We start from the raw sequence: 50,949 nt of genomic DNA on the forward strand, positions 1-50,949 counted from the left end.
TAATGATTCTATGATTCTATTCTATGACTTACAAATTCAGCCTAGGATTTTGATAATAAGCTTAGTACAACACCAGAGCTAGTGAGCCTGCAGAACTTACTCCTCTTCACAATCTTAGCTAAAAATTCCAAGTGTTTTAGCCAATATACTTGGAAAAGTATATTCCAGGGTCTTAGCAAAATCTAGTAAGAGAGTAATATGCAGAACAGGACTCCTACACCACAGGAGGCAGCATACTACTGTATGAAGTATAGATGCACATGGGACACAAAACATATCTGCATCGTATTACTGCCCTGATGAGCAAGTCATTTTGCTTCCCTTCTGTGCCTCAGTTTCTCCAACCAGAAGATGAGGATTGTAATACTGACCTTCTCCATAAAATGCTATAAATTCTGCACCTCTGTCACCAGGACCCTCAGCTAGGAGGGAGCAAACTGGAGTTACAGTCCTGCTGCTAGAACTGTTTACATATTAGGTCATCATATTCATATATAATAAATACATTAGTAAAAAAAAGAACACATAGAAATAACCTGAGAGAAAGAAGTTGAACTAGGTAAACACCCTCTCTCAGAGCCTGGCCATTCACCTACAAAAGCTTCCACTTGTTTGCTCTTCTCCTGGCCCCACAATTCTTGCGTTTCAGATTGCACAGCAACAACAGCTTCAAAAGGAGAACAGGCAGGGTTCGGCCCCGACTACCCTCTTGGCTTTTAACTCCCCTTACGGAAGTGAATCCAGGTTTTCTGCAAGTCAGGAAGAGGCTTCAGTCACCAGCCCCCCCTCCAAAAAAAACCAAAAACAAAACAACAAAAAAAATCAGTGAGCGCCTGTTGTTGTGTTGCTCATCAGAAGAAGGATTGCTCTGAACTCTAAGCAAAGAGAAATTCGTCAAACAGAGCGCTAGCCAAACACTTAAACTGCCAAGTGGAAAGACAGTTCAGCTGCACCCCTGAGCAAAGTGACACCTACCCATCCATTTTACATGGCACCCTAACCAACATGGGCTCAGGGGAAACTGGCACTGCGGTGGATGATGCTTACCTTGACTTCAGCAAAGCTAAAGACATAGTCTGCCATGGCAAATTAAAGACAATTGTTGAGACATCATGGTTTGGCTAGCTGGCCTAGAAGGTACGCATAAAATTGGCTGGACTGCCAAGTTTGAAGGCTGTGATTAATAGTACAAAGTCCAATTAGCAGATAGGTACTACAGGGATCCCTCAGGGGCAACGCTGTCTCGATTAGCAATGAGACAGCAAGGCAGAAGGCACCCTAGGCAAGTATGCAGATGACACTAAGCTGGGAGAGCAGTCAATACATCTGAAGGTGGGGCTGCCATTCAGAGGGATCTTAGCAGGTTGGAGAACCGGGCTGACAGGAGCTGCATCTGTCTTTGAACTTCTTGAAAAGTCTCGCGCCCGAGACAGAAAAACCCCTTGCTACAGTACAAGCTGGGACAGCTAAGGAACAGCTTGCACAAAAGGAGCTGGACATCCCCATGGACAAGTTGAGCAGGAGTCAGCAGCGTGCTTTTGCATCAAGAAAGGCCAAACATGTACTGAGTTGTATTAGCAAAAGTGCAGCCAGCAGTCAAGGGAAGTGGTTATTCCCCTCTATTCAGTACCTATGAGGCTGCATCTGGAGCCGTGTTCCGGTCTAGGTTCTTAAGTACAACTTCAGTACTCTGGAGTGACTACAGTGGAGGGCCACTGAGATGGTTGAAGGGCTGGACCCTGTGATATACGAGGAACAGCTGAGAGAGCTGGGCTTGTTCAGCCCAGAGAAGAGACGGCTTTAGGGGAGATCTAAGCTGTCTTAACTACCTAGTGAGAGGGGTATAGAGAATATGGAGCCAAATTATTCTCAGACACACACAGACAGAACGAAAGACAACAAATGCAAATTGCAGCAAGAGAAAATCTGATTAGATATTAGGGAAAAAAATCTTTGCCGTGAAGGTAATAAAACACTGCAATAGGGTGCCCGGAGAGAGTATGACACATCCACTGCTAGAGACAACCAACACTCAACCAGAGTAGGGCTTCAGCAATCTACTGTGGACGTGAGCAGGGAATTGGAGAGATGACTTCCAGAGGCCCCTTCCAATCTAAATTATTCTACAATCCTACATAGGACACACGTTTTCTGGATTGTCTCCTCCATATTTCATCACCTTCAGATATATTGTCTATATAAACATTTCCCTGTATGTACCACACCTTCTCTGACTGCTGGAGAGCTGGTGGAAAATGCTCTGTATTCTCTTTCCTCCCATCCTAGAACCTGTCAGCAAAAAGAAACACTTCTGTCAGGCTACTTTTTTTTGCAGCTTCTTTTTTCGATGCTGTCCTCGTGTTCTGGATACTACCTCTCAGCCAACGTTCTTGGCTCCTTATTGTGCTCCTAACTTCTCCAGTTGCAAAACGAGGAAAGTGACCAGTTTACAGCTCTGCTGGGAGGGCTGCCAACATTATTAGTGAAACCAAGGACCGGAGCATTCTCTTGTTTCATCACTGAATGACTATGAGAAACAGCTGAGATACTGAAGCCACCAGTTCAAAGACTGAGGAATGAGTACAGCAGCAACCAATACTTGAGTTGCTTTCCTCTGCCACAATAAGAGCTTAAAGTCTAGGTGGAAGATAATAAATATTAAACTGAACGTTGACAAAAATATTTTTCAACTGAAAAACTATAATCTGAATATGTGCTGGAAATAATTATTGGCAGTGAACTGAGTCCTCCAGATGTGACAAGAATGCAGCAATTTGGGAGTCCCTCAGAGACAGCAGCACAGATGCAGTCCATTTGTTGCATTCTCTAGAAGACTGATCATTTAAGGACCACAAATTTTCATATAGAAAAGAAAATTCAACTTAGATTCTGCAGAAGTTAACAGCACTCATGGGAAAACCGACCTTTCAACTCCAGATAAGTATAGAATAGAGCATTCTCTGAAGTCAGGTACCAACTGAGATGCAGCAGCTGAAACCTCCAGAAGTTTCTTTAAAAGACGACTTCTTCAGTAATGACTTACAATTATTTTACATTTGTTTCCTCATTTCCCTGGAGATCAAGGATGGTCCAGTGGTGATTTCAATGGCAAATTTCAAGAGAAATATTCTCAATTCAGACAGCCCAGCTCTTTTGCCCAACAGGAAAAGTCACAGAAAAGCATCTATAATCTCACAACCTTTGGAGCTGAATAGGCAGAATTTCATTACTCTGAAGCCATGGCTTCATTGGGCAGGGGGGGAGGGGGTGTGTGGAGTGTGTTTTTAATGCAAGTTCACCAGAAGGGGACAAAATCCTTGCAAAGCAAGGACACAGTGGTGCTTTCTCAGAAACTAGCAAGTTCAGGTAACCTCTCGAATTTTCTGCAGTCTAACTTGAAACACCAGCTCTTTGTTTGTCCTAGAATTGTGCCACACATTTCAGTACCTGAAATGACAATAACAACTTTGTTTCCTCTTGGAAACTGCAAAGCCAAAAGGCTCTCTACAAGCACAATAAAAATTAAAAGGACTAATTATAGAAGGAAAAAAACTGTAAAACAGATAAGGTGAGAAATTCTGACAGTAAGACAGAGGCAGTGTTTGGAGTTCTGTTTTTTGTGTAATAAAGACTTTCACATTTCACTTAGTACATGTCATGTTGCTGAATATGTATTTTTACTGCACTTATTTTTTTTCTCTTCATATTAAAAAGACTATAGCATATTATGAGTTAGACACAGTTTTTTGTCTACACTAAAAGGATTTTTTTCAGTCTATATATTTCCCCTCTTTCAAAATTTCCTTTCCATCATGAGTAGTTCATGTATGATAACATAAAATATATCATTCACCATTCCTCCATGCTTACTAATACAAAAGGAATCTGAAGAGCACTCTGATTTCTACTCCCTGTCAAGGCATAAGCTAAGACTTTATTTTTGGCAGACAAGCTGCTCCTTCATTGAAGAAACGGTTATACATCTCCATTTAAAAATACTGATTAGCAAATCTCATAGCACTTTACCAACACATGCAGTCAAAACATCACTGAGACTACTGTGTTTCTCCCAAACTGGAAGGATGTTGAAAACTTAAATGATTCACTTAGAGCTGATCTAAAGATGAGAGCGCCGCAATTTATGTTTTATTGTCAAATGTTTAAAGGATTAAATCTAAATAAAATACACAATACACAAGCTTTAAAGTACACGTTATCTTCAACATCTTATTTCCAATTAGCAAGTCAAAATAAAGAAGGCATGGGGAACATTTGGCTTCAAAAGCAGAGCTCTGGAAGAAATCAAGATTTTCGTTGTTTTGGGTCTCATTTAAGGCTGCTATTTTCCCAAACTGCTGAAACTGGATAAGATGGAAAGATTATTCTCTCTCTCAAAGGGGGGGAAAATAGCAGACATACCACCATGTGATTGAGTATTACATCATTTGTACTTAAAATACTGAGCCAGTCTGGCAGTTAAGCTTAAAAGACATTTTCTTTTGCCTTCAAAGAAGGACATGGACTTGCCATAAAGGCAGGCTACCAGCGAAAAGGTTAGAAAAGGCTCAGCTCACAATTTTACTTGGCATGAGATTACAAAATGCTAGAAGTCTTTCATTGAGAAGCATTTCCAGTATGAAGTTTGTGTATGAAGACTATGTCATGCAAACAAAATCCTACTGACAAACATCTGAAGAAATAAGACAGCTCTTAAGAAGTACTTTTACCAATTTTTAAAAGGCTTATACTTTATTAGGATGTAAGAAATCATTATCAATAGCATTTTCAAGATATGAGGACAGGCCAGGTATGAGAATAAATCCTTTTTTCCAAAACAAGTTTGAAAGGTAGTATTGTTTCTCTGACATACCTTCACTTTGTTCTTACAACATCAAAAAGTGCAAGACAAAAAAAGCTTCATGAGACTTAAGAATATGATGAAAGTGGACACAGTTTTAGAAGACCTCAAGCTAAAATAATATTTGCAGATAGCAAGCACAGAAATGCTTATAGGTCTCAATGCACTGACTTTTAATCACCCTATTTTGCATTATTGATCTTAATTAAACTATTTAATAATATGAATTTGTCTTCTAAGGCATCATTCTTACAGCATTAAAATGCAAATACACAATCTTCAAAATTATTTTAATGAAGGAGAGCGTTTAATTTTCTAATTGACTTCTAAAGTATTAAAATGCAGAAAACATGAGTGATGGCTACAATCAGGAATATTTTTCAGTGACCAGATCAAAAACTCTGACCATAATTGATCATGTTTGCTACCATTTATGTAAACAAAGCATCAGGTAACCTTTTTTTTTTTTTCCTCCTTCCTTTTCTTAAGGGGAGTGGGCGTGCAGGGAAGGAAGGGGAAGCATCTCCTCCACATCCCATACCACATCCAGCATATCCTCTGACAAAAGCAAGAATGCGCTACACAATCACCGGCTGTACCACACTGTTTTTTTTTAGCTGGTGCTTGCATCATATTAGCTCCCATCAGGTCAAAACACGATGCAGCTATAATGTCTTTTTGCTGACATAAGCACCAAAATTCAGATGCAGAGATAAACTTCTGAATTAAGCAGAGAGCCAACCTAATCATTTCCTCTTTTAAACAAGCTTTAAGAAGATTGATAAATATTTATTTTCACAAGCATGCAAGGATCACTGAAGGTCAAAGACATCAGAGGTGTGATCCCCTTCCTTATCGTCCCTCCTTTGTATTTATTTCACTGGAAGGAGGCCTTTCTGCCATCACATTTCCCTCCCCTCATCCATCACCTAGAACTCATCTTGCTTTCGTTCCCCTCATTAATTTCCACATCTCTGCCACTATGTTTCAAAGCAACACCCCCTCTCAGTGCTGCTAGTAAGTGAGGGCTGCCTCTCGTATTTTTACCCCGGTATTATTGATGCCTTTGTAGCTCTCCAGTTCTCTGCTTCCGTTTCTTTCCTTGTTTCACCTTTACCATGAGAATGCTTCATCAGTTCAGAAACCCCAAACTGGAATGTAATTACTAAGAGGACAGACTTTGCAGTGAATTTTATTAATTACTATTTTTATGCATGCAGTAACAGACCACTATTACATGCATTAAAAATCGGCTCAGGTCCTTCTGCTGTAAGTATTTCTGCATTACACAAGGCCCGACATGGTGACAGAACACAGGACTGCCAAAAAATAAACACTTCTTCTACCTGCCCATAATGGGATTCAAGCCCACAGCTACAAAGGCCTCAGTGGACCTAATCCAGAAGCCTACAGAGTAAAGCCTGTCCCTTCCTTTCAAAGAGGGACCACGATGACTGGTTTTGTCCCAACACAGAAAGGTACACTGGGCAAGGGCAAAGGACCTCCAAAATTAAAACAATCTAGGTGTAACAGCTCTATTGAGCGCGAACCCCATGGTTTTCAGCAGTCATACCCATCGATGTGCTTTGAGAAAGAACTGCCTAGAGAGACTTGAAACACTCTGCTCTGTAAAGCAAAAAAGTATTTCTGCAGTCAAATTTCAGAAGAGGATTATTTTGACCTTTACTGTTCAAAATATCCCTTAAACAAGGAAAACAAACAACAAAGCTACGAAAAGCAGCCAAAATCTGTAATCTTGGTAGGCCACCTTGTGACCCTGTCCCCCTCTGTATCTCTACAGATATCTTGTTTAATGCTGCATTATGGAAAAGTTGACAATTTGAGCCACCTGCTGGGTACCAACATCCTGAGGGGAAAAAAGTTGGTCACTCCTCTACAAAAAAGCTGGTGAGAATTTCGTCAGCGAATTCAATGGAGAAGGATCAGGTCTCCCCTTGCCAGCACCAGAGGTCAAATACTTTTTTATCCTGAGTCAGTAACAAGTTAACAGAAAAGCAGATTTTCAGAGTGTGCATTTCTTAAACAAAACATTAGCCTGAACACACACATGCACGTGCAAAATTACAGTCCTCCTGCTTCTTTTGGATGATATATTTAGAAATCCTATTAGCTGGAGAGATCAACATTCTTATCTGAATTTCCAGGATGCTGTAACACGCAAAATTAGAGCAGCTCTCTTAAGTGGGTCAATTATCACTACTGCACTTACAGCAGCTTTTCCCCTCCCTCCCTGCAGCATCCATAATGGGCATTTAGCACAAGGATTTAAACAGCAAGATGCCGAGTTGACACACACCACAATGTAAAGTTCCCTTCCCCTTTTATATTTTCATAATCTTAAAGGAACAAAGAAAATCACCCAAGTACAGAATCTCCATGTTAAAATTACAGTCTCCCTGTGGAAAGCTTCGATGACTTTCAGCGACAGGGATAACGCTAGTCAGCACTCACACTATTTTCCTGCCACGTTCGAGTCATGCACAAGGTTTATGGCTTTCCCCCCCCAGGGGACAAGAGGAGAACCTGAGGGCCACCAACCATCTCCCCAGTCCTGTCCCCCAGCTGCAGGGCCATACAACCAGTTTGAAAGGCTTCACGTTATTTTATCTCAAGAGGGAATTCTCTTTAAAAGACACTGCAAATCACCAGATAAAAGTGGAACAATTCAAGTACCCAGCATCACTTCAGATACTACAAAGACATCCATAGAGGACTGACAGATACGACACAGGACCTAGGGAAACACAGGCTCTTCTGCAACACAGCTGGAGGCCAGGCAAGATACCTGAGAGTGAGAGAGCCCCGACTCCTCCTGCCTCGCTGCCCCACTGCCACCCAGCTGCAAGCGCAGGGCAGCAGCCAGGAGCAGCCCTTGCAGTAAGGGGATGCAGTGGGGAAGAGAACGGAGCCACACAATGGAGCATACAACGTCAGTGAGCACATGGAGAGGAAAATTTTACTTTCCCACCAACAGGAAACATGAAACACCTCATTTTCTCTGCAACATACTTCCTTTATACATCTCTCTCTATAGGGCAAAAAAGTGCGAGGCACTACTGCAAGTGAAAAATCATATGATTCTCCTTCATTCCATGGAAAAGGAGACTGGATATGCTGGCTTCAGGTCATGAGCCCTGCTGTTGAAATTCAGCAGTCCCAACCCTGGCTGGAGGAGAGGGTGATGGGGAGAAATTAAGGTGCAGAAATTAAACTTCTATTGCTGCCCCTGGCTGCCCTCTTCCCTATATCTCCAGCATTTTCTCCTGTGGTACTAAATAGGAAAGATCACACAAGCCAAGCATTACCAAACACATGAACTATTTGGAAATAGATGCAAATAACATGGGGCAACATTAGCTGCACCCTATTTAAGGTGGCAATTTTTCATTAATAGATTGAAACTCTCCCAGCTAAAATTCACCCACTCAAAAGCATACCAATTTTAAAAATTCATTTTGAAATGAAGTGGACAAGGCTTTTCCAAGACTTCAAGTGCAAGCAAATGCTTCATTAGGAAGCATTTCTTTACCGAGAGGGTGGTCAAACACTGGAACAGGCTTCCTAGAGAGGTGGTCAATGCCCCAAGCCTATCAGTGTTTAAGAGGCATTTGGACAATGCCCTTAATAACATGCTTTACCTTTTGGTCAGCCCTGACGTGGTCAGGCAGTTGGACTAGATCATTGTTGTACGACCCTTCCAACTGAAAATATTCTATTCTATTCTATTCAACTTTCTATGAAGTAAGATCTTGGCGTCCTTTACGAGACACACACACACACAAAAAAATCTAGAGAAATAAAATAAAGTAATTTGATTTTGTAAATATTATATGTATTTTCAACCGTGCAATTTAAAATCAATTTTTAACCTGCTATGTCCTTGTCACACTCAATACTTGAACAAAACGCATTTTGAATGCAACTGTATTTAATCAAAAGTCAGTTACTAAGAAGAAAGTCCTTAACCAAAGAGAAATAGAAACTGGTTTTATTAACTTCCCTAACTAGAGCTCTAAAATTTTGTTGATTAAAGCCTAACTTCAAAAGTTAACTTTTTAACTGAGAACACTAGGGCCTGCTGGCTCCAGGAAGTTTTAGTAGAGGTTAAAAGATTGCTGGAGATCTAATTTTTCATTTCTAATAAAAAAGGAAGTCTTGCCCTTTTCCTTGCAAAGATAGACCTTGAAGTGTTAGTAAAGAAACAAAGAATGTATCCTTCAAAGGCTCTCATGGTGAGGTTATACAAAGCTTCCCAAGGCAGTATGGAAGCTGACAGAGCCTGCTAATGCTCTAAAGGAAATTAGTTGTACTTCTCTTGCAAAGACCAACGAGGCAGAAAGGCTCAGTAGCTGATGCCTAATCTAGGATTAAAGAGACCAATTCCTTACTCCATCACGGATTTTCTGGGTAACTTTGAATGTGTCACTTAGCCTCAGTTCTGTACCTGGAAATGAAGATAAATACTCTCAACTTCCCTTACTGTGACATGAAAATAAACACATTAAACCAGGAGGCATTCAAATAGCTTGGCAATAAAGTGCAAGTACTGCAGACAAATAGGAAATAACAAAGTACTGCCCCATTCAGCGAGGAGATGCCCATTTTTTTTCTAAATCTTTCTTGCCTGCTGGGATCCTGCAATGCCTTCGTGATCTTCCCTCAAACAAAAGGGAGGTTCATGGGGCAGAGGAAGCAGGGGAGGAAAAGCGCCTTACACTTTCCCACCCAGCACAAGTTTACATGTAAAAGACACCAAGGCACCAAACCTTCTCCTGTCAGCCTTCTGCTTCCAACGCTCAAATTTAAGAGGTTATTTTTTTTAGACATTTAGTGGAAAGGCTCTTCTGCAAACAACTCAGAAGACAGGTCTCACTTGGCTGCCTTGGAGTGACTCCAGGAGGACCCCACCTCTTTCCTCTGACTACACACAGAGCTGCTGAAGACCACCTGAATAACTTGGGCAACATCAAGCTCCAGAGGCTGCCCCCGCCCCGGGCGGTGGGAAGGGCTCGGCAAGCCCCCCGGCATCGACACTGATCAGCTTTACTGGAGGGGGAAAAACCTGCCCTGAATTTACCTCCAGAGGCAAACAGAGGGGTATGTACACAAGATAGCTGGTGAGGGAGCTTTGCGAGGACTCTTCTCATGTGGAAAACGTTTTATTTACTAAGCTCTAACAAGACAGGATTTGGTTTACAACTAAGGATGCGTTTTCCAGAGAGCTTCAAAGGAAAAGAATAATTAAATAAAATAAAAAAGGTGCGTGTGTGTGGGATAAAAGATATTTACCATGTAAAATGTTGCTGTAAAAAAACCCATGTGGTAGTGTTCAAAATATTACAAACAAAATAGTGGACAATTGTACAGTTTTTCTAACAGTTGTATACCGTAAAAAGGATTACAAACAGAATGAAACGTTCCTTGGATTAAAACAAACTGATATCCCACCTGGAAAATCCTGGCCAGGCTCTCATTGTTCCCAAGTGACCTAGGGCAGCCACAGGTTACAGCCGAGCCCATAAGTCACTCAAACACCCTGCCCGGCTCTTCCCAAGTTCTCTCTCTCGGGAACGGCAGAACCAGCTAAAGAGCCCTTTGTTTCCATTCAGACATATGTAGGGGTGGAAAAGCTGTTCAAAACATTAAAGAGAAACAACTGAGGACTGTTACTATTCCAAGAAACAAATTAAGAGCCAGAGTCTGAAATGCCCGGAGCGCTGGCAGTGCCAGCTGAAGTCAGATGTCACTAGAAACGCTCAGCATTGCTCAGCCCCTGGGAGGGGGACAGCCAGTTCCATCAAACCTGAGGATTTAAAAATCACTGTCTCCTTCAGATGTATTTTTTGCATTATACCTTTACTTCTGACACTCATAATATAGACACATTTTATAAAGAGAGTAATAAATTAAAGTTTTATAGGTAGCTCATCAAAAGGATGAAACACCTCCCAAATTCAGCTAATAGCTAGTAAGCCATCTTCCCTTTAAACATTAATGCTGACAAGTAATATAAGCAAGGCAAATTAAAAGCTATGTCAAAGTTGCTGCATTGTGCTGTTTTGTGTCAAATAAGCTAATAAAAACCATAAACTGATGTAAAATCAATTCAGATCTCAAATAATACATTAAACTTTCTAAAGAACTATAAATAAAAGCTGCATTTTAGATAAATAAACTTTTATGTTCTCTTTAAGTTCTAGAACTATTTTTTCAGATTAAAAAAATTTGTGTTACTGGAATATTTTGCATTAATTAAACAATGCATAAGAACCAAGGAGAACTTAGTGTTTTCCTACTTCAGGCTGAGGTTTATTGAGGCATAATTCAGACTGCACCAATAGACTTGGCTACAATCTTCCTCACATTTTCACAGAGGCTGGCTGGCGACATGTGCATTATGAAAAAAGAAGAATAAGCAGATATCCATGTCAGATAAATACATTCCACTCCCTCAAACTGAACTCAATGCAGACACAATTAAATCCTGTTTTCCCTCTCCAAACACTTCCCACTCCTTTGGTTCTGCCACTGGAGAGAACACAACATTTCTTGCCACTTCAGGCCCTGACTACATCCCACTGTACTTCCCCAGGCCACATATATACTTCGTTCCTTCTACCATAATATTTTTTAAGAAATATACTGTCTTCTGTTTCAGAGACTAATCTGTTCCCAGCTAATCTCTCTTGCCTCTACGACTCCCGAGTCACCCCACTGATTCATTTGGGCCACCCAAAACCAAGGTGCCATCTCTGAGCTGTGACGATGCTGCTGCCCGTCACTATTTCTTCCATGTTATCTCTTTCCTCTCAAATACATTCACCAATCTTCAGATTTTAACTTCCTTTTCCAAATTTCTCCCAGATTTCTTCATAAGGGTTGTATAACCAACACAGTGATAACGAACACTTTAGACTCAGTAAATCTACTTAGCAGTGTTATATAAATTTTGAAGTGTTACGAAGACTGTATGTCCTTTGCACAGCGTATTTCTCCTCTTTGCATGCCATCCTCTGCTGGCTTCTCCGGAAGGCCAAAACCAACTGCAAGCTTATTACCTTGACCGTGCATCTTCAACATGGCCACCCTCTACACCTGCTCTTGGTCTCTCTGGACCAAAGGCCCTGGGAACACGCCTGCCTCCTGTAGCACATTTCTGTATTGCCAGGTCTAGGCTAGAAACAAATATAACGTGCTGATAATGATCATCATAATTAGTCTATGGAGGCTTGAATGTATTTTCATTTCAAAGGTCAGCAATATGCACCTGTGGCTCTCAGGTTTTCAAGTTTCTAATGAAAGGATAAGACACCAGAAAAGGAACTGCTATTTCAATGTTCAGAATCCATAATTTATTTGGGGTTTGTTTTTCAAACGACACTGGATTTTAAATATTAAAAAACAAAACAGAACAAAAACCCAAACAGCAGAACACAGGCAGAAGCTGAACTCACTCTCCCAGAGTAACACAGTTAAATTCTGAGTATCAACGATAAACTTAATTTTATCTAATGGATTTTTAAAAAATCAACACTAACAAAATGGAGCCATACAGTCATGCACTACCACTTCCTGATTCCCAGGTGGCACAGTAACCGTGCAAATGAAGATGGAGTACTTTGTGATATTGATATAGAAAGACAGAGCCCATCTTTGCAGTCTTATCCATACCCTGGTCCTAGTATTTTACGTGAAACATCACACAGGATATTATCTCAATTTAATGAAAAAAGTGGGAAAATTAATTCAGGTATTCATGAAGTGTCAACCAGACCAGTACATCTTGCAAATGATGAAATAATAAAGAGGGATATGTCAAACAAAGTGGGGTTTTTTTGTTTGTTTGCTAGAAAAGTTAGCCACACTTGCTGCACGGATGGCTGCTACATTACAATGTACCTACTTGCCTATTACAGCTCATACTGTTTCGAATGCTTTTTTATCACTACCAGTGGGGGGAAATGGATTTGCATATTATGGCTAGGCTATCATTCAGTAGTATCAAATAATGACCATAAATAAATTACTTTGAAAATGTGACATGGGCATAAAAAATATTGGCAATGCTTTTAAATCAACACTGTTGTTATGGTAATGGTAAGAGTCATACCGTTCAAAGTTCACACAGAGATTTTTACATTAGAAGAGACCGGTGTAATAGGCAAGCCTTACTTTTAATTCCATTATTCCTGCAAAACCACATTTTTTTTTAAACAGGCAAATGCAATGACCACAACACTATCAGAAAGCACTAATTTTAGAACACTGAATGTAGCTTCTGAAACTAAAAAAAAATCTCAATCTTAAAAGCAAAGCTAAGCTGTTCAACTGCTAAAGTATAGAATGAAAACCGCCATCTAGAAAAAGCATCAAATCAAATAGAATACTGATGATATGTACATACTGCTTTAAAGTAGAAAAGAACTAAAATAACACAGAAGAAATTGTTTAATACTAAACTCCAAATTCCAGTAACTGAAACACAACATAAAATAAGTAAAAATGTATAAACCAAATAAATTTGGATGGCCATCAGTATTTAAAGCTCACATGAATTTTAACGAAGTTCTACACGACAAAAATAGGGATGGTCTAGAGGCAAAAAGTGCTCACTTGCAACCCTGGTCTGTGTGCAGTCCCACCTACAGCCACTGATTTCCTGTAAGATCTCTGAGCAAATTTCAGAGTTTATCAAATGCCTTTTTTCCCAAAACTAAAATGGGAGTGATACTGTCCGTCCCACAAGCATTAAAAGAAGGAAATCCAAATATCTTATGGAAAACCCACTGGAACTCTAATTTGTTCTTTAATGCTGACACTACAGGAGGCTTGGGGTTAATTCTCATTTGTTTTAAAAAAGAAAAACAAAACAACAAAAAACCTCACACCATAAACAAGTAATCCCTAGCAAAGCACAGGAAAAGTGCAATCTTACACTAGAAGAAAATGTTGAGAAAGAAGAAATCTGGAGTTATTGATGGGAGGCAGAGTGACATTTCTAGCTCCTTGTAAATACTAAGTATTGTACATTTAGAAAGGGAAAAATTTTACTTGAACCACAGGAAAAACTCCCATTCACTTCATTATATAAAACCAACAGTGACAAAGTTAGCTCCTAAACACTTACCTTTGCAAATTTTGAAACAAGGACTAACTGGGACTTGCTAAAAGTATGTCTTTTATTTATTTTTATTTATTTTTATTTTTGAAATGTGAAAGGATACGAGGAGTTCCTTCTGTCCTACACACCAGGTAGAGACATGCAGCAATTACGTGGGTCATCTTTCTCCCCCGAGTTAGGTGCTTGCTCACAGCCATCTTGAAAAAATTAAAGGCAGTATCCAGACAATGTTGATTGAGCTGAAGCTGGTTTCCCAAGTGGTGAATCTGACGTTTCCCTAGAAAAATTAACAAGGGAAAAAAAAAAAAGCTTAACAACTTTGTAGTTAGTGTGCTTTTGGGTTGGGGTTTTTTTGGTGGGTTTTTCTAAAGACAAAATCGAGGGGGCGGATTTTGGATTTCATCTCTGTGTGAAAAACAATAACCTCTCAAGTTTCAGGAACTATACATCCTCAGCTCCTCAGGACAGAAAAATGCCTCATTTTGGACTGCTAGAATTGAAATACATGCAATCAATGAACCCTGGAAAACAAAGCCACAAACATCAGCCCCAGAGAGGACCCAAAACATAGCCGAGACTTCTCAGGCAAAAGATTATACCCCCTGCTCCAAAGATCATTTGACAATTAGTACTTGGTTAGCTGTAGCGATGAACTTCTGAAAACCCAAAGGTCATGGCGTGTTTGACATTGACGTGCAAACAGAGGAGACGTTTTGCTGCAACTCTCCAAGAAGTGATGAAGTTTGCAGTTCCCCTGACCATAACCAAAGCCCACAAGGAAAGGGGCTCTGCTCCGGGCTTGCCCATGATCACCACCGATGGGGAGGCACTTCCTTCCCCTGAACACTTTTGCACCAGAGCTTTCATTTACGGCTTGGCTGCCAGACTGATGAGATTAGTTTGTGGCTTCAGGAAAACAAATGTGCCTTCACCCTTAAATAAAATAATAAAAAAAAAAAGAAGTGTGTTTCAGATGATTCATGGCAGGAAGCGGTACAGCTGGTGGGACAGATGCGGGAAGTGAGGTCCAGTCCGTCCTCACAGTTCCCGCTGCGGAAGAGTGCGCCTAAAAGACAGCTTAAGAGAAAGATGGGGAAGTCATGAGGAAAACAGAGCATTGAAGTTCCTCAGCATACAGGGTCAGACGACACATCAAGAAAAATCCTTTAATTCAGTGTGCCGGGCAGATGTTTCCAGTATGTGTACTTACAGGAAACGCTCATCTGTTCCCTTCAGAGATGTCATGAGTAGCTTTGTCGAAGGGGGCACGACGCCTACCGTGCACCTCAGCCAGCACTGCTCACAGAAAGCGATGGCCACCACACGATGCTTACCAGAACACCACCAGCACCTGCACAGACTGCACATCTTAATTTTATGCAAATCCCTACACCATCATCACTAATAACATGGTAAAAATGCTTAACCTCCAAACAATCTTCTGCCAAAGACGCTGCTTCAATTCAGCTTTAATAAAAAGTGACTCCAGACACACAGCCAGGGTCAGCAAGACTCCGGCCAAACAGGAGCTGCCACAAAGCGACAGCTTCTCCTTCCCGCACAAGCGGCAATTAGTGCACTCAGCAAAGAGATCTCCTTTAAGGCACATTGGTCAACCAGGTGTAACACATTTGGATGAAGAAGTAACAACAGAGGAAGGATACGTCACCTTCCACAGGAGGTGTGGGTATAATAAGCTACTCAAGAGTAATCCAGAGCCCATTAGGTAAATAGTTTTTCCACTGCCGTCAGCAGGCCCTGGACTGGCACTCACCAGCCTCAAGTACAAATACTACATCTTCCCAAAACTAAGATACTAACTAGCACTTGCCCTCCCCTGAATTTTATTTCACACTCTACAACCTGTATGCTGAAGCGGGATCAAGACTTTTATGTCCCTTAAGAAAGAATCAGTTTGTACTCACCTGTGGGCAAAAAAAATCCCTCCCCAAACAAGTCCACCCCAGAGGCCAGCATGGATCAGCAAAGCTATGGAAAGCCACCTCTTCCTATCACCTAAGCTTGCTATTTTATCTGGTTGTATTTTGCTATGCAGGGCTGCCGAGATGAAGACACAAAGAACTGTCATCTGTATAGATTTTAGGCACCACATGCAGATGTACAACCATTTTTTTTAAAAAAAAAAAAAAAAAAAAAAAAAAACCAAAAAAAACCCACAAACCAGACATGACCGTGCCCCTGTACCTCTCCCTCGGCTGGAGGGAGATCCAGACTGGAATCACTGCAGCTGCAAGTGCACAGCATTCCCTTTCAGTAAGATGGTCCAATTCAATGTCCTCAAAATCACAAAGGCAGCTGATAACAAGAAACATTTCTGTGGTTTTAAGTGTTGTCTGAATTTTGGTTTTAAGTAAAGCTTTTGTAAAAACATAAAGAGAACAGTGGCTCCTATGCCAAGGAACAGCAACATGCACTCCTGAATGCTTCTTGGGATAATGGTGGAACCAGTATCCAGGGCCCACCTGGCTCCACAAGGACCAGGATGGTGCAGGCCACCAAGCAAGAAGAGGTGATGAGGAAGCTTCCCGTGCCACCAGCACAGCAGCAGCTGATGTGGTCCTGGGCACACACCAGAGAACAGCCCAAATAAGCTGAAATGCAGAGTAAGAACAGGAGAAGCATCCATGAGACTCCCCTGGCCCGCCTCCATTACAAGGTAATACTTCTCCTAAGAATACCACTCTCATTCAGGGCTCCGCACCTCGGAGGGCACTTCAGAAACAAAGAACATACCAGAAGAGAAAAAAATAACATTGAGGAAGATATTTGAAATTCATTTCTTTCATAAGCTGTTTTTCCCACTGAGCTGGTCCCATCCCCAAGCTACCATTAGTATTCTCTGAGTATTTAACCTTTTCTTAATTTCAAATGTTGAAATACAATTCATCGTAATCCATTCTAGGTAAACAGTATGCTTGTTTGAGTAATATATGCTTTTTTAGCTGAGCTCCTCATCCAGCATCAATATTTTAAAATGCAATTACTTTAAGCGTGACCAGTCATTGTCTACTGACAAATACCAAAGAGATGTAAGAGCACAGAAAGGTACTCGTCCACTTAGGAAATGCTATTTCTTTGAATGTTTTACTCAACCAAGCAGACCAGTGAAGGCTTTAATTCTGTGTGCTAGTACTCCCTCAAGCTGCTTTGTAGTATTATGTCAGTCATCTAGTTTGTGGAAAAATAAGACAACTGTTACACTGCCATTGATCCCCAAAATGAACAACTTAACACAGCATCTTAAAAATTATGTGCATCTTGATGACTAACTTGGTTTTGTCCTTATCTGTTACAAGAAAGAAATGTACTGCTTATAGCATCATCTAAGATACATATTTACATTCTGTAACCAGTCTCCTATTTACTAAAGAAAGATCAAAAGCTTTGTTTTTCCCCCACCACCCCCGCCCCTTGAATTTAACATGACAACAAATTCTGTTTTTCTGGTATCTTATGTAACACTAACCAAAAAAAAAACAGCTGGAAAAGTTAGCACTAGCAATCGTGCTTCTAGATTTCTCCACAGGGAGTACAAGATACCTTGTACTCCTTCTGGTTCATTCACAGACTCAAGAAATATCTCCATTAAAAAGGTAACTCCAAGAAAAGGCAGGTATCAGCTAAATGGCTATTGCCCCTGTACTGCAGTACAGTACCAAACGGTTGTACAGTGCCCTCATCCCAGTCAGATGACAACCAAAAGTATGTAATTTTGTGATTTCCAACTTTTTCTGCCAATCTCACCAATCTGACATTTTCAGAGCTGAAAAAATGTGTCTCCATAATATTTTATTTAACTATAAATAGTGATTTAATCTCTTGGTATCTGAAGAGCAGATATTCATACTTAGAGAAATTGAGCATAAGAAAATAACTGATCAAAATAAATTCTCTATCCAATGCTCCAGTTACTGTTGACAAACATGAACAGAGACCAAATACCCATTCATACTGCCAGTCCTCAACATGAAAAGTCCTCATAACTGTGCAATGGTAGCCACAAGCCTTGCTAAGCATTCAGATACCTTTTTACATGAGTGACTGCTCCCCCAGCAATATGGTCAGTGCGGAGAGGAACTGCAGAGCAGCTGCAAGCTACAGGGCTGGGAAGATGAGCAATTCCCTCCAGCAAACCTACAATACTGCATTATGTCTATCAGCCCTTGAATGTACTCCCACTCCCACTACTCTTCGCTAGCTGGGTGGCATTTTATAACCTTCCATTTGATGTTTAACTCCTGACTGTCTCTATCGTTTGCTCTAGACTACCAGCGTGGCTTCAATCAGCCCTAACGGCTGGCTAACGCCCTTTCCGCCACTTTGACCATATGGTCCCAGTGAGCAGTGAGCTGGTCCAGCTATCTGCAAGAATGCAGTAAGCCTTATGATCTCAGCCAAAACAGTGGGAATATCCAACATTACAATGTAATTTATTAGCAATCTGCTCAACTGAGTATTCACCAGATTACATCGCAGTGTTACAAACTCATCAAATGAATCGAACTGTTCTACTGGATGGAAAAGAACTGCCACACCTTTAAACCCTGCCGTGCTCTGGGTTATAAAACAAAACTCAAGACAACAGCTTCCTGACCTTCTTATCCATTTTATCCAGTAGAACAATTTTTTAAAAAGTTTGAGTGGGACGCGACTCTAAAAACTTGCCACTACGACTATCTCAGTACTATAAAGGAATATCATCATGTGGAACAGTCAGAAATAAATACTGCATTTTTTTCTAAATTGCTAGGCAAGAATACAACATATAAGACAAAACATACAGAGGTAAAACATGTCCCTTAGTAGGTGCATCTTTTATTAGTAACTTGCAATAAGAGTTGCCTCTTTTGGGCCTTACAGGTTTTTGACAGATCCTGCGATTCTTTTTTTAAACCAGAAGAAATAGAGCCTTTAAGGTAAAAGCTTACACTTCATGCTGCCCTCGCAATTTAGTGATGGCATTAAAATGGTGTCTAAGTATCTCTGGGAAAAGGACAAGGAACAGGGTCTTTTTAAAGGCTGAGCAAGCTCATCAGCAAGTTTACAAAAATCCTCCCCCCTCCTCACCAGTAAAACAGTAAAATTATTCTCCTTTAAAGAGCAAAAGAAAAGTCCAGAAACTACAGAGTTTTTGTGATGTATATATAGGACACATATCAGGCAGCTTCTATTTTTTTCTCAAAGGCTCATCATACCATTGGGTTGGAGGGGGAGGTGGGGGGAGGAGAGAGAGAAAAGCTTGCACTTTTGTAAGCAACACACAAAATCAAGTTCCCAGGCTACCAAGTAGTAAAGTTTATCACGCTCCTGAATCTGCACCTAAAAACAAAAGGCCCTTTTCAGTTTTTAGTTCCAAGCCTACTAAAAAAGTGTTTCTACCCATCTACTCCCAGCATGCTGAAAGAAACACCATCATCTTCTCAACTGATGCCAACCTCAATGCTTTGAACTGGCACATAAGACCTGAATTGACAAGTTCAGATAGGACTGCTGAATGCTACTATCCTTTTATCTCAGAAAATTTCTATTCTTCTGATGGAGGAAACAGTGATTATTACAAAACAAAAATGTGTAGGCTAGAAATCACTGTCACAAAAATAGATTTGCAGAAAACCTTTGTAATATTAAATGCTTACACAAGAGGCAGGCAGTTGATAGCAAAACTGCAGCTTAAGTTATAATAGGAGGAAAATAGAAAAAGGGGGAAAATCAGACCCATTCTTTACGAGCAATTTTCTTTCTTTTATGATCTCTTTACTACAGAAACATCTTGTTCTCTTCCACTATTCAAGAGGAATCATACCTTTTTTTTGGATCCCTTAAAAGTTAGTAATGTCAAGCAGCTACGGCTATATATTACTCTCATCTGGCTTCTGCCTGCTCATCTGCAACCCTCTCCTCAGACCGACAGAGAATGTAACACTGCTATTTCAAAGTAGTACTTTTCAGTACAAAGCGTAAGCTTCCAGGGAAATAACAGGCAGTACACAGACAGAGCTTAAATGAATTGTTATTACAATACTAAACTGAATCATCAAAATCCAGGCATATAGATTTCCCCTCCTTTCTGCAATTTGCTCGAGGGGCCCTTGAGCTAGCAGTACCTGAACTGGGCAATGGAGTCATGTTAACAGCACTAATCAGTTTTTTTGCAAAAAGGATTGTTATGGTAACAAACACTAGATTCTATTAAAGGAAACATTTTGGATGGTTTTTGCTTGGGTATTCATTTCCCAAATTTGAATTACTTTACCGACTGAATTTCATGTGCAGATTTTATTCTGCATTTGGTTCTTCACTCCTTTTATTTTCTTCATTTGAAAAAAGCCCCCAAAAGAACTCCCGAAAAGGGGAAAAGAGCAGTTTTTATGTCTGGGCATCCCTGCATGCTTTGTCATCTTTCAATTTCAGCAAGTCCCAGCTCAAAGCCTGAATGAATTTCCTGCTCTTTGCTCCATGCCAGGCTTCTATGTTATTTGTATTACAAGTAAGTAAAAACAAACAAACAAAGCCACAACAGGGAAAGTCCAGGAACATCAGTAGGGCTACTCTTATGAAGGCTGGTCCCAGAAGCCTAATCAAGGGCAGAGTCCCATGATCAAAGACCAGAAAACATTTAAAGCCCAAACAATGCGGGGAGGCAGGGAGGAAACCAAGGCAATGGCTGCAGCGATCACACCAAGCATTCCCAGCAAAACGCACAATACCGTGAGTGAGAAGCAGCTTTATCTCTGCGAGCTTGTAATGAAAAAGGCCAACGAAAGGTAAAAGTAGCAGCACAGTAGGGCATTACAGCAGTGCTGGCCCAGCACAATAACAACTTTAATTTTATTAAGGATAGCTAAGAGTTATTCCCAGTAACACCTAATTGCCTACAAGGAAAGTGATGAACACGCTGGCCTCATTCCCACGCTCTGCCTAACCTCAGTCTAGCCCCAAATCCCCATCATCTAATCGTGAGTGCACCCCACATCCCCAGACCCATGCTCTTCCACACGAGAACTCCCCAGTTCCTCCACGGGATGTGTCAGTCCCAGGGCTGAGCAACCTGGAGCCTAGGCAAGCTCGGCCCCCCTCCAACTGATGCATCCCTGTGCCTGTGTCACCTGGCAGACCTGCTTCGGGGACTGCCCACGGGAACACTCTGTTCCTGTTATCTCAGCAGAGCAAAACAATTCCTGGCCTTTTCCCTGTTATATTCCACCAGCTGCACCAGCACAACTGTTTGTGGGGATGCGCAGAAAACCAAACCAGTAAACTGATCCATGTTAAAAATAAAAAAAGACTTAATCCAGACCTGTTTACTGAAGGATTGATGCCTCCACTTTATCTTCTTAGGGCCAGAAGCAGACTATCTCAGCGCAGAGACCTGTATTCAATTTCTCTGCCTGCTGACAACAATCCAACCCATCCATTTTGCCTCCCATGAGAGCGCCCCAACTATCAGGTGCAGCTCCCCTTCTCTCCTGGTAAAGCCCTTCCATTGCATGTCAAATGTTCGTTCATTCATTCATTCAAAGAGAACTAGCATGCATCTTTAAGATTAATGGCTTAAAAATTCAGATAGTGGTCACTAGTCCAACCACTTCTTAAATATTTGATACTAAGCTACTTTTCTTTGACCTAGAAAATCTGCTGTTAACATCACTTCCCAGCACTTATCTGTACTTCTTTAAGTATTCATTCCCTCAGAATTGGTCCTTGTATTCCATTAATGCCAAAGCAGGCCTGCAAAGCGCCCACGTAACTTCCCCCACCCCCCTCCTCAAGCACTTTTTCCATTCCCCTATTATATGATACCATTCCCACATGGGCAGCCTCTTTGCATATACAGCAACTGGCCATTTGACTTCATTTGCCTTACGATGCCAAATTTTTCAAAGTGGGTAAGTGGTTCCTCTGACTTTTTGCATTCAGTTCCTGGAATTCTGCTTCCCTCGCAGGTGGCACTTCTACTGCTGCCATTTCATTCCCATTATCCATCTAACTGCTACCGCCACTTCAACAACAACAGACTAGAAGCCATACTGTTTATTCATGGGCTGCACCTAACCTATTGCTAATCTTGCCCAATCATCCTTAGACAGCAGCTTGCTTGCTTCTTATCCTTGCTTCCCCTCCCCCCTTAATACAGTTAAAGAACTTCTTGCTCATAAAGTCCTTACTGAACTTTACTTCTGGTGTCAAGCTGGAAAACCATAGCCAATGCTGACGTTAAAAAAAGAACAAACAAACAAAACCAAAAAACAAACAACAACAACAAAACTCCAGTCTGTTGATTCACTAGCATCTGAAGGTATTGGATCACTGCTGTTTTAAGTCAAGCTAAAGCCCAAGTTGTTGCTGCAGACAGCGTTCCCACCTCCAACACAACATTTATGTGGCTGCATGCTGATACAGATGATGGAACTTGCTCTGCTGAAAATCAGCCCAAACAACAAAAAGTTAAATTTTCATTCAGACCAGTTCCCTCATATAACTCAACAAGCAGCCTCCCAAGCCCTAATGCCATCAGAATGTGGCTGGGGTGAGGAGAAATGCTGTCAGCAGCAATGTACACGTGGATCAACTTAAGCAAATGTGAGACTGCAGCCTAAAGGGGTCAAAGAGAAAAGTACACACTATCCCCACGCTTCCTCCTGCTTCCCTGCTACTGCTCCAGCCCTCGCCGCCCCTCTCATACAAGGAGCTTACACAAAGTCTGACTTACCACAGTTTAAACAAACGCTAACATGTTCATTAGTTGTTTGTATATTAGAATGCTTCAGGTCGTTTAAAATTAATTTTGGAAGCAAGCAAATGTGGACCTTTTTATATCCAAAAGTTTTGTCAACTGATTTTTTACTCATGTAAGATCTGCAGCTGTTTCAAAGTCGAAACAGCTGGAAGGCTGCATTACTGGCAAGTACTGTGAGCACATGTATGATTAATGTAGCATAACCCTTACCTATCTGACATTAAGGGAATTAGAAACAAAAATTTAAGATACCAAGAACTTTTAGGTAGTGGTAGCTTTTGAGCGTGCAAGATTTCCTTCTTAAAGTACCATCAGTTAGGCTTTGCTTTAATCTTCCTCTGTTTTGTTTGGACAGTGATTTTTTTTTTTTTTAAATTACATTTTAAATGACAGTTATTCTTAGAGATTTTTCTGTATCTATATACATGTAAAGCTTTTTAAATACCAATTGTTACTCTTGTCACAACAAGAAATGAAACATTTCTGCTGTCACACAGCATCACTGCTGATCCAAGCACTACCTTCAACCATCCAAAATCATTTCTACATCACTGCAAGAAAAAAAAAAAACAAAGATTTGCTCTGACAGTTTTGAAAAGATCACTTTTTTAAAGTTTTAAAAACTTGTAATTCTAGCATTATTAGAGAGATCAGAACTTGTTTCATACCTACAAAGCAAAAAGCATTTAACTAACAAGCAACTGCCATCAATCTACACAACTAGAAAAATTCAAGAATACAGCACAATACAGGAAAAAAAAAATCTGTTGCCTATTGGTAAAAGTTATCAAAATCTTTAAAACAAAACAAAAATGAAGACTAAACACAAAAGGATCCATTGCCGCAATGGAAAACTTTACAGATGCGAACTGCATATAAATCAGTGCAGTGTTATCTGCTCGCTGACAGCAAGTTCTAGTGCCTTCCCTGCAGATCAGGGCTTTTGCAAGGCAAAGAAGAGTGAAAACTGACAGGAGCCATTTTTCAGAGTCTTGCAGACACCATGGAAGCAGGCAGGAGCCCCAGGAATCAAGATGCTTCACATGGATGAGGAGGACACAGGAGCTGAAGGTATTCCCTGGCCAGAACTGCCACTGAGGACAGGGACAAGAGCAGAAGTAGTTGAGTTACCGCAGCTGAACAGTTACCACTTCTCAGCTGCACTGCAGCAACTATTAGCTAAGGTCATGCATGCTAAGATTGTCTAAAAAATAATAATTAAAAAAAATCTTCCTGTTTGATCTACCTTCCCTGCTATAAAAGCCAGTGCAGCCTTTCCCTTCTCCTGCCAAGAGGCTCCTGCGTATCTCCGTGAACCTTCCCTACCTTCCTTGTCCACCTTTAATACTTCCCTTTTATAACATGTCTGAGAATTTACTTGTCCTCAGACACGTGCAGAACAATTTTCCGCCCCCAGAGTTCAGCCCTGCTCCTCTGCACACCAGTTGTTCTGTCAAAATACAACTGTTAGCGGTAAGTTATTTCCACTCTCCATCATCCAACTGTGTAGGCAGGAAAGACCTTACTGACAAGAGACTAATACCCACTCTGCTCTCAACCTGTACTTAACTTAAGGTTGAGGCTTCTTTTTCAGGACTGAAAAAGGCCTGTGAGCCCAAAGCTACTTTTGGGCTCTGGTTTTGGGGTTGGTGGTGAGATTTTTTTTTTTTTCTTTCCTTCCCCTCTAATTCTGCGTGCAAATCTAACAAAGGGCACTCTCTCCTCATCCAGACCTTACCTGATTGGCAGTCAAAAAAGACGTATGACAAAATAATTTCAAAAGTAAAAATTTATAAATATCAACTAATTGGCAAATTCCTTAGATAATCTCAAAAAATGGAAATGTGGTGGGATGGCATCAAGGGAAAAAGGATGCAGAGAGAAGTAGTTGAAGGGAGTGAAGAAGAGGAGGCAGTTATTAAAGATATCACAGGGACAAGAGAAAAAACATGATCTAAAAATGGAAGCAGAAAGAGATAAGAAGCAAAATCAAGCTGGGAAAGGCACAGAGCCGTTACAAAAGCAAGAAAGATTGCATTAGGTTAATACTTATTTAAGGTATTTTTATATGAAGGTGACAAGGGCGGTCAAATACTTCTTCCTTTATACAGAAGGGATAAGAAACCTGGCAGTTAGGTAAGAGAGCATCAATCTTTATCTAGGCTGCAGCTAAAGAATGAAATTCTGCGCTTAGTTTGTCCCTGGCAGCTGAGTCCATCAGATAACAAGTAAGGAGTATGAATCTGAGGGGGCTGTTCTCCTTTACCACTACAAAAGGCCTATTTATATCAGAGCTGCAACTGCCCCTGATAATTTTATCTTCCATAGATGATGGAAGAAGTTATGGACAGCACTTCAGCCTCAACTTTGCATTTCCTTCCTTTTTAAACTAAAAATAAGTGAAGGTTGCCACAAAGCTCAGCTAAACAATGTAGTGAATCAGTGAAGCTATTTATCAAGCCAGTCTTTTGTGCCATCTACTTCAGCTTGGAGTTAAAAGGAGATTTATGTTTAAAGAGAGAATGCACATATTTCAGGAACAGCCTTATATTCCGTTAAACAATAACATTTATGTAAGTCAGATGTACAGACTGTTCCAGTAAAGAAATAAAATTACAATGCCATCTATGTATTTCTACAGAGCCAATGTGGCCCTCTTCAAAAATATTTGGCATATTTGAATAATATCTATCTGTATGTATGCGATCTCTTCCATTTATATGAAGCTACTCTTTACACACAGGATGTCATCAGCAACTTTCTGGGAGAAGGGAATTCCCACTAGACTTTGCTCTCCTTCTCAGGAACCCTAATCACCCTAGAATTAAAGATGGAGAGCATGGGAGGGGGTAGAGGGTGGGTATTTAAAGACCCAGAGATTGAACTCATAGCCTTCACCAAATTACCAAAAATGATTTGTTAAGAGAAGAGCAGAAGATCACTAGATTTCTGCAAGACAATGGCCATAAATAGATATAAGCCTGAGTTCATGCCTAAGGACTAATAACGTGAAATTAAAGGAAAATGTAAGCACCATGTTAATGTGAGCTCACAACAAAACTCATTCGACCTTGTAATAGTTTCCCAGGGGAACTGGTGGAAACCCCCACTGCTTGGAACATATGAATCCAGGAAGGGCAAAACACGAGAAAAAATGCACGATATGGAATGAACCCATATAAGAAAAATGGGCTAAGATGATTTACTAGGTTAAAGTAAGTTCTTACACTTTTGCAAAACTGTAAAGTTTAAGAGAGAGGCTGCTTTGCATGACAGAACCGTTCTGTATTCTGAATGTACAGAGCAAGGGAAAAATCCCCCCCACCCTCTCCTCCCCAAATAGCCATCTCCGCTGACTCGGTACAGCGGCCTTCCAGCCTGCTCGCAGTTTGGCAGCAGAACCATACAGACCCAGTGTCAGACAGACCAACCTGACCTGTACAGCAAAGATCCACCTACTCAAGTTCCCACCTCTTAAATTATTTTCCACAGTCACCACTCCATTCTAGTTTTCCTAAATTAAATATTGTATTAGTAACACTTTGGGAGGAAAAAAAAACAACAATAAAAAACCCCACAAAAACCCTCAACACTTGTTCATGTAACAAAGTCTGAGACATATTGTCCATAACCAAATCTTCCTTTGCTCTTCTAGACAATCCACTAACCTCCAGTGTGCCAGTTCTTAGTAGTTAAGGAAAAATTCGGGTAAGCACAATTACATTTTTCTGGTCTTTATGTGTTAAACCTCAAATATCAATTACAACAGGGTTTCTTCTGTGCAGTATGACTGCAAGATAGGATGTGAGATCATCCATTAAACATACATGTCCAAAACTAGTGCATTATTAATTCATTTTCCCCCTAGGTAATATGGCATGGTGAAAAATAGCTACCAGAGAACATACTGACTAAAGACTTCAACAGAAATCAGTGGATTTATATGATGATTGCTATGCAACAACCTAACAGATCTCATTAAAGGAGACATGGATTCTTCTCCCCTGATACTGTCACTGCTCCTACAGAGTAGATGCTGATGTTCAACACAAGGAAGAATATTGATTGCAACCTACCCCAGAAATAGTTCTTACACCAGTTGCGAAAATGATCTGTCTGAATTTAATAATGTCTAAGTCTGACTACAGATAGGTCTCAACTTCATAGCATTTTTCTGATTAATGACAGTGTTTGGAAAATCTCTTTTTTTAAGTAAGTTGGCTATAAAGCACTACCTGCCTCGGAGTTTCAATTAGGCAGATGCTGTAAACACCTAAATGAGTTTCCACTGTTTTCCTCTTTGACTTTGTGGAGCTGCAGTCAAGGAAGCTGCCCTAAGAAGTCGCTTAACGTCAGCATCATCTTGAACCTAACAAACATATTGCTTTGGTAAAGTCCATAGAGTAAATTCTATTTACTGACCTCTTAAGATTCACAAGAATAAACAAACACTTCAATCAACTGCCTGCCTCAGCCCTGTTTTTGCTACAAGCAGCTCCTCACTGAAGGCATCAGAAGTTCTACTGCTACATTAATGAATCTCAAGGACCATGCTTTTCCTCCACAAAACAATTATAATCTGGCCCGTCCTCCTTCCCATCTTTTGTATTTTACTCCTGAGTGTTAGGAAAAGGAGACAGGCAGATGAAATTCTGCCTAGCTTTGTGCAAGATGACCTTACGTCCACATATCCATGGCCCTGGCAGCTACAACAGCAACAGGACACACTGAAGTTAACATTTCTGTATGGTCAAACGCCATCCTACTACATTATCATCTAACAAGAAGTATAGGTGCCACCTTGTTTAATCCAGCTTTAATTATCATAAGCATTCATATCCTATTGAAAGCCATGCTCCTATAGATGAGAAGCTGAACTTAGCATAACCAAACATCTCTGAGAGCCCCAAATCAATTGTGGTTTTAGCTTCTGGTAACTGTGCCTCTTACCGTTTTGAAATCACAGCACTCAAACTTCAACAACATTTTGTTCCAAGTGGCTGTTGTTATGTTGGCTCCCTTTTATGCTTTCTACAGACTAAATCAGGAATGGATATCTGACATAAGGATCCTTCTTCTCAGCTTAACAGTGAGCGAGTGCGTCTGGAGGAGACTGAAAACCACACACGATTCTCCGCATTCAAACCACAGAGGCAGGTGGCAGTCCTTCACTTCTGCTGCGAGATACAGAGGAGATAAACCACTCCAAATATACTCTTTGAAGAACTTGATTTTTGTTTCCATGTCACCGCTTACACTCCCTTATGCTCATCTTTATCTTCTGCTGAAGTTTTCTTAGAATTATATTTGGTATTTAATATTCAGTGTCACTGTAATCCCACAACTTGACTTTCCTGGCACGACAAATCAATGTTTCTCAGAAATCCAAAACAACCTAAAAGCTTTTTTCCTCTGTGTCAAAGACCTTGATCAACATCAAGTTTCCTTTTCTTCTTAAAGCTGGTATCAAACACTGCAATGATCTCAGAATGAAATGTATTGTATATGTCAGATCAAAAAGTAAAGAGCAGAGTTGGGGGGAAACAAAACTACCCACACATACTGTAGGAAAACTATCTAGTCAATGGCAAAAAGAGCATGTGAGCACCACTGTAACCCTTCAAAAAGAACATTATTTCTATTCCCAGTTCTCCAGGATCTAAAGTAGGGTGCAAACTCCCTTGAGGAGACCATCTGCCATCAATGCATGGTAGACTCACCATGGACTGAGAATGGAAAGAGACAGAAGTACGTTTATGATCCACAGAATGTCTAACAACTTTATTTTGACCAAAGCTACGAATACCCATTTGCTCTCAAGAAAGAAGCTGGCAGCAAGCAAGAGTTAACTTTTAGTATAGGGCCAGCTGGAATAACACAGACCACTCAGACAACAAACGTCACCTCACAAGCACCCTGGATTTATTCCAAAAATCACTTGAAAAGTGGTATTCTTTCTTGACACGCTCAAGGACTGATTCAGCTTGCACCAGAAGCAGTACTTTTTTTTTTTTCCTAGTGCATGTTAGGAACCATAGTTTCTAAATCTACTTTGAGATGATTTTGAATAGTCTCAAGATACACATTCTCCCACAGTATCACTAAGCAAGCTTGTAAATTATTTTCCTTATATTTAAGCTTAAAAACAAAGATTTCATGCAGCTAAAAATGTCAGATTATTTCCCCACCTCCCACCTTCCAAAAGAAGCCTTTAGATATAGAAATATATATTTTTAAGGTGGAAAGGGACTGTATTTGCAAAGCTATTCAACCACCCATAGTACTGCTATAAAATCACTTACAAGATTTCAGCTGACATTTAATAATTTTATTTCTAGCTATTTCCCTGAGCTCACAGAGCTTTCATGGCCAGGGAAGTAAGCAAACATAACACCTGCTTGGATTTGGCAAGCTCATGGGGCTCAGAATAATAAGGCAACCCCTCTAAAATCTCCCTCATCTACAGATGCCAATTTGCTGACAATAGGAAGATAGCTGTGCTCACCTTCAGAAATGAGGATTAATTTGGATTAGCAAATACTGAGGATTCATCTCACATTTAAAATGGAGGCTGGTAGAGAGGAGTGAATGATAAACTAAGAGCTATTACTGATTTACTGCTTTTTCATATGAAGTCTGCTTTCCTCTCTTCACTCCACAGCAAACCTAGGGTAAGAAGCAGGAGAGAACACACAAAAACCTCAGCCTGAAGACTAGGTACAACTGGAGCAGCTGGGGCTGTACTTTTCATTTTTATTCTGTAAGAGCATTTTCCTAATCTTTTAGTGATTAGAAGAAATCTACTTTCTTTTTTTATAACAAATCAGGAAAAATGTCAGAGGATGAAGTTAGCAGAGACAGTTGAAAGGGGAAATCTGATATCCCCCATCCATCCCATCACCACCCCTTGAATCAGCTTCCAATGCTCTTCAGATTTTGTGCTGAGCCACAAACCAAGATAAAAAGAAAAAGCAGTCAGTATTCTACAGGCATCAGCCAGAGCAAGGAAGAGAAGTGAGACAAGCACTGGCAAGAGGTACAGCAGCAAGCCTTGAAAGCAGTCCATCAGTAACATGCAACTCCTCTGATTTTTCTAAGATGCTACAAAGAGTTTGGAAGCAGAAGTTTACAGCTGTCTGTGTACTCCCTCAAAACATGCAGTATACATAGTCCATGAGCAAAGACATCCATCTTCTAACCTGATTTAGAGTCTTTTCCCATGTAAAAGAATTTCTGTGCACCTGTCTAAGCTTGCATGTATATGCACACACATGCAAAGGAATCAGAAATGCCTTTTTGCATTTGCATTTGCAGTGGCTCTGCAAAACCCTGAAAATAAGTACCAGGATGACTACCAAGGATGATCACACAAGCTTTAGCACCCATGCTAACCCATGAGAATGTGTATGGAGACTCTGCAGTGTTTATATCTCCCTTTCAGGCAAGATAATGTGATGCTTTCTAAAAAGGAAGAACATCGAAGATGGCTGTGTCTTATACATCAATTTTGCAAGGACAGGAAACAAGCAACCTTCAGGTTCAGTATATTCTATCCTGCTATCAAAAAAACCCCCTCAGACCGGACCTAATGACCAGTGTCTGGTGAGCAACCCATTCTCAGAAATTTATCCTAAATGGACTACAAAGCAAAGTGCAAACTACTGAACCTTAGACAACTCCCTCTGTAGCAATATTAAGTTCATGATTCCTACTGTAAAAATGCATGGAATGCTTTTGCTGAATATTGATTTATAAAAGCAATCAAACAGCATATCTAAGGTACAATGTAAATACTATTCACATGCATTCTCTCTAATGAATGACAATCATACAGGAGAACATGTGGTCTAATTCGTGTACATGAACCCAGCTCTGTGTATACTCCCAGAAACTGGAACTATGATCCTAAACTGCTTTCTTAATATTATGCATTTCAAAATATACTACCCAAAAGTACTACTAATCAACTGTGTGGTTTTAGAGCACATAAAGGAAGAATATACAGCTTTCTTCTAAAAATCCTATTCCTAATTAATTTTATTAAAAAATCATTTATATGCTCATTAGCATAATATAATTTCTTAGGGAGTCACACATTTGAATATTATTAGCCACTTGTTTTGTTGCATTCAATGACCTTTCTTTGAAGAAAGACACATGTTTGATTTCTCTATTGTTCAAACTTAAGAGAAGCTTCTTTGGGTTGAAAATGCAGGAATCCTCTGAACTGACTTTAAACAGCTAAGCAATCAATTACCTTTTCACTTAATTTATGCTGTGTTTGTTTGGGACAGCTTTGTCATAACAGCATGAAGGCTTTAAATCTAGGTGATTGAAGCCAGACTTCTAGGTACATATTTGAGATCCCAAATAATAATAATGCCAAACAAACACAGCTCCCGCTAACATCTAGAGTAGGTCTAAACAGCATAGCTCAAAAACAGATTTAAGCATGCTGAACCCAAATCCTTGCCACACTGCTGGCAGCCCTTACCCACACTGGAGCCTGGGTTCGAGGAGACCACGCTGTACTTCTCTCTCTACTTTATAAGAGTCATTTGCTTATAATTTCTATTAGAAAACAAAGTTTTTAAAAAATCACTATGTAGGAAACAATTCAATTCATTTTTCAAGTGTTAAATTCTCAATGTAGAAAGTTACGTCTAAAATGATAGCAATAATAACGCCTTCAGGAGAGTTATGCATTTGGTAACTCTACCCCCCTCCTGCAATTACTTAAACTTCCTTCATTTCTACCTACATGGTTGACGGTACTTCGGTTTAGTCTAAGCAGACTGGTACGTAGTTGTCTTTATTGTTCAAAATGATTCAATTATTTGAGTACAAAGAGGGGGGAAAAAAAACCCTTCATCTAAAGGAATAGTTTGCAACTTTAAACTCATGATTTCCCATCCCACAGTTTATCCATAAATAGCCAGTTCTGCAAAGCCTTAGGAAAAATGCAGCTTTCTTTACAACTCTAATTAAGGGAAAAAAATTACTTTCTTTTATATGTATGAACTAAAGTTTTTTCTAAATAAGAGGAAGAGCATTACATTTATTGAAGATATTAAAAGAAGCTGTGTATTAGGAGCCTGGATTTTTTTTGTAAAGAGCCTCCTTCCAAAGCAGGCTGGAGTTCTTGCTCTTTAAAACTCACAAGGTTAAATTAAATGTCATTCATGAAACAGGTTATATTCAGCTTATGAGGAGACATCACTCTTCAACCTTCCACCTTTGATAAAATACGCAGTACCTGCATGTTATCCTCCTTCATTACTTAATGCAAGCCCTCATAAACTCATCACCCAAGAAGGAACCATGTAGGCTAAGCCCAGATATGGTCCCACACACCCAGCATCCAACCTCCTAAATCATCCTATATACCATTTTTACATCAGAGATGGTCATAAACTATGTGTGGGAAATTCCATTCTGAGCAGCTAGCAGAAGAGCAAACCCAAAATTTTCAGGAAAAGTTCTATTTTAAAGACATGATTAAAGAAAGAAATTCACTTTCTCACTGCTCCTCCCATGAAATTACAGTTGAATAACTATGACAATAGCAGAATTTAAGCTTATTTTCAAAAAGTTTTAAGGAGTGTCTAACAGCACCACCTGGTGATCGTAGCTGTACAGTATTTTCAAGACATCCACTAAGTTAAGGCATAGTAATCAGCATAGAAGAACAGATTTTAATTCTGGTTGTGTACAATTTACCATTTTTTCCATTAAAAATACCTGCAATTTGTACCAGTAAATAGTAACATCTTGTGATTCTGTTAAAAAATGACTCAAACTCCTCAGAGCTAGCATCAGCTGACTTCTACTGGTAAGTGGTAAAAGCTCTTGACATAGCAACAGCCAGTTTAGTAAAATTCACTAATTTGTTCAAATGTTTTAACATACTATGTTAATGAACTGTTTGTTTAAAGGTTTGGTTTACAGTTCATACAGATGGAAAGGCCACCTCAGAATTAGAAACAGTCAAGCCTAGGTTATTAAAACAACTTGAAAAATCAAACTGGATGTCATGTATGCAGTATATTCTGAATTGATTAATATATAAACAGAATTAGCATTTTGGTCCTAATGAATTAAGACTTTTACTGCTGTTCCAGTGAAGTATCACAGAACATCTAATACACGTTGCTGGAAAAATCCTTAGGGATCCTGAAATGAAAAAGTACTTCCTAAAGACGTCGCGAGCGACAAAAATTCTATTAGAGTTGAGCATTTCTTCTTCATCACTCCTTTTTAAGTTGTGACTAAATTAGCACAGCCTGCGCACTCCAGGGTGTGTGCTGGGAGGAAGGAGAGAGGAGGAGGGGGAGAAAACAGAAGATATAACGGCCTGAGGCACTTCAAGCAGAGAGCATCCATCTGCTAGCAGCAGTCAATGAACAGAACATTTCTAAAAAGCTTCCCACTCATATTAAGTCAAGCCAAAAGAACACTAAACACCTTCCTTCACTCTGACTGTGCAGGACTGAACATAACAGGACAGTGAGTTATAAATATATCTTTCAAAAAAAATTTAAAAAGAGAGAGAAGCTTACAACATGCTCCTGCATTCAGCCTCTCCTGCTGCAAAGCTGGTTTAAGAGGCTCCTGCTCATCTCTACGTCATCCATTCCCTCCTCCACTCTGTGGTGGCATGTGGAGGAGTGAAATGATCAAAGGGAAATAGCAAAAGAAAAAAAAACGTTGGTTCTTTTTATTTTTCTATTTTGCTTGTGAAACCCAGATCTTTTCGCTGGCCCGGTGAACAGATGCATTGCCCAAGCTAAGGCCCAGCACATTTGGAAGAGGGGAGTGGGAAAGGGCAGCTGAGGGATGGCAAAGGCAGGGATCAAACTGGCTTTGCTGTTAGAGATGCTTATCACGGAACTGGACTCCAGAGCTGCGGCTCTACAAGACAGAGGCCTCTGATGGCAATACCACTTGAAGGAGTTTCCGACCCTTTACACAACATCTCATTCCCACCCGCACACCACAGCACATCAGCTCTCTGGGCTGACACAACTACCTACTGGGAGCACAGCAAATCCCAGCACAGCAATCATCCAGGTTAAAAATAACTTGCATGTGTGCGCAGAGTTGTTCTGGTTCAGGCTGGGACTAGGGTTGGGTTTTGAGTTTTTTGTTGGTTTCTTTTTTTGAGCAGGGGGTTGACATAGGTCAGTCTGCTGATAAATTCGCTGGTGTGGCTGTATTGGACATAGGACCCTCCCACCGAACACATCTCATACCTGGTACCAAACCCTGTAGTTTCTGTTCATTTGTATGTAATACCTACATTTACATTTGGGTCTTCCACCAGTGTGCTGTATTTGCCTGAGAAAGGCTGCTGTAGCAATGGCATTGAGCAGGAGCCAAAATCTTTGCCTGAGTGACTTTTGAATAGTGCACGCAATAGCAGTGCTCGTCCATCTGGGAGGACACATCACACAACTGGGAAGGCAACGAGGACGATCAAAGCCACACATGCTCTTCTGCACAAGGAACGAGGTGGTAATGTTGTGGAGAAGCATCACCACATGCACTGCTCTGATACTGCTCTCTCAGCCACCGCTGGATGTGTGAGATACTGTGCCAGATGTGCCTGGGCAGGTGTTGTTACAGCCCTACAACAGAAATACAACGTGCCTGCACATCCTTTCACAGACACGCTTGAGCTGATCCTACCTATATCCCACACCAACAGACGCATGCTAGTTCCTTCAAGACCATCAGCCACAACAAGATGAAAGCAGCTTGGGATCACAGCTAACTCGTGTCCAGCTGCAAAGTGCAGGTGAAATGAGTTCAAGCATGTCTCCAAGAGCAACAAGCAAATAAATCATAGTCTTCCTTATAAAAACAGTGTATACAGGCAACTGAATTTTTTTCTGTTATTTGTTAATCCTGTAGAGGGTCCAGAAGTTTAATGCTGTGGCCATTATTTAAGAAAAGCCATCTTCCAAGAAAACTGTAATAGCTCCACCAGCAAATCACACTTGCAGACCCTCAATGCTTCCCTGCACTACCACGTCACCAGCTCTCCAATTTATTTCATAGAGCAAAACAAGAAGGCACTTTCAACACATGAAAAAGGAACTAGGTGCTACCAGAGAACACAGCATTAAAAAGCAACAACACTCTCCCTCTCAGGTTTTGAACCATAGTGCCTGTAAAATGACACAAACACTTCAAAACTCACGTTTCAATGTTTAAAAGACAGTCCTATGCCATATAAGTGGCATACATATTCTCCACTATCAAAAAAAGAGAGCAGCAGCTACATGGAACTTAAACCAAAGCTATGTTACCTGAAGTATATTTTAAGCTTGTCTAACAACATTCCAAAGCTAAAATGGTTTAACTCAGAAGCTTGTTAAAAGAGGCAGATTACTAGCACAGAACTTTCATAGACATTACTAGAGGGAGAGGAAGGAGAGAGGCAGTTGCCTATTTTCTGCCACACTGTACAAGAAGGAAGAGAGACCTATTAATATCCAAATTCATCTCCTTGTGAATGGAACTATAAAAAGCAAATGTTTTAAAAAACATCAGCCCACTAGGTAAACTGTCTTTAAGTAAAGGATTGCTCTCAAGAGAAATGACAGGTTCCAGTTACCTACTCAAGGCTGCAAATCTCTGTCAGTGAATTCCACAAATGTGATATATATTGTCCTACTCTATGTCACATAGAAATTGTCGAAGTTAACAGGGAGAAATTTTAAGATACGAGAGGTCAAAACTTTAATATCTAAGCAAGAAATTTCACAAGCACGCAGAATTTTAGAAGGCATTTCTTCTTTTGTTTGTCAAAATGAAGCAGAGATTTGTGCTTCCCTGGCACAACAGTTTTCTTGTCCACAGCCAACTATTAAACTAAGAGACAGAGCAGAGACAGGAGAAGAGACAATCATGAAAGACGCCTTTAAGTCCAGAGTCACAAACAGGCCAATTCGAAGCAGCTGAACACGCAAATATTTTTTGTTATTAGTTAAGACAACAGAAGTCATCTGTTAACTCATTTGATTAAGACTTCCTTTTTTTTTTTCTTTATTTTTTCAACTTCAAGGACAATCTTCAAAACTAAAAGAAAAAGTAACAACAGAGATTGTCCTGAGTCCACATACAGACTGAACCAACACCTCCAAGGAATTTTAGAAGTGTCTTTTCTAATTTTTCCCTTTTGTGGCTAAGAAAACACAGGAACGGCCTTCCTTGACTCATGGATTTCAACTGGGTGGGATGCTGTGCTCAAAGTTTTAAGTTGTTCATCAGCCTCTTGGCAAAATCCTACCATTACATTACCTCCAGCAGATCCTCTACTCTTTACTTAAAGGATCCCAGACCCTCTTCATTAGAAACATAACAGATCTCATTAAAGGAGACATGGATTCTTCTCCCCGATACTGTCACTATAAGGACAAGCAGCACATCGAAAGCATCTGAGACAGGTACTTTATTCATCATTCCCTCTCAAAACACAAAGATGGCCAAGGCTTAAGAAACAAAAATTTTCAAATCTGAACTCAAGTAGGAACTAATTAATCAACGCATAACCAAAAAGTTGTCCCAGATCAGCTGATGAACTTGACTGGTCTTTTAACAAAGGTAACTGGAGATCATGAAGCACAGGGTCTCATTAGCCATCTGAGAAAGAAGAGATTCTCCATGTGCTGAAGGAGAAGCTGCAGTACCAGAAGGATTCCGGCTTCTTCAGATGCCTCTGAATTAAACTCCATGGGTCCCCAAGAGTAATAGGGAAACAGGCAGGGAAATACATTCTTCTGCTGCTTTTATCCAAATTCTTGGAATAACTTATGCTGGCTAAAGAGTGCGTTTTCTGCCTCTGAGGTTTTTTTGCTTTTCTTAAATAAGTGGTTTGTCTGCCTCTTCAGGTCTTGCTGATTAGTGAAGTTGCCTGCAAACCCTGAAAGCTGAAGTTCTGAGAAAGATGTGTAAACTATTGAGATACCCTGAAGGTCAGCCGTCAGGGACTCCAGCATCTGAGCTGTGGCTTATGTTTCTGTGACTTACCAGAGCCTGCATCAAAGCAGAGGACCAGGAAAGCCCGTACCTGCTGACACTCAAGCAAGCCTCAGAAGCACAGAGGTCCAGCAAGCTGGAACACAAACACAACAGCCTAGTAACACCAGAAAAGTTCCCTGTTGAACTGTTATGTCGTAAGTAACAGTGATCACAAATGTGAAAGGGCAGACATTCGGGAAAATAACATTCTTTTTAAAATTCTTTGCTGAAGATGTTAAGGTACCAAAGATTTAACATCCCAGGTCACAACTTATCTGCTTTCCTGTCTCTGGAGCATGTTCTCATCATGGAGGAAGAGCAATGAAAAGTCAAGAGACACTTGTGCAGGAAATAAATATGTGAGTGTTATGGCTAGGACACATCCATGTTTTAGCAGACACTGGAGAGTATGGATCTACAAGACAGGAGGAGGGAAAGCTGTGAGTGGCCTCAAAGGGAGGAAGCTTGAACTTGTTAACATGCAAAAGGGCAGAGCAGTAGGATGCAATTCAGTAGTTCAGTTTTGGCCATGTTAAGTCTGTGTCAACAAGGAGATATACAAAGGCAGACACAAAAGCGTAGGATTCATCACCCTTATCTTCAGAGATGAGCATCTCAGCTTAGTCAATCTAGACTTCCTTTCAGTGAGTGAAGAGAAACAGACACTTAAGAGAATGAGTCATTTGACTTCCTTTCGGATTAAATTAATCACACCCTAAATCTGTCTGCCTCTATGCAGAGACCCTGAAGGGAGTTCAGGATGACAATCCCACAGACATCTAAACTTTGCCAGCTGAATCCCACCCTAGCTCAAGCCATGACATGGGACTAGATGGAAGAGGTATGCTGAGAATAAGGAAGTTTACCAAAGGAAAAGGTTGCACTTGAAACAACAACAACAACAAAAAAATAAAAACCCACACAAACACACACCAACAAAACACACCCACCCACAAAAAACATGTAAGATCATCTCAAATGAAAAGGGGAAGATGCCCCTTACCCTCCTTCAAGGAGAGATGGAGAAAGTTAACACATCAAATGGAAAGATGAAGGAAATTCATGAGACAGAAGTTGTTAATGATAACAAAAGACTCATAAGGGACAAGACAGTAGACAGATCAAAGAGGGTAAAACTGAAGCAATGGTCTGGCTAGAAGAGGAAGTCTTTCAAAGCCTTATTGAGTAAAGAAATTTAGAAGGATACCAAACAAACCCAGAAAAGGAGAACTTTAAGCAATGGTTAGTTTAAAAGACAACAGGATAAAACCCAATGACGTACTAACTGAATGTAGAGATGGGAAGATCAGGATTAGCTTCTATCCTAATAGAAATGAAGGCAAGAAGGACAAGAAAATGGCAGAGACTAGACTAGAAGTTTCATTATTGAAATTAAAGCCAGAAAGAGGAATTGATACAGGAGGAAGAGTCAAAGAAAAGATTGCATCCAGCAAAGGAAACAATCTGGCAGAATTCAAAGTCTATGCACAGCTGCAAAACTACAAATTCACTGAAGGGTGACAGATACATGGTGGAACAGCTCACATGACTGGAGTCATGAGATGGATGGTTACAGACTCCACAAGAAGGACAGACAGGGAAGGTGACAGGGGACTCATTTTACACAGAGGAACAGCTTGAATGTGTGAAGCTCTGCTGAAAAACAAGTGACAGGCCAATAAAGAGTTAATGGGTCTGGATGAGAGGCGAGGCCAAAGGAAACACTGTCATGAGCACTAGCTATAGACCACCTGATCTTGAAGATGAAGCCTTCTTTAGACAACAGGAAGAAGTCCTGGTTCTCATGGTGAATTGTAACCATGCCAGCATCTGCTGGAAGGGAATCATAGTGAGGCACAAGCAATACAGTGGACTTCTAGAGTGTGTCAGAAACAGGTCAAGTAGGAGAAGCACTGTGATACATGTACCATTCCCTAGAAAGGAAGAAGTGGTGGAGAATGTGAAGTATGATGGCAGGCTTGGTTATAGCAACCCTGAGATGATAAAGTTTAAGATCTTGAGGGGTGTGAGGAAGATGGGTAGCATAATGACAACCCTGGATTTCAGAGGGCAGGCTTCAGTTTGTTCAGAGAAATGGTAAGCAGGACCCCTTGAGGTACTGCCGTGAAGGCCAAAGCAGCCAGGACGATTGGTGAATCTTCAAGTACAGTCTCCCCAAAGCACAAGGACACTCCATATTGATGTGCAGGAAGTTGAGCAGGCAGGGCGTGTGGCAGTTTGGCTTTATAGCAGCTCATGAGTCTCCTTGGTCTTCTGTTGCAATGTCTGTTTTCAGGTCTCACAGGTCTCTTCACGTGAGTTTGGAGGAAATGAAGCATTAGCCATGGTAGAGAAAGACTGAACAAGGGCTCAGTAAAGAAAAATCTACATACACAAGTCAATTTGACTGGATGGGATACATCTGAGGATGCTAAGAGAGCTGGGAAAAAAAGGCATCTTTGCCATCTTTAAAAAGTTGTAGGAATCAGGGGAGGTTCTCTATGACTAGAAGACGGCAAGCGTCAGGCTTTTCTTCCAGAACGACACTAGAGGCAAGTCAGCCTCCCCTCAGCCTGTTGGAAGGCTATGGAACAAATCTACCTGGAAACCATTTCCAGACACACAAAAAGTAAGGTTACCAGGAACTGCCAGCTCAGATTTAATGAGGGCAGATCATGCCTGACTGCAATAAAAGCCACACTGCAGTCAAGGTAAATAGTAACCACTGCTCTTCCCTCATCCCATTTCACCATTCTCAGTACCCTGGCAGCCAAATTCAGAAGATACAGACTAGACAGGTGAACTGCAAATTAGGTGAAAAACTGGCCAGGTTCAAAAGGTAGTGGTCAGCACTTTAACCATCAGACTTACGAGCGGGATTGATACTGAGGTCAATCAGTTTAATTGTTTAATGCCTTCATTAACAACATGGACAACGGGACAGGAGGCTCCCTTTGCCAGCCTGTGGACAACATCACATTGGGACAGTGGTCAATACACTGATGGGCAGAGCTGCTATTCAGAGGAATCTTAAGATGCTGCAGAAATGAGCTGACAGAAAACTCATGAAGTTCAACAAGGCAAATGCAATTTTTTTTGCACCTGGGACAGAAGAACTGCAGGGTAACAATACAGGCTGGGGACTGTTTGGCTAGGGAGTAGCTTTGCAGAAAAGGATCTAGATTCCTCATGGACAAAAAGATGAACATGACTCAGAAGCACCCAACTGCAGTGATGAAGGCTAACTGCATCCTGGAGCTGCATTATTAAGACTGTAGCCAACAGGTCAAGGGATGTGGTTATTATCCCCTGTTCAGCACTTGTGAGACTATATTTAGAGTACTTTGTTCAGTTCAGGACTCCTCTGCACAAGAAAAGGCACTGACATATTGGAGCAAGTCCAGCAGAGAGCTGCTAAGATGATTAGGAGACTGGAGCACATGGCGTGAGGCTGAGAGCTGAATTTGCTTAGTCTTAAGAAGAGAAAGCTAAGGGGGAGGTCTCATTGGTGTCTTCAGCTACTCAGTGGGAGGTTATAAAGAAGATGGAGCCAGAATTGTCAGAGATGCACAGCAAAAGGACAAGAGACAAGAGTCACATTTCATCAACATAAGTTCTGACTAGATACAAGGGAAAAAATCCTCATGGTGAGGGTGGTCAAGCGTCAAAGAACAGGTTGTCCAGGGAAACTGTATCATATCCTTCTTTCAGGATACCCAAAGTTCAGCTGCATTAGGCCCTGAGCAGCTTAATGCAACTTCAAAGCCACCGCTTTGGAAGGGACCTCTGGAGATCCACAATCTAAATTATTCTAGGATTCTACTATCCTCTCCTCCCTTGTTGTGCTAGTTTCGTTAAATAAAGATGTGTTCTCTGTTCCTCTTCTTTGGATACTTCTGTTCTTCACGCATATAATATATGTCTCTGTTCCTGTTCTTTGAATACTTCTGTTCTTCACGCATATAATATATTGTCCTGGTCTAATTCACGCTGTACAGTTCTGTCAGGAAGTAGAGCCTTCTCTAATCACTTGTAATAAACCAGCTATGAAATTAGTGATGACAACGAAGGTTAAAGAATTAAATAGTTTAAATGTAAACAGTCAAAAATGCATTAGAGAACATCTTCAGAAATGCCTTCCCATTTAGCATTAAAATACTGTTAGCTATGTTTTGGTATTTAAGAGGACTGAGGGAAAACACACATTCATTTAAAGAAATGATTAAAAACACAGCACAACAGTTCAGAAATTGGATTAAGCTAGATGCAGCTGCAATCTTCAAACTTAGTTTAAACCAAATTTGAATATCTGCAACTGAAGCTTTCAAGTTATAATCATGCCATTGACCTTCCTTCCCCCCACCCTTTTCTTTTTGGCCACTGAAGACTATTGAAAGTATCAGAGTTCCAAGTCAAGAACAACTCCCTTGTAACTACGACTCTGACATGGATATAGTGAGAGCAGATTGCCTGCAAGGAAACAAGAATAAACCAGCTATTTAGAGAGATTATGTAATGCAGTGCAGAGCTGTGAAGTGAGATTTAAAGAGACAGAAATCCGCATTTCAGCCCTGTAAGCAACCATAAAAGTTGGGCAATACTGCAGCAATTTGAAGAGGCTCAGACAACAGAGGAAGAAGTCTTGTCAAACGGTCCCCTCTCTGAGTCAGTATTTTATTCGTAACTCTTCTTTCTCACAAAAAGAGCACTGTTTGGCTATTTTGTCAAATCCTTTAAAACAAAGCTGAAACACCTCTTCACATCATCTCACAGAAGTGCAAGTTTTTACTACAAAAATGAGCTTTAAATGAACAGATAGGAACCATTTTGTAGACCTGAGCTTGTTGAACTTGTGGAGCTTAGTGTGCTCAATTAGCGCAGTACCGCACACTGAAAATCAAACCGATTATGAACAAATACAACAGTATTAGGTCTTTCCTGCATAAATATTTTAACAAGTGTAAACAAGACTCCAGTTTTTATAAGCAGCCAATTCCCAAACGAACACCCACAACCATCAGCTGGTTCAGCAAAGAAAGGCAGAGACTATGAACTGCCATGCACCACCGCATTATAAATAGCGAGGAAACATACAGCAAAGGCGTGTGTGATAACGGAGGTTAGTTCTGTGTATTATACATTCTTACACAAACCTAGAAACTATAAAACCCATGGCTTTGTTTAGAGCATATATATACAAAAAAACCCACCAATACACAAAATAATGATTTTGTAGAAGAGTCCAGAACTGTTGAGCAGTTGTTGAGAGATTTTACTTCTGCATTTCTTCACTTAAGAATGGAGGGGAGAAAAAAATTGTAAAATTATTACCTTAGGTATTCTAATGAAAAACAGTTTTTCATCTAATTCTAAACATCCTTTAATTACAAGCCTCAAAAAAAATAGCAGCATCATATGTTCATCTAATTCTAAACATCTTTTAATTACAAGCCTCAAAAAACAGCAGCATCATACGTTCAGCCAACCCCAGCTGCTTTGCTAGTGATTAAATAAGAAACAGTGAGCCCAGATCATCTCCCTCTCACCTCCCCTGAACAGACAGACATTACAGCAAGGAAGAATTTGGCCCAAACTACATGGGGGAGGGAAGGGAAAGCAGGGGGAGGTGGTTGTTTTTTAAAAAACAGCAAGTCCCTGCTCCGTTGCTGGACTTTTCCTCGCATCATGTCAAGCCTGCAGGTTGCTGGCAAGCAGACCAGGCACAGTGTGAGGCCTGCCAGCGCTCTCAGACCACACACACGCACGCTCTCAGCTGCTCTCAAATACACAGGGGACGACCTCCAGAGCAATCTGGGCTCCGCCGCCCATCTCTGCTCTCTGGAGTCTGTTCCTCCCTGCTGCAATAGCCTGTACAGAGCACCATACAGGAGAAAATCATGTGCTTACACTACTGAAGGTAGCATGCAGCCTTGACCTAAGAGCCATCAGCGAGTTGCAGGAATAGGCCTCCTAAGTGTGTTCACAAGCCGTGCTGCACCAGCATCCCGACGGAAGCTAATTTCAGCAGTTCATTTGCAACTCGGTTAACGTTGGAAATGCAAACGTAGTAATACCCAGAAATAAATAAATAAGTAGCTCAGCATTTTTTCTGATCAGACAGCATAGCGCTGCAAGGATAACTGTTCATTATCAGTACACTTCAGTTTCACTCAAGGAACAACCCCATACTTTTTCTTCAAAATACATACAGTAAGTTCATTTACCTTGCTACACTTGCAAGTCTAAACGCAATGGATATTAACATAATTTTACCAAAAAAAAAAGCCATGATCATGGGCACACAGTGACAGGGTGAGATTTTGTAAGTTCACTGCCATAGCTCAATTTGCAATTAAAAACTATGTAAAGCTAAAAGTGTGATTAAATGCAGCAGACAACTAGCTCATTATACAGCAGCAGAAAGAAAAGCCTTTCAAACACCAATTGCTCTACCTGAAATATCAGCTGCTGTTGTCATGCCTGGGACTGAGCAAGAACATCACTTAGCTCACTGAAAAGAACTTTCCCAGAGACAGATTGGCAGCATGACAAATGCAGGTTGGCTACAGAAATCAAAGACCAAACAGTTTTTTTCCTATATAAAGGATAGCCATAAAAAGGAGAAGAAAACCCCTAAAGAGCCTCAGACAGTTATAGGTAAAAAGACCAATTATTTTCCTGTTTCAAAACTGTTTCACTTCATTTCAAGCAACTGTAATTTTTTTTATATGATGCTGACAAACTTTAGCCAAGTCAGAATCATTGTGTATACTTACGGGGGCCCCCCACACAAAAGTTGTGGGGAAGGAAGATGCTCAGACATATTCCCCAGCAAACACTCATCCAAGAAAGAAGCCATGTTTAGATTCCAGAAAAACGCCTACGCTGTCTTTAATTGCAATCACCTTTCAGCATAACCAAAAGGGCTTTTGAAGAATTCAAACACTCCAAGAAGCAACAGGACAGCATTTTCTCCCCTCAGCATTTCACTTTTCTACAATTAAAGACAAGGAACTGAGCAGTCCTTACACACAACAAGCCAATGTATTTTTTAAATGCCTGTGCAAAATTACAGTTTTGATTAAGTGCCTTCATCCAAAGACAAACTTCACTAACTGTAAAAGGTATTGTAGTAGGTTTATTACCCTGCTTATACAGGTTACACTTTACACAGGCATTTTTAAATCTCGGAAGATAGTAACTTTGGACTTGACACTGAAACAAGCTCACATAAAGCACGAGCTTTACTCTGCCAAACAAGCAGGGCTCGATACTGTTCGGTACAAACAGCTGAATAAAACATGCTGTATATAAAACAATCTGTATATAAATCAGCTGAATAATGCTGGTAAAGCAATCTGGCTATATTTCAATAACACAGATCAATCTTAACCTTTCTATACACATGCAGATATAGTATCAGATCAATCTTACCCTTTGCATACCTATGCAGGCATAGTATCAGCCAAGATTTTCTGTGTTTGAGTTGCAAGTATAAGACTTTAATTTAGGAAAATACCTTCATCTAAAATATCTCCCCAAAATGAACACCATATCAGTAAAACCCATCTATGTCCCTTGGTTAATTACATGTCAGGTTCTGAGTCTTTGATATGACAGTCCATCAGCTGTCATCTCCAAGAGTCTTGAGACAAGAGTTTTAATTAGCTAAAAAATGACAACTCCTGTCCATTGAGTTGAGTAACAGCAATTGAAATTGGAAGACCATTCTGATTCTGGAATAAAAGCTGGTTTTATTCACGCTCTTTAAAGAGTGTAGATTATGTAGATCTCAATTAAAATGTATAGCATGCAATGAGAATATTTATTTAAATATTCTCTGGACACTAAAATCTTTTTTCCATTTTTCCCCTCTCTGTTCAACAGTCACTTATTAAGCACATGATTACTATGAAGTGTGCATAAATACATGCATTATCTCACATTTATACTGCATAAAAACAAAAGCATTTGAACAATTATACTTAAAAATAAACATGCATAAAGCATTTCAAGAACCCTGAAAACTGATAAAATAAAAAGCCACAATAGGTTAACAGATAATGAAAAGGTGCAATGGGCATGTCAACCTTGAAGAAGCCCTTTTAAACTATGATAGTATTGTCAGGTGCCATTACCCTTTGTCAGACAGCTATCTGACCTCATAAATCAGGTCTAACAACCAAATGAGAGCACAATGTAAAATCAGCACTAGGCAGACTTGTCTACTGACTAACGAGTGGCCTGCCAAGGTTTTGAGGTCACATTCAAAATTAAAAATTAATGGTAATCAACCATATTATTAAAAAAAAAAAAGTCATAGCAACAAGACTAAAGCTTGCAAGTACCGTTCTGTAGAGTTTGTGCTCGTGACTCCTTTCCCAGATTGGCGTGGAAACCTCCTCCTAAAGTCGGTGTTTTGCCTGCACCTATTGGGGGGGGGAAGACAGACGTCAAATGCAATAACTGAATTAAAATATTGAAAGAAAACTTACTGTACCACTATATTCAGTATCTGTATAATTTACAACACGCCAAGTTACATTAAGAAGGGCAACAGAAGTGCTTGAAGGGCTTAAGACATCGAGTACAAATCCTGTGCAATTTATTTCTTCCTTGGGATACCATAAGAATTACATGGCTCCACATTTTAGGCAGAACATGAAAATGAATATTGTAAAATATTTCTCAACGTAAATGATGAACAATTGCTTAGTTAATATTTTTTGTCTGAAGAATATTCAACACAATTTTAATAGCTAATTACTGGCACTACAGAACATAAAACATGCTTAGCATTCAATAATGACTGTGTTGGCTACTACAGACATAACACTTACTTTAAAATAACTTCAGTTTAACATTAGGCACACACAGTGACACTTAGGCTACAAAATCTGCAAGTCTAGAACTGTTACGTTTACACCCTGAAAGGTTGGAGACTAAAATAAGTCTGAGTTGTAAATTAGCATAAAGTAGAGGCTAGTTTATGCATCCATGCCAACGCTGAGGACCCTGAATGCAGAGTCCTCTGGGAGTGAGTGGAACTACTCATACAAACCATTCTTGCAGAACAGGGAATTAAACTACCAAGGACTGAAACAGTCTCCCGCTAAAGCAGGAATTTTTTTTTTTAAAACAATCTGGGTACCTCAAGCAGATATTCGAACCTATCAGCTTAACAGCAAGTGAGACCAAAAAGCTAAATTGCACAGGACTGAAACCAAGTAATTTGTTAGTAATCGGACTTCTGCTTAATTCCAGTAGTCTGCTCTACAGAACAGGGAAAAATAGTCATCTTGTTCCCTATGATGCCTACAGTATTTCCTCAAGTTCTTGTAGCTATGTTTTCTCATCTTACACCAGTTCTTTAGAACAAACTAGGATGGCTTTGGGACAGAAACATACAGGAGTGAAGCAGTTCAGGACATTTCTCCTACACACCTGAATAGGATACTTCCATAGCAGGTACAAGTGATGAGAAACTGTGACCTAAACTGTTCACTCTTACTAGACTTTCTTAGCTAGTCTCCTCTCAGCTGCATTTAATGTACATCTATGTTGAGGAAAAAGAAACAGAAAAGCTAATATTCCTGTAGAATTATTGTCTACAAGCCTTCGAAGCTTAATTTTCCATACAACCTTTAAATTAGGTTTCCAGTGCTATCCACAACAGAAACCGACTTCACTTCATTAACAGACCCTTTCAACAAACAGTAATCAGAAGCTCTCACGTAAATGCCCCACAGCTTAAGTACTTCAGTTCAACATCCTAATTGGAAATGAAAAATATTCAATAGTGACCTCCTCACTGGATATAGAGCTAACCCTCCCAACTCTTATTTGCTCCAGACTATTATAGACAGCAATCTCTTCTTGCCATTCTTATAGGTACAGTCTTTTATTTCCACAAATGCTCCAAAACAAACCAATGAGGCAAAACAGAGAGAGGTTACCAAACTACCCTAGCACACATAACATTTTTGGTGTACATTTAATAAGAATGGTTTACCTGGCAAAAAATATATCAACAGAGGCAATAGTTTTATGTTCCTTCAGTAGCAAATTTAACTTCAGAAATTCTGCCTCTTACCCTCCTTTTTTTGTTGTTTTAAGGTTTGCTTTACCACAGGCTATCTCACTTGTCTGATTTACAGCAGGAGAGCCCGCACTCAAGCATCAGTACAGTGGAGGAGGCCATAAACTGCAGGGCAAGAGCAGGAACAAACAGCAGGGCAGGCTGGCAGCAGCAGCCTGCGTCAAAGGCACCGTTGCCCCCTCCTGTGCACAAAGGCTCCACTTCTCAGTTCCCTCCACCTTTGAATACATGAAAATACTGAACTGTATTGGACTATCATTGTCAAAACAGCGACATTACTCTTTCACAGGTTTCCCTGTTGCTACTAAAAAGCTTACGCAAAAACAATCTTAGAGTGGCGATAAACAATACTATTAACAAAATGATTTAACTTACTTAGAAGCTAAAATCCAGAAGGAATACAAACAAAATAAAATTAAGCTGAGATTTCAGCAGTTTTGTTCTTAAAGATTCTTTTTCATTAGACATCAGGATATAACATTGTACATAAAAGTCGTTTCTTTCTAAGCTATAGAGTCTGCAGCAGGTACTAGCAGAGCTATGTGAAAGACAAATTCTGCTATCAGAATTTGTGTGTCCATTTCTCAGCGAATTAACTGGAAAGACTACACATCTCTAATTAGCAATGGGCTTTGAAAACTCACAGAAAACTTGTCTGTTGAGCACTTACACTCTCAGAACTGCAAACTAATGTTGCCATTGACTATGAAGTCTCACCATCAGCTTTAATCTTTACAAGCAGAATGCAAACCAAACTCATTAATGCAACTGTTCAGCTGGGTCATAAAAAGATAAACTCTTAAAACAAGAAAACTGTGAAATCATCAAATTCATTTAAAGACAAAAATCCCTACAAAGCTAGTCATTTAAACAGTACAAAGGAAAGGAACAGCATTCGCTAGGCACAACCAAATTAACATCCCAGCTTAACTGAAATTTTTACATTCTTGACCTTTTCCATTTTCCCCTCTACAACTTCAAAAGTGAATTAAACAGGCTTTTGCATTTTCACATTCAGCTTTCAAGATATACAAAAATATATCTGAGAAGTATTTGGTGTCTGCAAGTACTGTCTGCCAAATCTTCAACATTAACACTAACATTTCCCTAAGCCAACTAAAATACCCTCCTTCGTGAGGCGGCACCTCCGAAGGTACGTTGTCATCTACTGATCATTTTTAGAAACTAACTCAGATTCTCAGCTTTGGATAACTGAAGCCTCCTCTCCTCTTCAAGTTAGCTTTGGACACTTACATGAAATTTTGGACAACAGAAGGTGTGGAGAGATGTGTTAGGCAGCTCAAAAGTACAGCTACTCAATTTTTTTGTGGTCCTCTCATTGGACTACAGTGCCATGAGACACCAAAAGAAGAGAACTGAAGAAGCAGCAGATCGTATACCTGGAAACTTGATGATACTCGGTCAAAGCTTATGCAGGTCCAGACCCAGCCCATAACCCCGCATTACTCAAGTGCTGAACTACAGTGACTGTCCCTCAAGCAGCCAAGAGCAGCCGTCCCCACGTCTGCTCCTTGCAGCACAGTCTCCGGCACAGCTGCCATGTGCAGGGTCAGACCCAGGCACCCTGGCCCCTTCTGTTTTGCTCCACCGGCTCACTAACAAACAAAGTCATATCACTCGGCTTCTCTACAAAAATGTTCCTCAAGCAGTAAAAGGAGCAAGCAAAGCTTGAAGTCTGTGGTAACCTTGAACAGCAACAAAAAGAAGACACCAGGAATGGCACTTATCACATCCCTCCATACAGAGGAAGCACAGAGCAGCCACTCAGGCATCTGCGGCTTAAAGGGCACTTTCTGAGAGCTAGCGACATGCAGAGTTTCAGATTCAACACCCAGAGAAGAAACAGCTTCAGTCCCAGTGTTATGGATTGTGTTTCCTCTACATAAATGAGCAAGTGAAGACAGGGAATGAAGCTGCTTGCAACTTGAACTGAAGTGTATCTGCTATTTGATAGGACCAGTCTTACCAAAATCCTACCCTGTGAAATTAAAACTGAAAAAACACCAGCCCTTTCTCCAGCACAAGGTAGGAGAAAAACCTTCAGTTTAAAACCCACGTATTTACATACCCAGCATAAAATCTAGGTCTGGTAAAGAGTGCAGATGGCATCACACCAACAGTTTCATAATCAGGGTAGACTAGATAATCTAATATAAAAAAATGAATGAGCTTCCTACTTAAGTTAGACCATAAAAGTCAAAAGGAGAGTACGTCAGTGTCCCATTACAATTCACGCCTACAATGGCAAAATGATGTAATTAAAGTTTTCTGAACACACAAAACTACTGAAGTCTGTAGCCAAAATAATTCTTTTCTCAGCCATTTTTAAAGGCAAGTTAACAGATCTGCACACATCACAGCCTGCTGAAATGCTACTGCTGAATAAACTTACAAACTTTTAATCTATTCCATCATAACTACCTATCTATGGACCTACTTTCATAACTACCAACCAAAGAGATAAATACACTGTTGAATCCACCACGCCCGAGTTTAGGGCTGCACAAGCCTATGACACCAGTCTGTGTCCAAGTTACGTGCAAGAGTCAGCATTTTCACAACTGACAGCAGTATACTCTGCAGCGCTTCAAGCAAGCATTTGTTGCCATCACAAGGACAGCATATAAAAGACTCAATGCCGGAAAAAAAACACTATACACTTAACTCTGATGCAAGATTGCCACCTGGAGGATTTCAGAAGAGAAGCAAAAATTGATTCAGTTCATCTCACTGAAACATACAGCGGGTAATTATTTTTTGCATGAAGTAGATGCAAGTTTTCTCTCTTCCTTCCCACCACAACATGGTTACGAATTAGTTTTGTAATGAGAAAACCTAGCACATGGTAAAACCGCTAAATACTCTTCAGTATTTCCCAAAAAGGCCTGCAAACCCAGCATATCCATACTTTCTTCTGTGTTGCAAATTACATCATGACCACTCTACATAATATAAAATTAACTGTGAGTTAGTGTCATCTCTAGAAATCTGGACCACAAGTAAGAGGAATTTTGCTGATATTAACATTATTTTCACTTTTCAGTATCTAGTGTTTTCATTTTGAGTTTAGTGTGTGGATTACCGGTGCAACCCACTTCAGGACTGTTTAAAGCTGCACTACAAGAAATATTTTATGTCAGGATTTGGTCTATCAATACATCCTACATGGAAACCAATTAACTACCAACTAAAAACAAAACCCCTACTCCTTCCACTTTTGTAATATTGAAAAATACAGACGAATCCTTTATTGTATGTAACAACTGACCAGACAAAAACATAGAATCTGATACAAACACAGAGTTCATCCTCTTTACTGACTGTCTCACTAGCACTTACTGTGACAGTAACTGTCCATCTTATAAAGTTCTAGAGGAAAAAAAAGGCATAGAAGATGAATGGCTAGTAAGCTTAGCTTAAATTTTATGAAAGCTTTTTTCTCCCTGTATCTAGTCCCTCTCTTCTCTCCAGTTTGCTGACCATAACTTTCCTTTTCCACAAACCCCAAAAGACTGAAATACTTTGATCAAGGCAAACCCTGGCCAAGTTCTGCACTTGAGGTCAACGTAGCTCACGCTCCTTGATGTAAAAACATAAGGAAGTTTTTAAGGATAAAGTAGCATAAACAAAACATTTCAGTAAGCTTCCATAGGCATACCTGAAAAACTGAGTATATCACAGCTTTACTAAAGCAAAAGATACATTGTCAAGGGACTCTGCAGAGTAAGAGTACACATTCAGCGTTTATGGCAGTGCAAATGGGTCACTGTAGTAAGTTGCTTATAATTTACTTGCAACAAAAAAATTATATTAGCAGAAAGAAACTGTTACTTGATATTCTAATATTTGAAACAGCCCACTTACAAATGATGTGAAGCCTCCTACACTAGAAGTTTTAACAAACGCTTGTTGGTGTGCTAAGGGCTACTAGTTCACAACTTTTCTTTCTCCCCATGAGCAAAAGCAAGCAGGTATCTTTCCACAACCAACTTTCTTCCCACAGAGTCGTAGAATATTGGCCATTTCATTCGAAGCCACTGAGGCGA

At 40.3% G+C, this 50,949-nt stretch overlaps 1 protein-coding gene across 1 annotated transcript; it reads right to left on the reverse strand.

Moving 5' to 3' along the window:
* Nucleotides 1–14,103: 14,103 nt before the first annotated feature.
* On the reverse strand, nt 14,104–45,212 carry LOC104075764 (transcription factor IIIB 90 kDa subunit-like; the record flags this gene model as incomplete). The annotated part of the gene is made up of 2 exons (XM_009576380.1): nt 14,104–14,277; nt 45,132–45,212. Coding segments are annotated over 2 exons (255 nt in total), but the record flags the coding sequence as incomplete, so codon positions are not given.
* Between the last annotated feature and the right edge of the window lie 5,737 nt (nt 45,213–50,949).

The sequence above is a fragment of the Fulmarus glacialis genome, unplaced genomic scaffold, assembly GCF_000690835.1.
Source record: "Fulmarus glacialis isolate BGI_N327 unplaced genomic scaffold, ASM69083v1 scaffold41074, whole genome shotgun sequence".
Classification (NCBI taxonomy): Eukaryota; Metazoa; Chordata; class Aves; order Procellariiformes; family Procellariidae; genus Fulmarus; species Fulmarus glacialis.